Source organism: Hyla sarda, chromosome 2 (assembly GCF_029499605.1).
Source record: "Hyla sarda isolate aHylSar1 chromosome 2, aHylSar1.hap1, whole genome shotgun sequence".
NCBI lineage: Eukaryota > Metazoa > Chordata > Amphibia > Anura > Hylidae > Hyla > Hyla sarda.
Genome location: NC_079190.1, coordinates 476,918,628 through 476,990,716, shown reverse-complemented (window position 1 = coordinate 476,990,716; position 72,089 = coordinate 476,918,628). Strand labels below are relative to the sequence as shown.

The window sequence follows — 72,089 nt, the reverse complement described above, 5'->3', positions numbered from 1 at the left end:
ATGTCTGATCGCGGGGGTCCCGCCGCTGGGGACCCCCGCAATATAGCATGCGGCACCCACCTTTTTTCTGCTCGGGAAGCGCTGGAGGGTCTGAGTCCAGACCATGGGAACAGAAGTTTGTGATGTTATGACTCCTCCCTCATGTGACGTCACGCCCCGTCCCCTCAATGCAAGTCTATGGGAAGGGGCGTGACGGCCATCAGGCATCTTAAGATGTCTAGGGGTGGAGTACCCCTTTAACTTCACCATTCACATAAAAGTTTGCCTCATCACTGAACAAATCTTCTGCGTAAACTGAGGGTCCTGTTCCAATATTTGTTTTGCCCATTCTGCAGCACCTGAAACTACGGATACTGGAAGCCTGTGCTAGCATTTCTCCCGCGGTTTTGCTATCAGTGTGTGAAGAGTGGGAGAAGAGGTTTGCATTGACAATCCAACACAATGGGCAGCACATTGAACACATTTTAGAAGTGGTCAGAAACTTCTAAATAACTCATGAACATTAAAACCAAGCAAATCATTGTTTTTCTTTTGAAATTCGCAAAAAGTTTGATGTGTCACATGACCCTCTTTCTATTGAAAAAACAAAAGTTGGATTCAAAATGGCCAACTTCAAAATGGCCGCCATGGTCACCACCCATCTTGAAAAGTTTCCCCCCTCACATATACTAATGCGCCACAAACAGGAAGTTAATATCACCAACCATTCCCATTTTATTAAGGTGTATCCATATAAATGGCCCACCCTGTACATCTCCCAGCATGCCCTTTGGCGATCAGTACATGCTGGGAGTTGTAGTTTTGCAACAGCTGGAGACACAATGGTTGGAAAATACTGAGTTAGGTAACAGAACCTAACTGAAGGTTTTCCAACCAGTGTGCCTCCAGCTGTTGCAAAAGTTCAACTCCCAGCAGGCACGGTCTGTACAGGGTACATTCACACGGGCGAGTTTACAGTGAGTTTTCCGCTTCAATAAAGAAAAATGAAAAATGTATCGTATGGCAGTGTTTCCAAAACGGAGCCTCCACCTGTTGCAAAGCAACGACTCCCAGCATTTCCGGACAGCCAAAGACTGTCCAGGCATGCTGGGAGTTTAGCAACAGCTGGAGGCACCCTGTTTGGGAATCACTGGCGTAGAATACCCCTATGTCCACCCCTATGCAATCAATAATTTAGTCCTCAAATGCACATGGCGCTCTCTGACTTTGGAGCCCTGTCGTATTTCAAGGAAACAGTTTAGGGACACATATGGGGTATTTCCGTACTTGGGAGAAATTGCAATACAAATTTTGGGGGGCTTTTTCTCCTTTTACCCCTTATGAAAAGGAAAAGTTGGGGGCTACACCAGCCTGTTAGTGTAAAAAAATTAAAATTTTTACACTAACATGCTGATGTTTCCCCATACTTTTTATTTTCACAAGCGGTAAAAGGAAAAGCACGGAAATACCCCATATGTGGGTGTAAAATGCTCTCAGACGCACAACAAGGCTCAGGAGTGAGAGCCCATTTGAGGCCTAAATTGGTGATTTGCACAGGGGTGGCTGATTTTACAGTGGTTTTGACATAAACGCAAAAAAATAAATACCCACATGTGACCCCATTTTGGAAACTACAACCCGCACAGAAGATAAGGGGTATAGTGAGCCTTAACACTAAAGAATTTTCATTAAAGTTGGATGGGAAAATGAAAAAAACAAAAAAAAATTCACTAAAATGCTGGCATTACCCTAAATTTTTCATTTTCACAAGGGAAAATAGGAAAAAAAGCCCCCCAAAATTTGTTCTTCTGATTAAGAACATACCCCTTCTTAAAATCATAACACAGACTCCTATGGGGTTGTTTTTTTGCGCCACATATTGTACTTTGTAATGACATCAATCATTTCACCACAAAATCTACAGCAAAACGAGAAAAAAAATATTAGTGGGGCAAAATTGGAAAAAAAACAAACACCATTTAGAATTTTTTTTTAGGGACTTCCGATTCTACACAGTGCACTTTTCGGTAAAAATGACACCTTGTTCTTTAGATCCATACAATTAAATTGATATCCAGCTCATTAAGGTTTGATTTTGTTTAACATTAAAAGTTATAACTTTTTGCACCAAAATTAGTACGTTTAAAATTGTCCTCTTCTGACCTCTATGACTTTTTCCGTATGCAGGGATGTATTCGGAAAAAAATTAGCCCTCGTACAATTTAAAACGTACTTACATTGTTCAAAAAGTTTGATTTTTTTTTTTAAACAGTACAAAAAGAGTAAAGCGTGTACCCAAACATTGACCCACAGTATAAAAAGAACATGTCAGTGTTATCATACACTTCACTGTGTAAAAATAAAAACTCTCAAAAGTTGCAAAATTGCCGTTTACTTCTCAATTTCCTGCCGCAAATAATATATATACATTTTTATAGTACCATATATTTTATGTTAAAATTAAAGGTTTCATTACAAAGTACAGTTGGTCGCAAAAGAAACAAACCCTCATATTGGCCTCATATAGGTTGAACATTTTAAGATTTATGGCTCTTAGAAGGGGAGGAGGAAAAATTTTAAACATAAAAATGAAAATTTCCTGTGTCCTCAAGACCAAAAAGGGCTGTGACCCTGAAGGGGTTAAAACTGTAATCTTCAAATCCTTTGTAAACCCCCAGTATAACTGTACATAGTGTAAGTAAAGTACAGTACAGCCATTACAATGGATACACATACACGTGATGTCATCTGCTGTGACATCACACATCAAAGAGACTTTCTCCAGGGTAGAATCCAATCCCTAACACTTATTTCCTCGGTTCGGCGGGTGAACACGTTCTCCTACTAGACCTGCGCTTATTTTGCAAATTGAAGAGAATTTTGTCTATTTAGGCAAAAGGATCCTGTAGGGACGGCGACCATGAAGCTAAGAGGTAGGAATAATGAAAGCTTCCAAAATTTCTGTTTAAAGATGGATTTAACATGAATGTATTAGTGTAAAGTTAATATAGTAGAGTTCTGAATGCTTGGAGCGGGTGGTGGGGGTCGTGACATCACGGCCACGCCCCCTCAATGTAAGTCTATGGGAGGGGGTGTGGCGTGATGTCACGAGGGGCGCGGCTGTGACATTACGACCCTGTCACCCAGTGTTCTGAATAAAGGCTGGGTGCTGCACAGAGATCGCTGGGGTCCCAGCTGCGGGACCCCGGCGATCAGACATCTTATCCCCTATCCTTTACATAGGGGATAAGATGTCTAGGGGCAGAGTACCCCTTTAAGTTTCTTACAGCAATTGGGTAAAGGTTTACTCCTGTGAGATAAATGATTTTGTGTGAACACACACACACAGACATATATATATATATATATATATATATATACATAAATAAATGAATGAATATAGGTCTAATATATTGTATCCTGTCGCTATTTTGCAGATATCCCAGTTCTCTCGGTGCCTGTCGTGTGTCTCATACATTACGTGACGAGTTTCCTTTGGCGGTATACTAACCTATATCATTATAAGGTCACTCCACCATATTATGAGATCCATAAAATACCTGGGAAGAAGATTAAGCACCGTGGTCAGCGAGCAGATGTGGCTATTGACATGGCTTTAGGTGACAATTCAGACCCACATGAATCCAGGCACAGCGATCATGTGACAGTCACCATGGAGGATAACCAGATGGATTTACCAACAACCTCTGAAGATGCCTCGGAGCCCAAAGTGTCTTGGCTGCAGCGGACTTGGCAATATGCTAAAAGCAAACTGAAGTGGCCCAATTATGTATCCAATGTTTGGGTTGGAGCATGGGCCATGGCCAAATGGACAGTAACCGGCATGATGACCACATTCAAGATGCCATTTTACTTCCTACATACAAAGCTAAGAAGTATTACAGCAAAGGCCATTGACGATCAATGTGAACCAGTTTAACAAGATGCTGATTGGGTCACACAAGATCTACATATGGTTGGGGGTGGGGGTGGGGAGGAGCCCGAAATGCAGCCACCTCCACGTGGTGGGCTCTGGGTCACTTGATACATTAACAAGTGAGCGAGGAGCTGCATAATTCAAGGCACATTTCCCATATTGGACATACAGCTTGTAATGGAGACAGAAGATATTGTCCACATGGATTTTGCACATAAGTGGGAAAACAAGCCCCCCTATTGGATGATTAAGGAATCAGAGATCTGTAGAAGGGGAGAGGTGGATTCCCAGGAATGGAGGATGACAATATAACTCTAGCATAATATCTCTGGATAAGTGGATATGGTAGAAACAATATCATTATTTTAATTACTATTATTATTAACCCCTTAACTCTTTGCGGACCCAGGGCGTATGGATACACCCTGGGTTTTTGATCGTTAAGTACCCAGGGCGTATACATACGCCCATGGGAATTCAAGTCCCCGCCGCGCACCGGTTGGGGACTGAACCGGGATGCCTGCTGAAATCATTCAGCAGGCATCCCATGCAACATGTCGCTAATTCTGGGTCATACGGGTCTATGGTGACCCGGAATATAAGGGGGATATCGGTTGTCCGAGACACCCACGATCCCCCTGAAGGAATAGGAGTGAGGTGGCAGGGGTGCCACCCCTCCTATCCCTACTATTGGTCATCAAGAAGCGACAACCAATAGCAAATCGGGGGCGGGGGGTTAACTTTCGGTTTCCCTGTTCTGCCCACCCACAGTAGGCAGGGCAGAATGGGGAAACTGACAGGGACCGCCGCCGAAGTTTAATTACTCATGGGCGGCGGTAGCAGGCGGCAATCGATGGGGGTGATCGGCGGCAGAAGAGGAGAAAGGCGATGCGGCTCCTTGGATCCTACGGAAGCTGGTGAGTTGCCTGGCAACATCTGGAGGTCTACAGTCTGAGACCACTATACAGTGGTCTCTAAACTGGAGCCCTCCAGATGTTGCAAAACTACAACTCCTAGCATGCCTACACAGCAGTTTGCTGTCTGGGCATGCTGGGATATGTAGTTTTGCAACATCTGGAGGGCCTCAGTTTGGAGATCACTGTACAGCGATCTCTTAAACTGTGACCCTCCAGCTGTTGCAAAACTACAAATCCCAGCATGCCCTTTGGTGATCAGTACATGCTGGGAATCGTAGTTTTGCAAAAGCTGGAGGCACACTGTTTGGAAAGTACTGAGTCAGGTCACAGAACCTAACTGAAGGTTTTCCAACCAGTGTGCCTCCAGCTATTGCTAAAGTACATCTCCCAGCATGCATGGTCTGTCAGTGCATGCTGGGAGTTGTAGTTTTGAAACAGCTGGAGGTTTGCCTCCCCATGTGAATGTACAGGGTACATTCACATGGGCGAGTTTACAGTGAATTTTCTGCTTCAAGTTTGAGCTGCGGCAAATTTTTCGCCACAGCCCAAACTCCTAGTGGGAAACTCAACGAAAACCTCCGCCAGTGCGAATGTACCCCAAAAACACTACACTACAAAATAAAGGGTAAAACACTACATATACACCCCTTACACTGTCCCCCTCCCCCCCAATAAAAATGAGAAACTTATCGTATGGCCGTGTTTCCAAAACAGAGCCTCCAGCTGCTGCAAAACAACAACTCCCAGCATTTCCGGACAGCCACTGACTGTCCAGGCATGTTGGGAGTTTAGCAACAGCTGGAGGCACCCTGTTTGGAATCACTGGCGTGGGGGTCTTTTTCTCCTTTTACCCCTTATGAATAGGAAAAGTTGGGGGTTACACTAGCCTGTTAGTGTAAAAAAAAAAAAAAATGTTTACACGAACCTGCTGGTGTTGCCCCCTACTTTTTATTTTCACAAGCAGTAAAAGGAAAAAAAGACCCCCAAAATTTGTAACGCAATTTCTCCTGAGCACGGAAATACCCCATATGTGGCCGTAAAATTTTCTGCGGACGCACAGCAGGGCTCAGGAGTGAGAGCGCACTATGTACATTTGAGGTCTAATTTGGTGATTTGCACAGGGGTGGCTGATTTTACAGCGGCTCATTTTGGAAACTACACCCCTCATGGAACGTAACAAAGGGTACAGTGAGCCTTAACACCCCACAGGTGTTTGAAAATTTTTCATTAAATTTGGATGGGAAAATGAGAAAAAAAAACTAAACATAATATGCTGGTGTTAACCTAAATTTTTCATTTTCACAAGGGAAAATATGAAAAAGCCCCCCAAAATTTGTAACCCCATTTCTTCTGAGTAAGAACATACCCCATATGTGGATGTAAAGTGCTCTGCGGGTGAACTACAATGCTCAGAAGAGAAGGAGCACCATTGGGCTTTTTAAAGATAAATTTTGTCCGGAATTGAAGGCCACGTGTGTTTACAAAGCCCCCACATGTGACCCTATTTTGGAAACTACACCCCTCACATAATGTAATAAGGGGTACAGTGAGCATTTACGCCCCACAGGTGTCTGACAGATTTTTGGAACAGTGGTCCTTGAAAATGAAAATTGTAATTTTTCATTTGCACAGCTTACAGTTCCAAAGATCTGTCAAACGCCAGTGGGGTGTAAATACTGGGTCTTCAATTTTCTCCTTAAACTTACAGCTATTCCTGTGAAACACCTAAAGGGTTAACAAACATTCTGAATATAATTTTGTACACTTTGATGGGTGCAGTTTTTATAATGGGGTAATTTATGGGGTATTTCTAATATGAAGACCCCTCAAATCCACTTCAAATCTGAACTGGTCCCTGAAAAATTCAGATTTTGAAAATTTTGAGAAAAATTTGAAAATTGCTGCTGAACTTTGAAGCCCACTGATGTCTTCCAAAAGTAAAAAAAAAAACATGTCAACTTTATGATGCAAACATGAAGAGATTGTATATGTGAATCAACATATAATTTATTTGGTATGTCTATTTTCCTCACAAGCAGAGAGCTTCAAGGTTAAAAAAAAAAGCAACATTTTCAAATTTTGGAATTTTTTACCAAGAAATGATGTAAGTATCGACGAAAACTTACCACTATGATAAAGTAGAATATGTCACGAAAAAACTATCTCGGAATCAACTTCATAAGTAAAAGCATTCCAGAGTTAGTAATGCTTAAAGTGACAGTGGTCAGATGTGCAAAAAATGCTCTGGTCCCATCCACCGTCCTCAGAAATTAAAAAAGTATTAAAAACATACTATGCCGCACCATGAATATCCGTACTCTGGGGACTTTTTTGCTCAATTTTGAGCCCACATTTTGTGACGTTGTCAGACCAGAGAAGTAGATTGTCGATATTACCGATCAGTATTAATTGATCGTCCTAATCAGCGAGTACTTGCCGCGTTAGATGAGCCGGCTCGTCCTAAAGCTAAACTGTCACAGCATGTAAACATGGAAACATGCTGTGACATTGAAGTGACTTCAGCTTTCAGAGACAGCTGATCATCACAGACATCGTCCGCGGGTCTCCCGGCTACCATGCGGGCTAAAATGGCGGATCTGGAGGACAGGTCCCGTAGAAATAATGTGAAGTTTAGAGGGGTGCCGGAATCTGTCCCCCCCTCCGCTCTAAAGAAGTTCTTGCAAGATTTCATTAAACAGCTACTGCCTAATTGTTCTCCTCTCGACTTAACTATTGATAGGGCACACAGGGTGCCTAAACCCAACCATCTGGCTGACGACATCCCCAGGGACGTACTAGCTAGACTGCACTACTTCCATGTTAAGGACGAGCTCATGGCTACCTCACGGAGGGCTCCTCCACTGTCTGGAGACTTTGGGAAGATCACTCTCTTCACGGACCTCTCTGCCGCCACCCTGCAGCAGAGAAGATCATTTTTCCCTGTCACTTCCATACTGAGGAGAAACAAGATCATGTATCGTTGGGGGTTCCCTGTTCGTCTTTTAGTTCAAAAAGACAATACTCTGCATGTTTTAAAGACGGTTGAGGAGGGTCAGCAGTTGCTAGCCAAATGGCAGCTGCTGGGAGAAAATGAAGCTCCTCCATGTCGCCCTCCACCTAAAAGGGTAGACCCGGAGTGGTCTACAGTGGGATCGGTGAAATGAGTCTACACCAGTAATCTTTGGCACGGACTGGTCTGACTGGCTACACTAGCACAAGTAGACTATGTCCCCTGATGAGTTGTCTGCAGGAGCGGTACACCGCAGACTTTCCCACACTGATGCTATGCGTTGGTTCTTTTTATTTTTTTGTTTTGCTTCCTGTTTGTTTGTTTTGTTCTATTGCTCTGTGTTGTTCTTTTCTAGGTGGATAGATTGCCTTCCAACTGTCCGTGAGGTACTGCAGTTTCAGTTATATAAACAGCTCAGGATGTATGCATCTTTAGCAGAGGATAAGTTGTTGTCATGGTGCTGACATTTGTGTCACTCAATGTAAATGGACTCAACAGTCCGTATAAAAGGGCGATGCTATGGTCTGAAATGAAACAACTAGGTGCTGATGTTATATGTATTCAAGAGACGCATCTTTTACAGGGTGATGCTCATAGACTAAAACATCCCCAATACGCTAATATTTTTCATTCTCATGCCTCCTCCAAAACAAGAGGTGTCTCAATTGCAATTAAAAATTCAGTGGCTTTCACTCTCAAATCCTGTATCGAGGACCCTTCGGGTAGATACATTATCTTAGTGGGATCCCTGAATAATATACTTTACACACTTGTATCGGTCTACGCTCCTAATAGGGGTCAGGGGAGGTTTCTAAATAAAGTACTTAAGAGGGTAAAAGGCTGCTGTGAAGGTAGACTGCTGTTATGTGGAGACTTCAACACTGTGGTGGACGGGGAGTGGGATAGCACTACGGGGTTCCATTCGGGCTCCTCTGATTTTATTAAAATTCTTCATGGTGCTGATTTGTTTGATGTCTGGAGAACCCAGCATAGCGGCGAGAGGGATTACTCCTTCTTCTCGTCGGCCCATAATAGTTACTCCCGACTAGACTTTTTCCTATTGGACAGAGCACTATTACTGGATGTGCTTACGTCTTCTATTGGTCAAATAAAGTGGTCGGACCATGCACTAGTCCTGCTAACGATTAAAGAAACCACATGTGTACCTCTGACGTACCTTTGGCGTACCAACCAATTCCTATTGCACCACCCCGTCCACTCGCAAGTGTTGGAGTCTGACCTAAGAGAATATTTTGACATACATGTCTGCACTACTACACCTGCTGATACTATTTGGAATGCCCATAAGGCGTTCATCAGGGGCACATTCATTAAGCTAGGCTCCAAATTAAAAGCCGCTAGGACAGCTGAACTGAATAGGTTACTTCAAGATATCCGAGACATAGAGTCCCTCAATAAATCTTGCCAAACCCTAGCACTTAAAACACGTTTGTTAGAACTTAGAACTACACTGAGGGAGAGATTGTTCGTTGACCATGAACGACGGTTGCGGCGAATAAAAGCGACTTACTACACCTGCTCCAATAAGGCTGGCAAACTATTAGCCTCCGCACTTAAACGTAGGCAGGCCAAATCAAAAATCCCTTTCCTTTGGAATCCGGATAAATCAGTCAAGCTGACACATCCGAAGGAAATAGCAAACCAATTTAAAACCTATTATGAATCTCTATATAATCTTAGGGATGACACCAATACTCCTCAGCCGACACGTGACACCATAGAGGACTTCCTCACATCAATTAAGCTCCCCTCTTTACAACCTGACCACCTCGCTATCCTCAACTCCCCTATCACTACTGACGAGCTTACTAAGACCATAAAGTCCCTCCCCATGGGGAAGTCACCAGGACCGGATGGTCTGACTAATGAATATTTTAAAGCCTTTACCTCTGTTCTGATGACCCCCATGCTGAACCTCTTTCAACATGCCATAGACCATGGTTCATTGCCCACAGAAAATCAACAGGCACTAATTGTTGCCCTAGCTAAGCCTGGAAAGGAACCTGATACCCCCCAAAATTTCCGCCCCATATCTTTGTTAAATTGTGATGTTAAGATATACGCAAAACTGCTTGCGTCTAGACTCTCTCAAGTTCTCCCATATCTAATTGCTGCAGACCAAACTGGATTTGTAAAGAACCGTCAGTCCTCCGATAATTCCCGCAGGGCCCTCAATCTTATACATTGCATCAACCACCACAAGCTGCCAGCCGTCTTGGTTGCTTTAGACGCGGAAAAGGCGTTTGACCGCATACACTGGTCTTATGCCTTTAAAGTCCTTGAAGTAATGGGTTTCTCCGGCCCCATAGTATCAGCAATTAATGCTCTATATACACACCCCACCGCTGCCGTTTATACCAATGGAACTCTATCAGACTCCTTCCGCCTGACCAATGGGACTAGACAGGGTTGCCCCTTGTCGCCCCTTTTGTTTATTCTCTCTCTGGAACCTCTGGCCCAGGCGGTACGGACGCATGTTGATATCCACGGCATACGTGTGGGCAATCGCACACATGTTATATCGCTTTATGCTGACGATATACTCTTAACTTTGTCACATCCTGACAGTTCCCTCCCGGTGATACTTTCCTTACTGCAAAGATTTGGAGAAATATCATATTATAAATTGAACCACCTAAAATCTCAAGTGCTACCCCTCCACCTTCCCCCCTCTTCCCTTGCTTCCCTTAAAATGAAATACCAATTAGACTGGCAATCCGGTGGCATTAAATATCTAGGTGTTACTCTCACCCCCTGGCTTCACACTCTCTACAATGCCAATTACACTCCCTTTCTCCAATCTCTACAGGCAGAACTTACACAGATGGGCAAGGTTGAGGTTTCATGGCTTGGTAGAGTTGCGGCCTTTAAGATGTCCACATTGCCCAAATTACTATATCTGTTCCGAACATTGCCTATCACTATCCCATTATCTTTCTTCTCGAAGGTTAGAACATTAGTCAACTCTTATATTTGGGGAGGATCCAGACCCCGCATCCATCACTCTATAGCGACTAAACATAAGGGAGTGGGCGGTCTGGGAATCCCAGATGTACGCAGATATTATTTAGCTACATTGGTCTCTCTTTTACGGCCCCTATGGGAGGACAACACGGCAATCCCATGGGTTGCTATAGAAAGCTTCTATGCACAAGGAGTTAGCCCCAAAACCCTGTTGTACATATATCCATGGGGCATCACACCCCCTCCTACACTGTCACCCCTAACCCTGGCAGGGCTCAACTGTTGGAAATTATCCCATTCCATGAGTTCAGCGACAGACACACCCTGTAAATTACAGGCTCCATTGGAGCTGTTACGACTGGCTATACCTGACTTGAACGTGTCACCTTGGCTACAATGTAATATCACTACGGTAGGTCATTTATGTGATGGTGACGCGATTCTTCCCTACCCCACATTACAACACAAATACAGCTTACCACCGCGCCTACTCTTTCCCTATTTTAGGATTAAAAATTTTATACAAAACTGCCGCCCCCCTCCACTGAACTCATCTCTGTTTAGAGCTTTCTCTCTTAGAAAGGCAGGTTTAAAACCTATTTACTCTGAACTAGGCTCCCATTGTGACCTTACACTTACACCGGTAATGAGAGCCTGGGAACTAGACCTTAATAATGTGTTTACTCCTGCTGATTGGGCTTTGGCGTACAAATATATCTATAAATCCCTTCAGAGTATGACCCACATTGAAGCGGCCATGAAAACCCATCTCAGGTGGTACCATACCCCAGCACGGCTTCACCGCATGTACCCGACTTGCTCTGATCTATGCTGGAGGGGTTGCTCATACAGGGGTACACTTTTACACATTTTATGGGACTGCCCGATAATCTCATCATATTGGAAGGGCGTGGAACACCTCCTTACAGCTGTCCTTTCCATTAGAATACAGCTGACCCCAAGTCTAGCTTTATTGCTGATAGGTCTGGAGCAATTTCCTCCCAATGTCAGATGCCTGATGTGTAAAATCTTAATAATAGCCAAATTGGTTCTCACTAGACATTGGAAAACTTCCACCAGCCCATCACTTAATGAGCTATGCACAGTTATTAATCATGCCTATGTCATGGAGGAGATCTGGGCGATAGGCCAAGGCCGACATCACCGATTCCGTGACATGTGGACCGGTTGGAAGAAATATTGGGATGGGACTAGATCCACTGCCTCCTTACCTATCCACTCTGTGATATGATAGAATAATAGAGTTGACTACATGCCTTCCTGGGCATCCTGGGGTGCCTTTTAGGCCTTCGTCTTTCCCCCTTTATTTCCCCACTCTCCATTTCCTTCTTCTTCTCTCGCTTTCCTCCCTCTACCTCCCTCCCTTTGTGTTTTCTCCATTTCATATTGCACTCAATACCCCGGGAACCCCCTGGAGTCCATCTTATCCTCTCTTTCAGTAGTACCTTAATATGTCATATTCACAATCCTCGGTAGACAGTCTATTTTCCCACTTTCCACCTTAGTTACTTAGGTTTGCTGGTTATTTACTGGTTGTCTCACTTACCATCACAATTGTGAGACGTGTCTTTTATTACTTATACCTGTTGATGTACTGCATGTTGCCATATCACTTAGAGCAGGTCGTATATTCTAGGCTAATGGGGCGACCATGGGAGTAAACTTCCCTGTTTCTCCCCCATTACATGCATGTACTCCTGACCACGCTACCCTGCAAGTTATGTTTCATTTTTCCTTTTTGTTTCTCTCTTTCAATTAACTTGTGTATGCTATACGTGTGATGTGAAACACGACAGAAAAAAAAAAAAACTGGGTACTTGTTAAGGCATGTTTGATTTGCTTGTACTTTACCTATGATGTATCCTGAATAAAATATTTTGAACCATAAAAGTGACAAGTTTTTACTTTTGGAAGACACCAGAGGGCTTCAAAGTTCAGCAGCAATTTTCCAATTTTTCACAAAATTTTCAAACTCACTATTTTTCAGGGACCAGTTCAGGTTTGAAGTGGATTTGAAGGGTCTTCATATTAGAAATACCCCACAAAAGACCCCATTATAAAAACTGCACCCCCCAAAGTATTCAAAATGACATTCAGTCATCATTTTAACCCTTTAGGTGTTTCACAGGAATAGAAGCAAAGTGAAGGAGAAAATTCACAATCTTCATTTTTTACACTCGCATGTTCTTGTAGACCCAATTTTTGAATTTTTACAAGGGGTAAAAGGAGAAAATGTATACTTATATTTGTAGCCCGATTTCTCTTGAGTAAGCACATACCTCAAATGTCTATGTAAAGTGTTCGGCGGGCACAGTAGAGGGCTCAGAAGGGAAAGAGCGATAAGGGAATTTTGGAGAGTACGTTTTTCTGAAATGGTTTTTGGGGGGCATGTTGCATTTAGGAAGCCCCTATGGTGCCAGAACAGCAAAAAACCCTCACATGGCATACCATTTTGGAAACTAGACCCCTTGAGGAACATAACAAGGAATAAAGTGAGCCTTAATACCCCACAGGTGTTTCACGACTTTTGCATATGTAAAAAAAAAATTATTTTTTTTCACTAAAATGTGTGTTTCCCCCCAAATTTCACATTTTTCCAAGGGTTAATAGCAGGAAATACCCCCCAATATTTGTAACCCCTTCTCTTCTGAGTATGGAGGTATCCCATAAGTTGACCTGAAGTGCACTATGGGCGAACTACAATGCTCAGAAGAGAAGGAGTCATATTTGGCTTTTTGAGAGCAAATTTTGCTCGGGGGGCATATCGCATTTAGGAAGCCCCTATGGTGCCAGAACAGCAAAAAAAAACCACATGGCATACCATTTTGGAAACTAGACCCCTTGAGGAATGTAATAAGGAATAAAGTGAGCCTTATTACCCCACAGGTGTTTCACGACTTTTGCATATGTAAAAAAAAATAAAAAAATTTTCCACTAAAATGTGTGTTTCCCCCCAAATTTCACATTTTTGCAAGGGTTAATAGCAGGAAATACTCCCCAATATTTGTAACCCCTTCTCTTCTGAGTATGGAGGTACCCCATAAGTTGACCTGAAGTGCACTATGGGCGAACTACAATGCTCAGAAGAGAAGGAGTCATATTTGGCTTTTTGAGAGCAAATTTTGCTCGGGGGGCATATCGCATTTAGGAAGCCCCTCTGGTGCCAGAACAGCAAAAAAAAACCACATGGCATACCATTTTGGAAACAAAACCCCTTGAGGAACGTAACAAGGGGTACAGTGAGCATTTGCCCCCCACTGGTGTCTGACAGATCTTTGGAACAGTGAGCTGTACAAGTTTTCATTTTCACGGACCACTGTTCCAAAGATCCGTCAGACACCTGTGGGGGGTAAATTCTCACTGCCCCCCTCATTACATTCCGTGAGGGGTGTCGTTTCCGAAATGGGGTCACATGTGTTTTTTTTTTTTTTTTGCGTTTGTCAAAACCGCTGTAACAATCAGCCACCCCTGTGCAAATCACCTCAAATGTACATGGTGCGCTCTCCCTTCTGGGCCTTGTTGTGCGCCCCCAGAGCACTTTGCGCTCACATATGGGGTATCTCTGTAGTCGGGAGAAATTGCATTACAAATTTTGGGGGGCTTTTTTCCCTTTTACCTCTTCTGAAAATGGAAAGTATAGGGCAACATCAGCATGTTAGTGTACAAAATGAAATTTTTTTACACTAACATTGTGGTGTAGACCCCAACATTTCCTTTTCATGAAGGGTTAAAGAAGAAAAAGCCCCCCAAACCTTGTAACCCAATTTCTCCCGTGTACGGCGATACCCCATATGTCGCCCTAAACTGTTGCCTTGAAATACGACAGGGCTCCAAAGTGAGAGCGCCGTGCGCATTTGAGGCCTAAATTAGGGATTTGCATAGGGGTGGACATAGGGGTATTCTACGCCAGTGATTCCCAAACAGGGTGCCTCCAGCTGTTGCAAAACTCCCAGCATGCGTGGACAGTCAACGGCTGTCCGGCAATACTGGGAGTTGTTGTTTTTCAACAGCTGGAGGCTCTGCTTTGGAAACAGTGGCGTACCGGACGTTCTTATTGGGGGAGGGGGGCTGTGTAGGGGTATGTGTATATGTAGTGTTTTTAACTTTTTATTTTATTTTGTGTTAGTGTAGTGTAGTGTTTTTAGGGTACAGTCACATGGGCGGGGGATTACAGCGAGTTTCCCGACGCAAAATTTGCTGCATCTCAAGATGCGATAAACCCACTGTAAAAGCCTCGCCCATGTGAATGTACCCTGTACATTCACAGGGGGGGGGGGTCACCAGCTGTTGCAAAACCCCAACTCCCAGCATGCATGCTGGGAGTTATAGTTTTGCAACAGCTGGAGGCACACAGGTTAGGAAACACTGAGTTAGAAACAGACAATGTTTCCCAACCAGTGTGTCTCCAGTTGTTGCAAAACTAAAACTCCCAGCATGCCCAGACAGCTGAAGGGCATGCTGGGAGTTGTAGTTCGGCAACATCTGAAGGGCCAGATTTTGCTGAACTAAAACTCCCAGCATGCCTGGACAGTCAGTGCATACTGGGAGTTGTAGTTTTGCAACAGCTGGAAGAGCACAGATTGGAGACCATTATACAATGGTCTCCAAACTGGGGCCCTCCAGATGTTGCAAAACTACAACTCCCAGCATGCATGGTCTGTTAGTGCATGCTGGGAGTTATAGTTTTGCAACAGCTGGAGGCACACAGGTTAGGAAACACTGAGTTAGAAACATTGTTTCCCAACCAGTGTGTCTCCAGTTGTTGCAAAACTACAACTCCCAGCATGCCCAGACAGCTGAAGGGAATGCTGGGAGTTGTAGTTCGGCAACATCTGAAGGGCCAGATGTTGCTGAACTAAAACTTCCAGCATGCCTGGACAGTCAGTGCATACTGGGAGTTGTAGTTTTGCAGCAGCTGGAAGAGCACAGATTGGAGACCATTATACAATGGTCTCCAAACTGGGGCCCTCCAGATGTTGCAAAACTACAACTCCCAGCATCCCCAGACAGCCAAAGGCTGTCTAGGCGTGCTGGGAGTTATAGTTTTCAGACTCCTAGAAGCAGCAGTGAAGATCTTCACTGCTGCTTCTGAGGACCATATACTTACCTGCCGGTCCCGTCGCTGCTCGTCCATGTGGCCGGTCCTGCCGCTGCTCCTCGGTCCCGCCAGGTAAGGCCGCCGGTCCCCTGATGTTCCCCCCCTATGCCGCAGGTCCCTGCGAGCCCCCGCAGCCATCGTCCCCCGTTCTGCCCGACTTCCAGGGGCGGGCAGTGCGGGGGATCTGAACTTTCACCCCAGATCACTGTGATTGGTCCACAGGGATACATGGATACATGGATCTGAAATGAGGAGAAAAAAAGAAAAATAGGTTAATACATTTATTGTCACCCGTCCGCGCCTGACTACAACTCCCAGCATGCCCTTACAGTAAGAGCATGCTGGGAGTTGTAGGGGGGGTGACAATCTCCCGCACCACATGACTACAACTCACAGCATGCCCTTACAGTAAGGATATGCTGGGAGTTGTAGTCATGTGGTGCGGGAGATTGTTACCCCCCCCACGCACACACTACAACTCCCAGCATATAATTATTATAAGGACATGCTGGGAGTTGTATTTGCGCGGCAGAGGGCAGGTGACAGGCCTGTCACCTGCCCCCCTACAACTCCCAGCATGCCCTTACAGTAAGGATATGCTGGGAGTTGTAGTGTGTGTGTGTGTGGGGGGGGGGGGGGGGGGGCGGGGGTAGCCATCTCCCGCACCACATGAATAAAACTCCCAGCATATCCTTACTGTAAGGGCATGCTGGGAGTTTTAGGGGGGCAGGTGAAAAGCCTGTCACCTGCCACACAACTACAACTCCCAGCATGTCCTTACAGTAAGGGCATGTTGGGAGTTGTAGTCATGTGGTGTGGGAGATTGTCACCCCCCCCCCCCTACAACTCCCAGCATGCTCTTACTGTAAGGGCATGCTGGGAGTTGAAGTTGTGCGGCAGGGGGGCAGGTGACAAGCTTGTCACCCCCCCCCCCCACGCACACAACTCTCCCAGCATGCCCTTCCTGTAAGGACATGCTGGGAGTTGTAGTTGTGCCAGCCAGGGAAGAGGGTGGTAATGCGCTCCGCTCCTTGGCTGCAGTGATCAGAGAATCACTGTAATTTCATATTTCCTGTCGTCACGTGACACGGGACCCAGCGGGAAATTTGAAATTACACCAAACTCTGCGGCGCTGTAGTAAGGAGCCCGGGCTGACATAACACTGCAGCCGCCCGGGACTCCCTCAGCCAGGCAGGGAGATGTGCAGAAGCCGTCCCTGCCATCTCTCGGTGTGTACCGCAGTGCTGAGGGATGACAGGGACGGCACCTACACATCTCCCTGACGGCTGTGGGAGTCCCGTGGGGGGCAGCTGAGTTATGTCAGCCCGGGCTCCTTACCAGGCGCTGCGGAAATAAAAGTTGACGGAGCCCGGGCGGCTGAAGTGAGGTTAGCCCGGGCACCTTACCACGGTGCCGCAGGATATCTTAGGAGCCCGGGAGGGTGCAGACTGATGCCAGCCCGTCTCCTTTTAACATCTAGCGGAGCCACGGAGCTTTTAGTCCCTAATGTAATATCAAATTTCCCGTGATTGGCTGCTCGGTCCTGGCCAATTACGGGACCCAGCGGGAAATATGAAATTACATTAAGGGAAATAGAAACTCTGCTGCGCCGAGGTTTGTTAAAAGGGTTCCTCCGATTCTATCCCCGCTACCCTAATACAATGATGGGGATGGGGACACTGCTTTATATAACCCCCACCCCCCTTGTCTTCCACCTGCCCGCGCCGCACATTGTCCGCCCGCTACAATACTACAACTCCCAGCATGCCCTCACTGTATGGACATGCAGGGAGTTGTAGTCTTGCAACAGGTAGCAGACAGATGGGAGATGTGCAGCGCAGGCGGGTGGGAAACAAGGGGGGGATGTCATTATGTTAGGGTAGCGGGGTTAGAATCAGACAGAGCTGGGCGGCTGCAGAGTGATGCCAGCCCGGGCTCCTTTGTACAGTTGCAATATATTTCCCGCTGGAGCTGTGATCACGGCTGCCAGCGGGAAATATAAAATTTGCTCTCAAAAGCCGTTTTGTGTGCCAGCTCCGAGCTGGCTTATATTTATGCAGTTTTTGAGGGCTTGCGACTTTTTATGCGACTTTCGCACTTGATAAATCCCTGACCACTGAAAAGTAAAAAATAAAATTTACTTTCGTACGCTTTTTTGTAGCTTTTTGCTTACAGCCAAAAGTCGCACAAAAAATTGCTTAAGTGCTAATGCGACTTTTTCTGCGACTTTTGTAAGCAAAAAAAGAGCTCTAAATCCCTTGATAAATGTCCCCCATTGTATTTGTGAATCAATATATAATTTGGAATGTCCATTTTTCTTACAGGCAGAAAAATGCTAAATTTTCAAAATTTTGGGATTTTTCACCAAGAAAAGATGCAAGTAACGACAAAAATTACCACTATGTTAAAGTAGAATATGTCACGAAAAAACAATCTCAGAATCAGAATGAAAAGTAAAATCATTCCAGAGTTATTCATATATAAAGTGACAGTGGTCAGATTTGCAAAAAAGGGCCGTGTTGTTAAGGTGAAAATGAGCTGCATCCTTAAGGGGTTAAAAATCAAAATATAGCTATTAACTGTTACAGTTTAATAATGGGAATAAGTGCCTCCTCCAATAAAAAAATGAATTCCCCCTCTTTTCCCATTTTACAAAAAAAAATTTTTTTTTGAAATAAAATAAATCAACATATTTGGTAGAATAGTCTGAATGACTAAAATATAACGTTAATGACTCCATACGGTGAACGACATAAAACATAAAAATAACAAAGTCCAATGCTGAATTGTTATTGTTTCGCCTAGCGCTCCGGGTCCCCGCTCCTCCCCGGAGCGCTTACGGCGTCTCTCTCTCCGCAGCGCCCCGGTCGGTCCCGCTGACCGGGAGCGCTGCACTGTCATGGCCGTCGGGGATGCGATTCGCACAGCGGGACGCGCCCGCTCGCGAATCGCATCCCAGGTCACTTACCCGTCCCGGTCCCCTGCTGTCATGTGCTGGCGCGCGCGGCTCCGCTCTCTAGGGCGCGCGCGCGCCAGCTCCCTGAGACTTAAAGGGCCAGTGCACCAATGATTGGTGCCTGGCCCAATTAGCTTAATTGGCTTCCACCTGCTCCCAGACTATATCTTATCACTGCCCCTGCACTCCCCTGCCGGATCTTGTTGCCTTAGAGCCTAGTGAAAGCGTTACTGTGTTTGTCCATACTGTGTACTTGACCTCCTGCTATTGCCTTATTGACTACGATTCTTGCTGCCTGCCCCGACCTTCTGCTACGTCCGACCTTGCTTCTGTCTACTCCCTTGTACCGCGCCTATCTTCAGCAGTCAGAGAGGTTGAGCCGTTGCTAGTGGATACGACCTGGTCACTACCGCCGCAGCAAGACCATCCCGCTTTGCGGCGGGCTCTGGTGAACACCAGTAGTGACTTAGAACCGGTCCACTAGCACGGTCCACGCTAATCCCTCTCTGGCACAGAGGATCCACCTCCTGCCAGCCGGCATCGTGACAGTAGATCCGGCCATGGATCCCGCTGAAGTTCCTCTGCCAGTTGTCGCCGACCTCACTACACTGGTCGCCCAGCAAGCCCAACAGATCGCCCAACAAGATCACCAGCTGTCGTACTTGACCACCATGACACAGCAACTCCAGTCGCAGCTACAGCAGCTTCAGTCACAGCTACAGCAATTTCAGTCTCAGCTACAGCAGCAAAAACCATCTCCTCCGCCAGCTCCTGCACCTCTTCCGCAGCGAGTGGCCACTCCTAGCCTCCGCTTGTCCCTGCCGGACAAATTTGATGGGGACTCTAAGTTTTGCCGTGGCTTTCTTTCACAATGTTCCCTGCACTTGGAGATGATGTCGGACCAGTTTCCTACTGAAAGGTCTAAGGTGGCTTTCGTAGTCAGCCTTCTGTCTGGGAAAGCTCTGTCTTGGGCCACACCGCTCTGGGACCGCAATGACCCCGTCACTGCCTCTGTACACTCCTTCTTCTCGGAAATTCGAAGTGTCTTTGAGGAACCTGCCCGAGCCTCTTCTGCTGAGACTGCCCTGCTGAACCTGGTCCAGGGTAATTCTTCCGTTGGCGAGTACGCCATACAATTCCGTACTCTTGCTTCTGAACTATCCTGGAATAATGAGGCCCTCTGCGCAACCTTTAAAAAAGGCCTATCCAGCAACATTAAAGATGTTCTGGCCGCACGAGAAACTCCTGCTAACCTGCATGAACTCATTCATCTAGCCACTCGCATTGACATGCGTTTTTCTGAGAGGCATCAAGAGCTCCGCCAGGAAAAAGACTTAGATCTCTGGACTCCTCTCCCACAGTCTCCATTGCAATCTACGCCTAGGCCTCCCGCCGAGGAGGCCATGCAAGTGGATCGGTCTCGCCTGACCCAGGAAGAGAGGAATCGCCGTAGGGAAGAGAATCTTTGTCTGTACTGTGCCAGTACCGAACATTTCTTGGTGGATTGCCCTATCCGTCCTCCACGTCTGGGAAACGCACGCTCGCACCCAGCTCTCGTGGGTGTGGCGTCTCTTGATGCTAAGTCGGCTTCTCCACGTCTCACGGTGCCCGTACGGATTTCTCCTTCAGCCAACTCTTCCCTCTCAGCCGTGGCCTGCTTGGACTCCGGTGCCTCTTGGAATTTTATTCTGGATTCCTTGGTGAGTAAATTCCGCATCCCGGTGACCCGTCTCGTCAAGCCACTCTACATTTCCGCGGTCAACGGAGTCAGGTTGGATTGCACCGTGCGTTACCGCACGGAGCCCCTCCTAATGTGCATCAGACCTCATCACGAAAAAATTGAGTTTTTGGTCCTCTCCAATTGCACTTCCGAAATTCTCCTTGGACTACCCTGGCTTCAACACCATTCCCCAATCCTGGATTGGTCCACAGGGGAGATCAAGAGCTGGGGTACCTCTTGTTTCAAGGACTGCCTTAAACCGGTTCCCAGTACTCCCTGCCGTGACCCTGTGGTTCCCCCTGTAACCGGTCTCCCTAAGGTCTTTATGGACTCTGCCTGCCATAAGAAGTGCCTCTCCCCCCCTCCCAGTCCAGTCAGGCAAGCCTCGGTGCCTCCTCATGGCCCCCGTCCTGGTGTCACACTGCCCCGTGCCAGGCCTCGCCCTCTGCCCTCCCTCCCCATTCCCACTCCTGCTGTACTGCCTGCCGTTGAGGAAACCCTCCATTCTTTCCCGGTGTCCTCATCCCAGGGGAGGCAGTTACCGGACAAAGAGAAGGGGAGACCTAAGGGGGGGGTACTGTTACGCCTAGCGCTCCGGGTCCCCGCTCCTCCCCGGAGCGCTTACGGCGTCTCTCTCTCCGCAGCGCCCCGGTCGGTCCCGCTGACCGGGAGCGCTGCACTGTCATGGCCGTCGGGGATGCGATTCGCACAGCGGGACGCGCCCGCTCGCGAATCGCATCCCAGGTCACTTACCCGTCCCGGTCCCCTGCTGTCATGTGCTGGCGCGCGCGGCTCCGCTCTCTAGGGCGCGCGCGCGCCAGCTCCCTGAGACTTAAAGGGCCAGTGCACCAATGATTGGTGCCTGGCCCAATTAGCTTAATTGGCTTCCACCTGCTCCCAGACTATATCTTATCACTGCCCCTGCACTCCCCTGCCGGATCTTGTTGCCTTAGAGCCTAGTGAAAGCGTTACTGTGTTTGTCCATACTGTGTACTTGACCTCCTGCTATTGCCTTATTGACTACGATTCTTGCTGCCTGCCCCGACCTTCTGCTACGTCCGACCTTGCTTCTGTCTACTCCCTTGTACCGCGCCTATCTTCAGCAGTCAGAGAGGTTGAGCCGTTGCTAGTGGATACGACCTGGTCACTACCGCCGCAGCAAGACCATCCCGCTTTGCGGCGGGCTCTGGTGAACACCAGTAGTGACTTAGAACCGGTCCACTAGCACGGTCCACGCCAATCCCTCTCTGGCACAGAGGATCCACCTAGTGCCAGCCGGCATCGTGACAGTTATCACATCCCGGGAAAAAAAAAAGGAATAAAAAGTCATCAAAAATCACATATACACAAATGTGGTACCGATGAAAACAACAAATCACAGATTAAGTGCCCATACAAGCATAACCATATGAATAAAACATGTCCAGGGATTAACCCCTTGGGTACGGAGGGTTTTCCCGTTCTTGCACTTTCGTTTTTTCCTCCTTACCTTTTAAAGATCACAACCCCACAAAATCCATATGATGGCTTATTTTTTGCACGTATACCATTGACTGTGCGGTTTAATTAACTATATATTTTTATAATTCCGACATTTCTGCATGCGGCGATACCATATATGTTTATTTACACAGTTTTTGGATTTTTTTTTTAAGGAAAAAGGGGGGTGATTCAAGCTTTTTTCACTTTTTTTTCCCAATGTTATAGCTCCCATAGGGACCTATAACACTGCACACACTGATCTTTTACATTGATCAATGGTTTCTCATAGGAACCAAAATTTGGGGTTAAAAAGTCGTCTTATACGCCGGGATATACGGTATTTATATATTTTTAACCCCTTCAGGACAGGTTTTTTCATTTTTGCACTTAGTTTTTTCCTCCTCACCTTCTTAAAATCATAACACTTTCAATTTTCTACATACACAGTCCTATAAGGGCTGTTTTTTTGTGCCACCTATTGTACTTTGTAATGACAACAATCATTTCACCACAAAATCTACGGCAAAACTAGGGGGAAAAAAAAAACTCCATTCTGATTTTTTTTTTTTTAGGGGGTTCAGATTCTACACAGTGCACTTTTCGGTAAAAATTACACCTTATATATATTCTGTAGATCCATACGATTAAATTGATACACAGCTTATTAAGGTTTGATTTTGTTTTACTTCTGTTAAAAAAAAATTATTACTTTTACACCAAAATTAGTATGTTTAAAATTGTCCTCTTCTGACCTCTATAACTTTTTTTTTATTTTTCCGTATACAGCAAACAATTAGCCCTCATACAGTTTAAAACATACTTATATTGTTCAAAAAGTTAGATTTTTTTTTGAAGCAGTACAAAAAGAGTAAAGCGTTTACCCAAGCATTGACCCGCAGTATAAAAAGAACATGTCAGTGAATAAAAACGAAAACCCTCAAAAGTTGCCAAATTGTGGTTTTCTTTTCAATTTCCAGCCGTAAATAATATATATACATTTTTTTATAGTACCGTACATTTTATGTTACCGTACATTACAAAGTACAGTTGGTCGCAAAATAAACAACAACTCATATTGGTCTTTGGGTGGAAAATTAAAATATTTATGGCTCTTAGAAGGGGAGGAGGAAAAATTTTAAACATAAAAATGAAAATTTCCTTTGTCCTCAAGACCAAAAAGGGCTGTGACCCTGCCCTGAAGGGGTTAAAACTGTAATCTTCAAATCCTTTGTAAACCCCCAGTATATAACTGTACATAGTGTAAGTAAAGTACAGTACAGCCATTACAATGGATACACATACACGTGATGTCATCTGCTGTGACATCACACATCAAAGAGACTTTCTCCAGGGTAGAATCCAATCCCTAACACTTATTTCCTCGGTTCGGCGGGTGAACACGTTCTCCTACTAGACCTGCGCTTATTTTGCAAATTGAAGAGAATTTTGTCTATTTAGGCAAAAGGATCCTGTAGGGACGGCGACCATGAAGCTAAGAGGTAGGAATAATGAAAACTTCCTAAATTTCAGTTTATAAATGGATTTAACATGAATGTATTAGTGTAAAGTTAATATAGTAGAGTTCTGAATGCTTGGAGCGGGTGGTGGGGGTCATGACATCACAGCCACGCCCCCTCAATGTAAGTCTATGGGAAGGGGTGTGGCATGATGTCTCGAGGGGCGTGGCTGTGACGTTACGACCCTGTCACCCAGTGTTCTGAACAAAGGCTAGGTGCTGCACAGAGATCGCTGGGGTCCCAGCTGCGGGACCCCGGCGATCAGACATCTTATCCCCTATCCTTTACATAGGGGATAAGATGTCTAGGGGCAGAGTACCCCTTTAAGTTTCTTACAGCAATTGGGTAAAGGTTTACTCCTGTGAGATAAATGATTTTGTGTGAACACACACACACAGACATATATATATATATATATATATATATATACATAAATAAATGAATATAGGTCTAATATATTGTATCCTGTCGCTATTTTGCAGATATCCCAGTTCTCTCGGTGCCTGTCGTGTGTCTCATACATTACGTGACGAGTTTCCTTTGGCGGTATACTAACCTATATCATTATAAGGTCACTCCACCATATTATGAGATCCATAAAATACCTGGGAAGAAGATTAAGCACCGTGGTCAGCGAGCAGATGTGGCTATTGACATGGCTTTAGGTGACAATTCAGACCCACATGAATCCAGGCACAGCGATCATGTGACAGTCACCATGGCGGATAACCAGATGGATTTACCAACAACCTCTGAAGATGCCTCGGAGCCCAAAGTGTCTTGGCTGCAGCGGACTTGGCAATATGCTAAAAGCAAACTGAAGTGGTCCAATTATGTATCCAATGTTTGGGTTGGAGCATGGGCCATGGCCAAATGGACAGTAACCGGCATGATGACCACATTCAAGATGCCATTTTACTTCCTACATACACAGCTAAGAAGTATTACAGCAAAGGCCATTGACGATCAATGTGAACCAGTTTAACAAGACGGCTGATTGGGTCACACAAGATCTACATATGGTTGGGGGTGGGGGTGGGGAGGAGCCCGAAATGCAGCCACCTCCACGTGGTGGGCTCTGGGTCACTTGATACATTAACAAGTGAGCGAGGAGCTGCATAATTCAAGGCACATTTCCCATATTGGACATACAGCTTGTAATGGAGACAGAAGATATTGTCCACATGGATTTTGCACATAAGTGGGAAAACAAGCCCCCCTATTGGATGATTAAGGAATCAGAGATCTGTAGAAGGGGAGAGGTGGATTCCCAGGAATGGAGGATGACAATATAACTCTAGCATAATATCTCTGGATAAGTGGATATGGTAGAAACAATATCATTATTTTAATTACTATTATTATTAACCCCTTAACTCTTTGCGGACCCAGGGCGTATGGATACACCCTGGGTTTTTGATCGTTAAGTACCCAGGGCGTATACATACGCCCATGGGAATTCAAGTCCCCGCCGCGCACCGGTTGGGGACTGAACCGGGATGCCTCCTGAAATCATTCAGCAGGCATCCCATGCAACATGTCGCCAATTCTGGGTCATACGGGTCTATGGTGACCCGGAATATAAGGGGGATATCGGTTGTCCGAGACACCCACGATCCCCCTGAAGGAATAGGAGTGAGGTGGCAGGGGTGCCACCCCTCCTATCCCTACTATTGGTCATCAAGAAGCGACAACCAATAGCAAATCGGGGGCGGGGGGTTAACTTTTGGTTTCCCTGTTCTGCCCACCCACAGTAGGCTGGGCAGAATGGGGAAACTGACAGGGACTGCCGCCGAAGTTTAATTACTCATGGGCGGCGGTAGCAGGCGGCAATCGATGGGGGTGATCGGCGGCAGAAGAGGAGAAAGGCGATGCGGCTCCTTGGATCCTACGGAAGCTGGTGAGTTGCCTGGCAACATCTGGAGGTCTACAGTCTGAGACCACTATACAGTGGTCTCTAAACTGGAGCCCTCCAGATGTTGCAAAACTACAACTCCTAGCATGCCTACACAGCAGTTTGCTGTCTGGGCATGCTGGGATATGTAGTTTTGCAACATCTGGAGGGCCTCAGTTTGGAGATCACTGTACAGCGATCTCTTAAACTGTGACCCTCCAGCTGTTGCAAAACTACAAATCCCAGCATGCCCTTTGGTGATCAGTACATGCTGGGAATCATAGTTTTGCAAAAGCTGGAGGCACACTGTTTGGAAAGTACTGAGTCAGGTCACAGAACCTAACTGAAGGTTTTCCAACCAGTGTGCCTCCAGCTATTGCTAAAGTACATCTCCCAGCATGCATGGTCTGTCAGTGCATGCTGGGAGTTGTAGTTTTGAAACAGCTGGAGGTTTGCCTCCCCATGTGAATGTACAGGGTACATTCACATGGGCGGGTTTACAGTGAATTTTCTGCTTCAAGTTTGAGCTGCGGCAAATTTTTCGCCACAGCCCAAACTCCTAGTGGGAAACTCAACGAAAACCTCCACCAGTGCGAATGTACCCCAAAAACACTACACTACATAATAAAGGGTAAAACACTACATATACACCCCTTACACTGTCCCCCTCCCCCCCAATAAAAATGAGAAACTTATCGTATGGCCGTGTTTCCAAAACAGAGCCTCCAGCTGCTGCAAAACAACAACTCCCAGCATTTCCGGACAGCCACTGACTGTCCAGGCATGTTGGGAGTTTAGCAACAGCTGGAGGCACCCTGTTTGGAATCACTGGCGTGGGGGTCTTTTTCTCCTTTTACCCCTTATGAATAGGAAAAGTTGGGGGTTACACTAGCCTGTTAGTGTAAAAAAAAAAAATAAAATGTTTACACGAACCTGCTGGTGTTGCCCCCTACTTTTTATTTTCACAAGCAGTAAAAGGAAAAAAAGACCCCCAAAATTTGTAACGCAATTTCTCCTGAGCACGGAAATACCCCATATGTGGCCGTAAAATTTTCTGCGGACGCACAGCAGGGCTCAGGAGTGAGAGCGCACTATGTACATTTGAGGTCTAATTTGGTGATTTGCACAGGGGTGGCTGATTTTACAGCGGCTCATTTTGGAAACTACACCCCTCATGGAACGTAACAAAGGGTACAGTGAGCCTTAACACCCCACAGGTGTTTGAAAATTTTTCATTAAATTTGGATGGGAAAATGAGAAAAAAAAAAATAAACATAATATGCTGGTGTTAACCTAAATTTTTCATTTTCACAAGGGAAAATATGAAAAAGCCCCCCAAAATTTGTAACCCCATTTCTTCTGAGTAAGAACATACCCCATATGTGGATGTAAAGTGCTCTGCAGGTGAACTACAATGCTCAGAAGAGAAGGAGCACCATTGGGCTTTTTAAAGATAAATTTTGTCCGGAATTGAAGGCCACATGTGTTTACAAAGCCCCCATAGAGCCAGAACAATGGACCCCTCCCACATGTGACCCTATTTTGGAAACTACACCCCTCACATAATGTAATAAGGGGTACAGTGAGCATTTACGCCCCACAGGTGTCTGACAGATTTTTGGAACAGTGGTCCTTGAAAATGAAAATTGTAATTTTTCATTTGCACAGCCTACTGTTCCAAAGATCTGTCAAACGCCAGTGGGGTGTGAATACTGGGTCTTCAATTTTCTCCTTAAACTTACAGCTATTCCTGTGAAACACCTAAAGGGTTAACAAACATTCTGAATATAATTTTGTACACTTTGATGGGTGCAGTTTTTATAATGGGGTAATTTATGGGGTATTTCTAATATGAAGACCCCTCAAATCCACTTCAAATCTGAACTGGTCCCTGAAAAATTCAGATTTTGAAAATTTTGAGAAAAATTTGAAAATTGCTGCTGAACTTTGAAGCCCACTGATGTCTTCCAAAAGTAAAAAAAAAAACATGTCAACTTTATGATGCAAACATGAAGAGATTGTATATGTGAATCAACATATAATTTATTTGGTATGTCTATTTTCCTCACAAGCAGAGAGCTTCAAGGTTAAAAAAAAAAGCAACATTTTCAAATTTTGGAATTTTTTACCAAGAAATGATGTAAGTATCGACGAAAACTTACCACTATGATAAAGTAGAATATGTCACGAAAAAACTATCTCGGAATCAACTTCATAAGTAAAAGCATTCCAGAGTTAGTAATGCTTAAAGTGACAGTGGTCAGATGTGCAAAAAATGCTCTGGTCCCATCCACCGTCCTCAGAAATAAAAAAAGTATTAAAAACATACTATGCCGCACCATGAATATCCGTACTCTGGGGACTTTTTTGCTCAATTTTGAGCCCACATTTTGTGACGTTGTCAGACCAGAGAAGTAGATTGTCGATATTACCGATCAGTATTAATTGATCGTCCTAATCAGCGAGTACTTGCCGCGTTAGATGAGCCGGCTCGTCCTGAAGCTAAACTGTCACAGCATGTAAACATGGAAACATGCTGTGACATTGAAGTGACTTCAGCTTTCATAGACAGCTGATCATCACAGACATCGTCCGCGGGTCTCCCCATGGCTGGCCTGGCCCCCTGATTGTTGTGATTGGTCAATCAATCCAGATTGACCAATCACAGCAGAGGCAGTTGAAAAAAACTGCCTTTCACAGCTCCGATCTCCTCAGTGTAGGGAGATCTGTGAGGAGATTGGAGCTGTGTGAGCTCTGTGTGAAATAAAACATCAAACAGACCCCTATAACCCCCCCATACCAATCCTAGTGCTCCTGTCTAGGGGACATCAGCTGTCTTGGACATCTGATTGTCACCATGCAGTGATTTCTGTAAACTGTGAGCCTCCTTATGTTGCTAAACTACAACTCCCAGCATGCCCAGACAGCTGTTGGCTGTCAGGGCATGCTGGGATTTGTAGTTTTGCAACATCTGGAGGGCCACAGTTTGGAGATCACTGTGCAATGATCTCTAAACTGAGGACCTCCAGATGTTGCAAAACTACAACTCCCAGCATGCACGAACAGCAAACTGCTGACTTGTCACGCTGGAAGTTATAGTTGCGTGTGTGGTAAGTCTCAGGGGTAGGGGTAGTACAGTCAGAGATTTGCTTTGGTATATCAGGGGTTAATGTTAACCCTATAGTTGGTGACGCCAGGCTGAGGGCTTGTATGTTGAGATGACTCTCCGGCCTATCGCCGCCCTTCCCAGTAACGATAGGTGCATAAGAATAAAGACTGAAGGTCCACAGAGTCCTAGGGACTCTGGCTATGGGGACCTATAAACAGGTACCGTATAGGATGCGGTACCGGGACACCACACGCAGTGGCGTCTCCAGCTTTCAAATTTTGGGGGGGCACACTGGGGGCCAGGACAAAAGTAGGGGGGGCAATTATAACAACACCACATTTATACATTGCACGTGCAAATTATATCCAAGCCAAGGGCAGCATCGGGGGACCATGAAGATCTCATTGACTTTAAAGGCAGCTTCAGCAGGTGTCTACGTGGAGAAGAAGTGACATGTCACTTATTTTTTGGCCAGTTCCCTGTCAAACATTAACATAAGTAATATATGTGTAGATAGAAGCGTGCTGGCACTACCTGTATTGTGTGGTTCACAAAAAATACGTTGGTCCTATAATCCGGACTCTAAAGTATCAGACAGCACAGGCTTGTAATATGGTGGTGCTCACGTAATATAGGTAAAGACAGTTCATCCAATCACAATGATGTAGAAAAATTACAGGCAGCTCACCAATCTTTTGCAAGACTTCATGCTTAAGGGTGCATTCCCACGTGGTGTATTTTGCTGCGTATTTGCTGCGTATTTGGTGCTGCGTATTTTCCTACCCATTGACTTCAACAGGGAAAATAAAATACGCAGCAGCAAATACGCCGTGTGGGAACGTACCCTTAATTCCAGGGTGTGCAGGCAAAGCGGCTCCATGACGCACCGGTGAGCTAGACGCTAGTGCGAACAATGACCTGTATACTGAGACTAATATTACAAATAATATCAGTATACAAGGAGGAATATTATCACCATACATATTACCATCATGCTGTAACTGACCAAATCCTGTATACTGAGACCAATATTACCAATAATACCAGCATACAGGGAGGAAATATTGTCATCATACATATTATGGTCATACTGTTACTGACCCCAATATTACTGATAATACCAGTACAAAAAAATAAAAATAGTCAGCATCTCCAGACAAAAGGTGCTTACTGTTAGTTGTGAGCGTTACTAGCAAGAAACAAATGATACTGCCACACCATGACCACGACTACCATTGTGACTGACTAATGACCGACTAACACCAATTGACACTGTATAAAATTCATTTTACAAATACCAATACTCCCACATACACTGGCCTTATAGTGGTAGATACCAGCTGTACACATCACAGTGTGTATTATCCCTGTACTGTGACATCACTGTGTATATCATCCCTGTACTGTGATATCACTGTGTGTATTATCCCTGTACTGTGACATCACAGTGTGTATTATCCCTGTACTGTGACATCACTGTGTATTATCCCTGTACTGTGACATCACTGTGTATTATCCATGTGCTGTGACATCACTGTGTGTATTATCCCTGTACTGTGACATCACTGTGTATTATCCCTGTACTGTGACATCACTGTGTGTATTATCCCTGTACTGTGACATCACAGTGTGTATTATCCCTGTACTGTGACATCACTGTGTATTATCCATGTGCTGTGACATCACTGTGTATATTATCCCTGTACTGTGACATCACTGTGTATTATCCCTGTACTGTGACATCACTGTGTGTATTATCCCTGTACTGTGACATCACTGTATGTATTATCCCTGTACTGTGATATCACTGTGTATTATCCCTGTACTGTGACATCACTGTGTATATTATCCCTGTACTGTGACATCACTGTGTATATTATCCCTGTACTGTGACATCACTGTGTATTATCCCTGTACTGTGACATCACTGTATGTATTATCCCTGTACTGTGACATCACTGTGTATTATCCCTGTACTGTGACATCACTGTATGTATTATCCCTGTACTGTGACATCACTGTGTGTATTATCTAGGGATTGACCGATATCGTTTTTTTAGGGCCGATACCGATAATCGGTGCAGGTTAGGGCCGATAGCCGATAACTTATACCGATATTCCGGTATAAGTTATCGGCTATTTAACCCCCTGCGACATTGCTGCAGATCATTGATTTAAAGCGGGCGCTTTAAATCAATGATCTGCAGTGGCTTTTGCGGGGCCGCTGCCATAGGCCGCCGCCACAACCCGCTTCTCTCCCCCTACCTGTCAGGGTGGTCCGGGCCATCCATCCTTCCTTCCTGTAGTGTCCGGGGGCGTTCCGGGTGAAGAGTGAACCGGTCCGGGCTGTCCTTCTCCGGCGGTCATCTTCTCCACTCCGGGCAGGCTCCGGCCTAGTACGCTGCATAGACGCCGCTGCGCAGTGACGCCCGTGTGCAGCGACACACCTGACGTCACGGCGTAGCTGCGTCTATGCAGTGTACTAGGCCGGAGCCTGCCCGGAGTGGAGAAGATGACCGCCGGAGAAGAAGGACAGCCCGGACCGGTTCACTCTTCACCCGGAATGCCCCCGGACACTACAGGAAGGAAGGATGGATGGCCCGGACCACCCCCATTACGGGTAAGTTTAATTTTTTTATTGACTCAGAGGGTGGGGGAGGGGCCCGACCGGTATAGCGGTATGGCCAAAAATCCATACCGGTATACCGCCCAGCATCACGGTGGGGGGGTGCGACGCGGTGGGTCGGGGGTGCGGTGCGGCGGGTCGAGGGGGTGGCAGTCGCGGTGCGGGGGGCGGGGAATTATCGGCTTATCGGCAAGGTAATTGCCGATACCGATAATGCCCAAAATCGTGATTATCGGCCGATAATATCGGCCATACCGATAATCGGTCGATCCTTAGTATTATCCCTGTACTGTGACATCACTGTGTGTATTATCCCTGTACTGTGACATCACTGTGTGTATTATCCCTGTACTGTGACATCACTGTGTGTATTATCCCTGTACTGTGATATCACTGTGTATTATCCCTGTACTGTGACATCACTGTGTGTATTATCCCTGTACTGTGACATCACAGTGTGTATTATCCATGTGCTGTGACATCACTGTGTATTATCCCTGTACTGTGACATCACTGTGTGTATTATCCCTGTGCTGTGACATCAATGTGTGTATTATCCCTGTACTGTGATATCACTGTGTATTATCCCTGTACTGTGACATCACTGTGTGTATTATCCCTGTACTGTGACATCACTGTGTGCATTATCCCTGTACTGTGATATCACTGTGTATTATCCCTGTACTGTGACATCACTGTGTGTATTATCCCTGTGCTGTGACATCAATGTGTGTATTATCCCTGTACTGTGATATCACTGTGTATTATCCCTGTACTGTGACATCACTGTGTGTATTATCCCTGTACTATGACATCACTTTGTGTATTATCCCTGTACTGTGACATCACTGTGTGTATTATCCCTGTACTGTGACATCACTGTGTGTATTATCCCTGTACTGTGACATCACTGTGTCTATTATCCCTGTACTGTGATATCACTGTGTATTATCCCTGTACTGTGACATCACTGTGTGTATTATCCCTGTACTGTGACATCACTGTGTATATTATCTCTGTACTGTGACATCACTGTGTGTATTATCCCTGTACTGTGACATCACTGTGTGTATTATCCCTGTACTGTGACATCACTGTGTGTATTATCTCTGAACTATAACATCACTGTGTGTTATCTCTATACTGCAACATCACTGTTGATACTTACACTGCACTGTGACATCACTGTATTTATTAAGCCTGTATACCCTAATGTCACTGTACATATTTACCTTGCACTGCGAGTGACAATACAGGGTAAATATGCACAGTGACATCACAGTTCAGAGTTAATATATACAGTGACATCACAGTTTAGAGTTAATATAAACAGTAATGTCTCTGTACAGGGACAATAAACAGTTTTGCCACTACAGGGTTAATAAACGCAGTGTTGTCACAGTAGAGGGTAACTATACAGTGATGTCATTGTACCGGGAAAATATACACAGTGAAGTCAGCGTTCAAGAATAATAAACTGTGATGTCACTACAGGGTTGTTATACACAGTGACATCAAATTACAGGATGAAGCACAGTGATGTCACAGTTTATTATGAAGCACGGTGATGTCACAGTTTATTATGAAGCACGGTGATGTCACAGTTTATTATGAAGCACGGTGATGTCACAGTTTATTATGAAGCACGGTGATGTCACAGTTTATTATGAAGCACAGTGATGTCACAGTTTATTATGAAGCACGGTGATGTCACAGTTTATTATGAAGCACGGTGATGTCACAGATTATTATGAAGCACGGTGATGTCACAGTTTATTATGAAGCACGGTGATGTCACAGTTTATTATGAAGCACGGTGATGTCACAGTTTATTATGAAGCACGGTGATGTCACAGTTTATTATGAAGCACGGTGATGTCACAGTTTATTATGAAGCACGGTGATGGCACAGTTTATTATGAAGCACGGTGATGTCACAGATTATTATGAAGCACAGTGATGTCACAGTTTATTATGAAGCACGGTGATGTCACAGTTTATTATGAAGCACGGTGATGTCACAGTTAATTATGAAGCACGGTGATGTCACAGTTTATTATGAAGCACGGTGATGTCACAGATTATTATGAAGCACGGTGATGTCACAGTTTATTATGAAGCACGGTGATGTCACAGATTATTATGAAGCACGGTGATGTCACAGATTATTATGAAGCACGGTGATGTCACAGTTTATTATGAAGCACGGTGATGTCACAGATTATTATGAAGCACGGTGATGTCACAGATTATTATGAAGCACGGTGATGTCACAGTTTATTATGAAGCACGGTGATGTCACAGATTATTATGAAGCACAGTGATGTCACAGTTTATTATGAAGCACGGTGATGTCACGGATTATTATGAAGCACGGTGATGTCACAGTTTATTATGAAGCACGGTGATGTCACAGTTTATTATGAAGCACGGTGATGTCACAGATTATTATGAAGCACGGTGATGTCACAGTTTATTATGAAGCACAGTGATGTCACAGTTTATTATGAAGCACAGTGATGTCACAGTTTATTATGAAGCACGGTGATGTCACAGAGACTAAAGAATGTACGTATGATAAAGATGGCGGGATGCTATTGAAACGTCACACATACATGGGGGAATAAAACACTTGGATAATGTAGATTAATAGATAGATTTGAGATATATAGATATGAGATAGATAGATAGATAGATAGATAGATAAGTGTATCCCAATCAGGGGGCCTCTAGCTATTCCAAAACGACAACTCCCAGCATGTCTTTGGCTGTATGGGCATACTGGGAGTTGTAGTTTTGCAACAGCTGGAGGCCTCCTGGTTGGGAAACACTGATCTATCTATCTATCTATCTATCAATCATCTATCTATCTATCTATCCAGACAAAGAATAAGTCAGCCAGCACTTTAGTTGATACCAAACTATTATATGGACCTGGCCTACAGGTGCACGTTACTAGGCTAGATATACAGCAACAGAAGAATGCAGCAGCACACTGCCAGCACAAGGATATAGGTGAAACATGAACATGCAGATAAAACCTGTAGAGCTATACAGCTATGGTGTAATAGATGCAAATGTGAAACTATGAGATAGTGAGGCACTTAGCTCGCAAATAGCTGTATAGCTCTCCATGTTTTAACTGCATGTTCATGTTTCACCTATATCCTTGTGCTGGCAGTGTGCTGCTGCATTCTTCTGTTGCTGTATATTTAGCCTAGTAGCGTGCACCTGTAGGCCAGGTCCATATAATAGTTTGGTATCAACTAAAGTGCTGGCTGACTTATTCTTTGTCTGTATTGCACATACGGGGGAGTGGCTACCTCCATGTTGGCCTTGCACCCCACCCACCTCTATCAGGTGTGTATATAAGGTGTCTTGGATGTTCCAGACCCTGCCATGCTTACTGAACTGGTCACACAGAGGCATATTCACAGTGTAGGGTCCGTCCCAAGGAGGCCACCTTATCGCGGTGGGACGGTCCAAGCTATTTGACCGCCGGCGGAGACAAATTTGCGGGCTAAGTGCCTCACTATTTCATCGTTTCACATTTGCATCTATTACACCATAGCTGTATAGCTCTCCATGTTTTATCTGCATGTTCATGTTTCACCTATATCCTTGTGCTGGCAGTGTGCTGCTGCATTGTTCTTTTGCTGTATATCTATCTATCCATCTATCTCCTATCTATCTATCGCTCCATCTCTCTATATCCATCTTTCTATTTATCTATCTATCTATCTTTCTATTTATCTATCTATCTTTCTCATATCTATCTCATATAGATGAGAGATAGATGAGATATAGATAGATAGATGAAAGATAGATAGATATGAGAGATAGATAGATAGATGAAATATAGATAGATAGATACATAAATAGATGGATATATAGATAGATATGAGATAGATAGAAAGATACATAAATAGATGATAGATAGATAGATAGATACTATCTCTTTCTATCTATCTATCTATCTAAAACAAATAAAAACGGCACAAACAAAATCCAGAGATTAGAGAGAAGTCGGGGTGCCCGCATACTTGGAACCTGGGTCCACTGGTTCTTCAATCCAGACAAAGAACAATGGGGGAGATTTATCAAAACCTGTCCAGAGGAAAAGTTGCCCAGTTGCCCATAGCAACCAATCAGCTCACTTCTTTCATTTTTGAAAAGGCCTCTGAAAAATGAAAGAAGTGATCTGATTGGTTGCTATGGGCAACTGGGCAACTTTTCCTTTGCACAGCTTTTGATAAATCTCCCCCAATATGATGCAGCATAGTCTATGCACATGATGGAATAAACCACCATTTTCTGCAAACCTGTGGCGTGCTGCATCATATTGTTCTTTATCTATCTATCTATCTATCTATCTATCTATCTATCTATCTCCTATCTATCTATATCATACCCATCTATCTATATCATATCCATCTATCTCCTATCTATCTATATCATATCTATCTATCATCTATCTATCATCTATTTATCTATCTTTCTATCTATCTCATATCTATCTATATATCCATCTATTTATGTATCTATCTATCTATATATCATCTATCTATCTCTCATATCTATCTATCTTTCATCTATCTCTCATCTATCTGAGATAGATATGAGATAGATAGATAGATAAATAGAAAGATAGATACATAAATAGATGGATAGATAGATATGAGATAGATAGATAAATAGAAAGATAGATACATAAATAGATGGATAGATAGATAGATATTAGATAGATATGAGATAGATAGATAGATATTATATAGATAGATAGACATGAGATAGATAGATAGATAAATAGGAGATAGATGGATAGATAGATAATAGATGATTGATTGATAGATAGATCAGTGTTTCCCAACTAGGGGGGCCTCCAGCTGTTGCAAAACTACAACTCCGAGTATGCTCATAAAGCCAGAGGAATGCTGGGAGTTGTAGTTTTGCAACAGCTGGAGGCCCCCTGGTTGGGAAACTGATCTATCTATCTATCTATCTTTCTCCTATCTATCTATATCATATAAATTTATCTATATCATATCCATCTATCTATATCATATCCATCTATCTATATCATATCCATCTATCTCCTATCTATCTATCTATCTAATCTTTCTATCATCTATCTATCTGTCTATATCATATCTATGTATCTATCATCTATATATCTATCTGTCTATCTATCATCTATCTATCTATATCATATCTATGTATCTATCATCTATATATCTATCTGTCTATCTATCATCTATCTATCTATATCATATCTATGTATCTATCATCTATCGATCTGTCTATCTATCATCTATCTATCCATCTATTTATGTATCTTTCTATATATCATCTCTCTATCTATATATCATCTATTTATCTATCTATCTATCTCATATCTATCTATCTATATATATATATATTTATGTATCTATCTATATATCATCTATCTACCTATCTATCTCTCATATCTATCTCTCATCTATCTGAGTTAGATAGATAGATATGAGATAGATAGATAGATATGAGAAAGATAGATAGATAGATATGAGATAGATAGATATGAGGAAGATAGATAGATAGACAGATAGATAGAAAGTTAGATGCATGGATGGATGGATAGATATGAGATAGATGATAGATAGATAGACAGATAGATAGAAAGTTAGATGCATGGATGGATGGATAGATATGAGATAGATGATAGATAGATAGATAGATAGATTGATTGATAGATAGATAGATCAGTGTTTCCCAACCTGGGGGCCTCCAGCTGTTGCAAAACTACAACTCCCAGTATGCTCATAAAGCCAAAGGAATGCTGGGAGTTGTAGTTTTGCAACAGCTGGAGGCCCCCTGGTTGGGAAACACTGAACTACCTCCCACTGTCTCCCGAACTACAACTTTCCCCCTCTCCCCCAAGCAAGTTACTTACTTTAAAAGGGCAGCATGAGCAGTGGGCACTGGGCAGGTAAGTCTTCCATACTGGTGGTGTCCGGGCCTGTATACACACAGCGGGCCTGCTCCACAAGGTCCAGTATACAGGGGAGTGAGAGAGGGGGAGGAGCTTCCTGTCTGCTCTTCCCAGTCTGCATAGCGCGGCCCCTGCGTGGTGACAGGGCTGCAGGCTGAAGGTTTATTTAAAAAAAGGATGCCCCTTACTGGTGAACTAGCGGTACCCCCCTGATGGCCATGAGAGCTGCTAGTGACCTACTGCTGCTAGGGGGGCACAAGGGGGGGGGGGGCAATCATGATGTAGGGGGGGCTGTGGCCCCCCTCTGCCCCCCCCCCCCCCCCCCCAGCGACGCCACTGAACACGTGCCTCAAGCTGTTGCATAACTAGAACTCCCAGCATGCGCTTTAGCCATCAGTGCATGCTGGGAGTTGTAGTTTTGCCACAGCTGGAGGCACACTGGTGAGGAAACACAGTTAGGTAACAGAACCTAACTCAGTGGTTCCCCACCAGTGTGCCTCCAGCTGTTGCAAAACTACAACTCCCAGCATGCACTGACAGACCGTGCATGCTGGGAGTGTTCGTTTTGTAACAGCTGGAGGCACCCTGGTGAGGAAACACAGTTAGGTAACAGAACCTAACTCAGTGGTTCCCCACCAGTGTGCCACCAGCTGTTGCAAAACTACAACTCCCAGCATGCACTGACAGACCGTGCATGCTGGGAGTGTTCGTTTTGTAACAGCTGGAGGCACCCTGGTGGGGAAGCACTGAGTTTGTCTGTTCCCTAACACGGTTTTCCTCACCAGTGGGCCTCCAGCTGTGGCAAAACTACAACTCCCAGCATGCACGGGTCTGTGAGTCCATGCTGAGAGTTGAAGTTTTGCAACAGCTGGAGGTTTGACCCCCCCCCCCCCCCCTAATGTGAACGTACAGGGTACATTCACACGAGCTGGGGTTTACAGTAAGTTTCCCGCTACAAATTTGAGCAGCAGAAAATTTTCCACCGCAGCTCAAACTCCCAGCGGAAAACTCACTATGAACCCCCGCCCGTGTGAATATACCCTACACTACGCTACCACAAAATAAAGAGTAATACACTACATATACCCTTACACAGTGTAAACCCCCCCCCCCCCCCCTATAAAAATTCAAAACGTCTGGTACGGCACTGTTTGCAAAAAGGAGCCTCCGGCTGTTGCAAAACAACAACTTCCAGCATTGCCGGACAGCCATTGACTGACCAGGCATGCTGGGAGTTTTGCCACAGCTGGAGGCACCCTGTTTGGGAAACACTGCTGTAGGGTATTTATGGTAGCAGAGTCAATTGTAATGCTTGCATCCGGGTCCTCCCCTATGCAAATCCCTAATTTAGTCCTCAAATGCGCATGGCGCTCTCTCAGTTTGGAGCCCTGTCATATTTCAAGGAAACGGTTTAGGGACACATATGGGGTATTTCCGTACTCGGGAGAAATTGCGTTACAAATTTTGGGGGCTTTTTCTAATTTTACCACTTATAAAATGGAAAAGTTGGGGTCTACACCAGTATGTTTTTTTACACTAACATGCTGGTGTTGTCTCATACTTTTTATTTTCAAAAAAGACCCCCAAAATTTGTACAGAAATACCCCATATGTGGGCGTACAATGCTCTGCGGATGCACAACAAGGCTCAGGAGTGAGAGCGCACTATGTACATTTGAGGCCTAAATTGGTGATTTGCACAGGTGGCTGATAGTTGCAACGGTTCTGACATAAACACACAAAAAAAAAAAAAAAAAAAACATGTGACCCCATTTTGGAAACTGCATCCCTCATGGAACATAACAAGGGGTATAACAATCTAATTTTTCACTTTCAAGTCCAACTTCAATGCAAACCTGTCAAACACCTGTGAGGTGTTAAGGTTCGCTGTACCCCTTGTTACGTTCCTGGAGGGGTGTCGTTTCCCAAATAGTGTGCCATGTGTTTTTTTTTTTTTTTTTTTTTTTGCTGTTCTGACACCATGGGGGCTTGCTAAATGCAACATGCCCCCCAAAAACCATTTCAGCAATATTCACCCTCTAAAATCCCACAGTTGCTCTTTTCCTTTTGAGCCATGTTGTGGGCCCACAGAGCACTTTGCGTCAATATATGAGGTATTTCCATACTCAAGAGAAGTTGGGCTACAAATTTTGTGGGACTTTTTCCACTTTGCTGCTGTTCCTGTGAAACACCTAAAGGGTTAACAAACTTTCTTAATGGCATTTGAATACTTTGAGGGGTGCAGTTTCTACAATGGGGTCATTTGTGGTATATTTCTCACAGAAAGGCCCCTCAAAAGGCCCCTCAAATCCACTTCAGACTTAACTGGTCCCTGAAAAATTCTGATTTTTAATTTTTCGTGAAAATTTTGTAAAAATGCTGCTATACTTCGAAGCCCTCTAATGTCTTAAAAAAGTAAAAACATGAAAACTTTACGATGCAAACATAAAGTAGACATATTCGGGGACATTTATCATTGTTGCTTTGGTAATCGAGTTCTGTTGGCATTTTTTTCTTGCTTTTGGTTTTGCTTTTGTGTGACACATTTATTAAACTACTACAGGGGGTTGATAAATTTGGCTTACATAAGCAAAAACCAATAAATCACTTTTAAATACCATTTTTTTTTTGCACACATAAGCAAAAACCGATAAATGACTACAGAACACAATTTTTCAGCTTTGAATTTTTATATATATATATATATATATATATATATATATATACACACACACACACACACACACACACACACACACACACACACCCCGTATATACTCGAGTATAAGCCGACCCGAATATAAGCCGAGGCCCCTAATTTCACCCCAAAATCCCAGGAAAAGTTATTGACTCAATACATCATCCCCCCTGTCATCATCCAGACCCCCGTCATTAACACCCCCTTCATCATCACCGCCTGTCATCATCCCCCCTTCATCATCACCCTGTCATCATCCCCCCTTCATCATCACCGCCTGTCATCATCCCCCCTTCATCATCACCGCCTGTCATCATTCAAACTTCATCATCACCGCCTGTCATCATCCCCCCTTCATCATCACCGCCTGTCATCATTCAAACTTCATCATCACCGCCTGTCATCATTCCCCCTTCATCATCACCGCCTGTCATCATCCCCTCCTTCATCATCACCGCCTGTCATCACCCCCCCTTCATCATCCCCTTGTCATCATCCCACACCCCCCCCTTCATCATCCCCTTGTCATCATCCCCTTGTCATCATCCCCACCCCCTTCATCATCCCCTTGTCATCATCCCCTTGTCATCAGCCCCCCCCCCCACCTTCACCATCACCGCTTGTCAAAGTCTGATACAGTGGTCTTCTGCGGACCTCCAGAGGTTTCAAAACAACAACTCCCAGCAAGCCCGGGCAGCCATCGGCTGTCCGGGCTTGCTGGGAGTTGTAGTTTTGAAACCTCTGGAGGTCCGCAGGTTGAAGACCACTGCGGCCTTCAATATCATCTAGCCCCCCCTCTCACCCCCTTTAGTTCTGTACTCCGGGCTGCCATCTTCACCGGGGGGGCCTCTTCTCCGCGCTTCGGGCCCGAAATAGAGGCGTTGCCTTGATGACGACGCAGACGGACGTTGGTAATGAACGTCCCCCTGCATTGTCGTCAAGGCAATGTGACTATTCCGGGCCCGAAGCGCGGAGAAGAGGCCCCCCCCCGGTGAAGATGGCAGCTCGGAACCACTATCCCACCGGACGACCTCCCACCGGACAGTCCTGCAGCACCGGACCAGCGGAGCACCGTCCCGCCGAGCGGAGGTGAGTACAGAACTAAAGGGGGTGAGAGGGGGGCTGGATGATGTCGAAGGCCGCAGTGGTCTTCAACCTGCGGACCTCCAGAGGTTTCAAAACTACAACTCCCATCAAGCCTGGACAGCCGATGGCTGCCCGGGCTTGCTGGGAGTTGTAGTTTTGAAACATCTGGAGGTCCGCAGGTTGAAGACCACTGAGGGCGGAGAGGTCACTCGAGTATAAGCCGAGGGGGGTGTTTTCAGCACGAAAAATCGTGCTGAAAAACTCGGCTTATACTCGAGTATATACGGTATGTATGTTTTTTTTTTTTACCCTTTTTACCACTTTTTTTTTACCCTAAATGTACTAATTCATTTTTTTTCTTCTCATTTCAGATCCGTGTATCTTGTGGATAACTTTAGATTCAGGGGAGTGCAGTGATTAGCATTTTTTTGGTTTAATGTTAATAAAATGGTGAATGAGGACTTTTGGGGGAGTGTTTTTTTGGAATACATTTTTTTTTTAAATGTGTTGTTTTTTTTAATTTACTTGGCAGGCTTAGTAGTGGAAGCAGTATTATAGACAGAGTCCATTATTAAGCTGAGGCTTAGCATTAGCCCCCAAAACAGCTAGCGCTAACCCCCAATTATTTCCCCGTTACCCACCACCACAGGGGTGCTGGGAGGAGCCAGTACCACCAGGCCCAGAGGCTCAAATATGGCGCTCCTGGGCCTAGGCGGTAACAGGCTGGTGTTATTTAGGCTTGGGAGGGCCAGTAACAATGGTCCTTGCCCACCCTGGTAACATCAGGCTGTTGCTGCTTGGTTGGTATTTGGATAAAAATAGGGGGAACCTTATCTTTGTTTTGCATGAATAATTATAAAAAAAAAAAAATAAACGCATAGGGTTCCCCCTATTTTTATTTTCAGCCAAATACCAACCAAGCAGCAACAGCCTGATGTTACCAGGGTGGGCGAGGACCATTGTTACTGGCCCTCCCCAGCCTAATTAATGCCAGCCCGTTACCGCCTAGGCCCAGGAGCGCCATATTTGATGCTCCGGGCCTATTGGTACCGGCTCTTCCCGGCACCCCTGTGGCGGTGGGTACCGGGGTAATAATTGAAGGTTACGCTAGCTGTGTTGGGGGCTAACACTAAGCATAGGCTTAGTAATGGATTCCGTCTATTAAACTAAGCCTTTCAAGTAATTAAAAAAAAAAAAAACACAACACGTTTCAAAAAATTTTATTCCAAAAAACACTCTCATTAACATTAAACAGGTTTAAAAAAGACGCTGGTCATTGAAGCAGTCCACCAAATCCGAAATAGTCCACAGGATACATGGATCTGAAATGAGGAGAAAAAAAGAAAAATAGGTTAATACATTTATTGTCACCCGTCCCGCGCCTGACTACAACTCCCAGCATGCCCTTACAGTAAGAGCATGCTGGGAGTTTGTAGGGGGGGGTGACAATCTCCCGCACCACATGACTACAACTCACAGCATGCCCTTACAGTAAGGATATGCTGGGAGTTGTAGTCATGTGGTGCGGGAGATTGTTACCCCCGCCCCCCCCCCCCCCCCACACACACACTACAACTCCCAGCATATCGTTATTGTAAGGACATGCTGGGAGTTGTATTTGTGCGGCAGAGGGCAGATGACAGGCTTGTCACCCGCCCCCCTACAACTCCCAGCATGCCCTTACAGTAAGGATATGCTGGGAGTTGTAGTGTGTGTGTGGGGGGGGGGGGCAGGGGTAACCATCTCCCGCACCACATGACTACAACTCCCAGCATATCCTTACTGTAAGGGCATGCTGGGAGTTGTAGGGGGGCAGGTGAAAAGCCTGTCACCTGCCACACAACTACAACTCCCAGCATGTCCTTACAGTAAGGGCATGCTGGGAGTTGTAGTCATGTGGTGTGGGAGATTGTCATCCCCCCCCCCCTACAACTCCCAGCATGCTCTTACTGTAAGGGCATGCTGGGAGTTGTAGTTGTGCGGCAGGGGGGCAGGTGACAAGCTTGTCACCCCCCCCCCCCCCCACAACTCTCCCAGCATGCCCTTCCTGTAAGGACATGCTGGGAGTTGTAGTCGTGCCAGCCAGGGAAGCGGGTGGTAATGCGCTCCGCTCCTTGGCTGCAGTGATCAGAGAATCACTGTAATTTCATATTTCCTGTCGTCACGTGACACGGGACCCAGCGGGAAATTTGAAATTACACCAAACTCCGCGGCGCTGTAGTAAGGAGCCCGGGCTGACATAACACTGCAGCCGCCCGGGACTCCCTCAGCCAGGCAGGGAGATGTGCAGAAGCCGTCCCTGCCATCTCTCGGTGTGTACCGCAGTGCTGAGGGATGACAGGGACGGCACCTACACATCTCCCTGACGGCTGTGGGAGTCCCGTGGGGGGCTGCTGAGTGAGGTTAGCACGGGCTCCTTACCACGGCGCCGCAGGATATCTGAGGAGCCCGGGAGGGTGCAGACTGATGCCAGCCCGGGCTCCTTTTAACATCTAGCGGAACCGCGCAGCTTTTAGTCCCTAATGTAATATCAAATTTCCCGTGATTGGCTGCTCGGTCCTGGCCAATTACGGGACCCAGCGGGAAATATGAAATTACATTAAGGGAAATAGAAACTCTGCTGCGCCGAGGTTTGTTAAAAGGAGCCCAGGCTGGAATCAGTCTTCAGCCGCCCGGGTTCCTCCGATTCTATCCCCGCTACCCTAATACAATGATGGGGATGGGGACACTGCTTTATATAACCCCCACCCCCCTTGTCTTCCACCCGCCCGCGCCGCACATTGTCCGCCCGCTACAATACTACAACTCCCAGCATGCCCTCACTGTATGGACATGCTGGGAGTTGTAGTCTTGCAACAGGTAGCAGACAGATGGGAGATGTGCAGCGCAGGCGGGTGGGAAACAAGGGGGGGTGTCATTATGTTAGGGTAGCGGGGTTAGAATCAGACATGGCTGGGCGGCTGCAGAGTGATGCCAGCCCGGGCTCCTTTGTACAGTTGCAATATATTTCCCGCTGGAGCTGTGATCACGGCTGCCAGCGGGAAATATAAAATTTGCTCTCAAAAGCCGTTTTGTGTGCCAGCTCCGAGCTGGCTTATATTTATGCAGTTTTTGAGGGCTTGCGACTTTTTATGCGACTTTCGCACTTGATAATTCCCTGACCACTGCAAAGTAAAAAATAAAATTTACTTTCGTACACTCTTTTGTAGCTTTTTGCTTACAGCCAAAAGTCGCACAAAAAATTGCTTAAGTGCTAATGCGACCTTTTGTGCGACTTTTGTAAGCAAAAAAAGAGCTCTAAATCCCTTGATAAATGTCCCCCATTGTATTTGTGAATCAATATATAATTTGGAATGTCCATTTTTCTTACAGGCAGAAAAATGCTAAATTTTCAAAATTTTGGGATTTTTGACCAAAAAAAGATGCAAGTAACGACAAAAATTACCACTATGTTAAAGTAGAATATGTCACGAAAAAACAATCTCAGAATCAGAATGAAAAGTAAAAGCCTTCCAGAGTTATTCATATATAAAGTGACAGTGGTCAGATTTGCAAAAAAGGGCCGTGTTGTTAAGGTGAAAATGAGCTGAATCCTTAAGGGGTTAAAAATCTTAATATAGCTATTAACTGTTACAGTTTAATAAAGGGAATAAGTGCCTCCTCCAATAAAAAATGAATTCCCCCTCTTTTCCCATTTTATAAAAAAATTATTTTTTTTTAAATAAAATAAATCAACATATTTGGTAGAATAGTCTGAATGACTAAAATATAACGTTAATGACTCCATACGGTGAACGACATAAAACATAAAAATAACAAAGTCCAATGCTGAATTGTGATCACATCCCGGAAAAAAAAAAAAAGGAATAAAAAGTCATCAAAAATCACATATACACAAATGTGGTACTGATGAAAACAACAAATCACAGATTAAGTGCCCATACAAGCATAACCATATGAATAAAACATGTCCAGGGGTTAACCCCTTGGGTACGGAGGGTTTTCCCGTTCTTGCACTTTCGTTTTTTCCTCTATATGATGGCTCCATATGATTTACTCCTCTAGCCGCAAATCACATTCTAACATACCTGGCCCCGAATACAGAAGTGACGAGCGGTACTTAGTCCCGCCCCCTATGGGCGTCAGAGAGAGGCGGGGACGGATGACGTCACGCTGGGGTGCCAGGATATGACGCCAGACGCCAAGGATCGCGGCAAGGCAGCGCATAGAAGCCGGTCGGACTTTTACTGGCTCCCCGCCATTGCGGGTTTGCGCACCTTCCGGGATCCTGTAATTGGCGGTTACATCAGCGGACTGTGAGTAACGAGTGGCGGCGATACCGCTATTTTTTTGCAGGTGCCGCGCAGCAACTCCTTACAGGGATATTTGTTGTATTCTTTCTTTAGGTACTGGGAGACGGACCACGGACTGTGAGTGAGAGCCCTATACATGAAAGGATATTATATTGTACCTGATCATATGGTCTGACTGGCTTTATGTATCTTCTTTATAGGTTATCTCCTTTGGATCCGCTGTAATTACACCCGCATAGTGGCACCTAGTATCGGGGTGCCACATGCAGATCAATTACACCAGCATAGTGGCACTTATTACAGGGGTGCTACATGCATTTATCTATGTTTATATATTGAGTGACGCCATTGTTATCTCCTTATCTCACACATTTTCCACATTGTTGAGACTTTCTATATATATGAAGTTCTCCTGATGACGCTCTAGACTAGGGCAGAAACGCGTAGAGAACGATATATATCTGAGAACGGTATATATTCATATAAATCCACCGGATTGGTGGCGCTCTGAATACTGGTAAATCCACCATACGGGTGGTAACCTAGAGTGGATCCTGTGTATCAGTTTTTAAGATGGTATTGGTCCACAATAACTTCAGTGGTGCATTTTAAAATTATTATATTAAAAGTTATATTTTAGTAGCACTCCCCTCACACTTTTTTCTAAAAAAGTTTTTTTTTTTGCATTTCTGATGCTGGGAGATGATATGACCCCTTGTAGGTCAGCTAAATCATTCTACATACAAAATTTTTGGAATCTGTTTATGTGATGGCTAGTTTGGTCACTGGATCACCAAATTTGGCAGATTGGCTCACGGAAGCAAAAGAAGTGTTTTCGGAGCGAATGTACTCACAGCCTAAATACACACCCTCTCTGAAAGTAGCCCTTAGGGACCTTGTCTCTTGTTATAAAGATTATGCAGTTTCATTCTGGGAAATCCAAACATTTGAAAACTACTTAAGACATAACATAGTTCCCCGAGGTCTGAGAATTCCGGTGTTACCGGCACCCAGACTTAGAACAACAACAGTATTAAAAAAGTGGGAAACTGAAGCTACAGCCACCTCGCTGAAATTCATTCAAATATTGTTGGAGGAAGAAAAAACTAGACTAACGGTAGCAGAAGCTAAATTGAATGAGCAACGAGATACTGTATTAAGATTTAAGGACGACCCAGAATTTAATAACAAAGAAACACATACCAAAAATATATTGGAACGTTTTCAGTATCAATTAAAAGAAAGGAAACACTTACAATTCATCAGGGACTTACAGGAATTCAGAGATAATAGAGCTTACACCGTATTGTCCAGAGTACCCACACCTCGGGAGACTGAGACTGAGATTTCCTCCTCGGATACCAAGCCTGGTGAAGGAGACAGAGCTCCAGCACGCGGTAAACGAGGAGGAGCACCCTACCGCGCGCGAGGTACGCGGGGTAACTCCCGTGGACGTGGGAACTATAAAAAGAAATCTAACCACTGTCACGATGCCGGCTGGCAGGTAGTGGACCCTCTGTGCCAGAGAGGGATTGGCGTGGACCGTGCTAGTGGACCGGTTCTAAGCCACTACTGGTTTTCACCAGAGCCCGCCGCAAAGCGGGATGGTCTTGCTGCGGCGGTAGTGACCAGGTCGTATCCACTAGCAACGGCTCACCTCTCTGGCTGCTGAAGATAGGCGCGGTACAAGGGAGTAGGCAGAAGCAAGGTCGGACGTAGCAGAAGGTCGGGGCAGGCAGCAAGGATCGTAGTCAGGGGCAACGGCAGAAGGTCTGGAAACACAGGCAAGGAACACACAAGGAACGCTTTCACTGGCACTAAGGCAACAAGATCCGGCAAGGGAGTGCAAGGGAAGTGAGGTAATATAGGGAAGTGCACAGGTGAAAACCCTAATTGGAACCACTGCGCCAATCAGCGGCGCAGTGGCCCTTTAAATCGCAGAGACCCGGCGCGCGCGCGCCCTAGGGAGCGGGGCCGCGCGCGCCGGGACAGAACAGACGGGGAGCGAGTCAGGTAGGGGAGCCGGGGTGCGCATCGCGAGCGGGCGCTACCCGCATCGCGAATCGCATCCCGGCTGGCAGCAGGATCGCAGCGCCCCGGGTCAGAGGACGTGACCGGAGCGCTGCAGCGGAGGGAGTGAAGCGAGCGCTCCGGGGAGGAGCGGGGACCCGGAGCGCTCGGCGTAACAGTACCCCCCCCCTTGGGTCTCCCCCTCTTCTTGGAGCCTGAGAACCTGAGGAGCAGACTTTTGTCAAGGATGTTGTCCTCAGGTTCCCAGGATCTCTCTTCAGGACCACAACCCTCCCAGTCTACTAAAAAAAAATTTTTCCCTCTGACCTTTTTGGCAGCCAAAATTTCCTTGACCGAGAAGACGTCCGAGGAGCCGGAAACAGGAGTGGGAGGAACAGATTTGGGAGAAAAACGGTTGAGGATGAGTGGTTTGAGAAGAGAGACGTGAAAGGCATTAGGGATACGAAGAGAAGGAGGAAGAAGAAGTTTATAAGAGACAGGATTAATTTGACACAAAATTTTGAAAGGACCAAGATAGCGTGGTCCCAACTTGTAGCTAGGGACACGGAAGCGGACATATTTAGCGGAGAGCCATACCTTGTCTCCAGGGGAAAAAACGGGGGGAGCTCTTCTTTTCTTATCCGCGAACCTCTTCATGCGTGAAGAAGCCTGTAAGAGAGAATTTTGGGTCTCTCTCCATATAATGGAAAGGTCACGAGAAATTTCATCCACAGCGGGCAGACCAGAGGGCAAGGGGGTAGGGAGGGGGGGAAGAGGGTGACGGCCGTACACCACGAAAAATGGGGATTTGGAGGAAGATTCAGAGACCCTGAAGTTATACGAAAATTCGGCCCATGGAAGGAGATCTGCCCAGTCATCCTGGCGGGAGGAAACAAAATGTCGCAAATAATCACCCAGGATCTGGTTAATTCTTTCTACTTGTCCATTGGACTGGGGATGATATGCAGAGGAAAAATTTAATTTAATCTTGAGTTGTTTACAGAGAGCCCTCCAGAATTTAGACACGAATTGGACCCCTCTATCCGAGACAATCTGCGTAGGCAACCCGTGAAGACGAAAAATGTGTACAAAAAATTGTTTAGCCAACTGAGGCGCAGAAGGAAGACCAGGAAGAGGGATGAAATGTGCCATTTTGGAGAATCGATCAACGACCACCCAAATAACGGTGTTGCCACGGGAAGGGGGTAAATCAGTAATAAAATCCATACCAATCAGAGACCAAGGCTGTTCGGGGACAGGCAGAGGATGAAGAAAACCAGCGGGCTTCTGGCGAGGAGTCTTATCCCGGGCACAGATAGTGCAGGCTCGCACAAAGTCCCCAACATCCGTCTCCAGAGTCGGCCACCAATAGAAGCGGGAGATGAGTTGCACAGATTTCTTGATGCCCGCATGACCTGCGAGATGGGAGGAGTGACCCCATTTGAGGATTCCGAGGCGTTGGCGTGGAGAAACAAAGGTCTTTCCTGGAGGAGTCTGCCTGATGGAGGCAGGAGAAGTGGAGATCAGGCAGTCAGGTGGAATGATGTGTTGCGGAGGGAGATCAACTTCTGAGGCATCCGAGGAACGAGAGAGAGCATCGGCCCTAATGTTCTTATCGGCAGGACGAAAGTGAATCTCAAAATTAAATCGGGCAAAGAACAGAGACCACCGGGCCTGGCGAGGATTCAGCCGTTGGGCCGACTGGAGGTAGGAGAGGTTCTTGTGGTCGGTGTAGATAATAACAGGAAATCTTGATCCCTCCAGCAGATGCCTCCATTCCTCAAGTGCTAATTTAATGGCTAGAAGCTCTCGATCCCCGATGGAGTAGTTCCTCTCCGCTGGAGAGAAGGTCCTAGAGAAAAAACCACAAGTGACAGCATGCCCGGAAGGATTTTTTTGTAGAAGAACAGCTCCAGCTCCTACTGAGGAGGCATCAACCTCCAATAGGAAGGGTTTGGAAGGGTCAGGTCTGGAGAGCACGGGAGCCGAAGAAAAGGCAGACTTGAGTCGTTTAAAGGAGTCTTCTGCTTGAGGAGGCCAGGACTTGGGATCAGCATTTTTCTTGGTTAAAGCCACGATAGGAGCCACAATGGTAGAAAAATGTGGAATAAATTGCCTGTAATAATTGGCGAACCCCAAAAAGCGTTGGATAGCACGGAGTCCGGAGGGGCGTGGCCAATTTAAGACGGCAGAGAGTTTGTCTGGATCCATCTGTAGTCCCTGGCCAGAGACCAAATATCCTAGAAAAGGAAGAGATTGGCATTCAAACAGACATTTCTCAATTTTGGCATAGAGTTGGTTGTCACGAAGTCTCTGAAGAACCATACGGACATGCTGGCGGTGTTCTTCTAGATTGGCAGAAAAAATTAGGATATCGTCCAGATATACCACAACACAGGAGTATAACAGATCACGAAAAATTTCATTGACAAAGTCTTGGAAGACGGCAGGGGCATTGCACAGTCCAAAGGGCATGACCAGATACTCAAAGTGTCCATCTCTGGTGTTAAATGCCGTTTTCCACTCGTCCCCCTCTCTGATGCGGATGAGGTTATAGGCGCCTCTTAAGTCCAATTTAGTGAAGATGTGGGCACCTTGGAGGCGATCAAAGAGTTCAGAGATGAGGGGTAAGGGGTAGCGGTTCTTAACCGTGATTTTATTAAGACCGCGGTAGTCAATGCAAGGACGTAGGGAGCCATCTTTTTTGGACACAAAGAAAAATCCGGCTCCGGCAGGAGAGGAGGATTTACGGATAAAGCCCTTTTTTAGATTCTCCTGGACGTATTCGGACATGGCAAGAGTCTCTGGGGCAGAGAGAGGATAAATTCTGCCCCGGGGTGGAGTAGTACCCGGGAGGAGGTCGATAGGGCAATCATAAGGCCTGTGAGGAGGTAGAGTCTCAGCTTGTTTTTTGCAGAAAACATCCGCGAAGTCCATATAGGCCTTAGGGAGACCGGTTACTGGAGGAACCACAGAGTTACGGCAAGGGTTACTGGGAACCGGTTTTAGACAGTTCTTGGAACAAGAGGACCCCCAACTCTTGATCTCCCCAGTGGACCAATCCAGGGTTGGGGAATGAAGTTGAAGCCAGGGAAGTCCAAGGAGAATCTCCGAGGTGCAATTGGGGAGGACCAAAAGTTCAATCCTCTCATGATGAGATCCGATGCTCATAAGAAGGGGCTCCGTGCGGAAACGTATGGTACAGTCCAATCTTTCATTATTTACACAATTGATGTAGAGGGGTCTGGCGAGACTGGTCACTGGGATGTTGAACCTGTTGACGAGAGAGGCCAAAATAAAATTTCCTGCAGATCCAGAGTCCAAGAAGGCCACTGTAGAGAAGGAGAAGGCAGAGGCAGACATCCGCACAGGCACAGTAAGACGTGGAGAAGCAGAGTAGACATCAAGGACTGTCTCACCTTTGTGCGGAGTCAGCGTACGTCTTTCCAGGCGGGGAGGACGGATAGGACAATCCCTCAGGAAGTGTTCGGTACTAGCACAGTACAGGCAGAGGTTCTCCATACGGCGTCGTGTCCTCTCTTGAGGTGTCAGGCGAGACCGGTCGACCTGCATAGCCTCCACGGCGGGAGGCACAGGAACAGATTGCAGGGGACCAGAGGAGAGAGGAGCCGAGGAGACGAAACGCCTCGTGCGAACAGAGTCCATATCTTGGCGGAGTTCCTGACGCCTTTCAGAAAAACGCATGTCAATGCGAGTGGCTAGGTGAATAAGTTCATGTAGATTAGCAGGAATTTCTCGTGCGGCCAGAACATCTTTAATGTTGCTGGATAGGCCTTTTTTGAAGGTCGCGCAGAGGGCCTCATTATTCCAGGACAATTCTGAAGCAAGTGTACGGAATTGTACGGCATACTCGCCAACGGAAGAATTACCCTGGACCAGGTTCAACAGGGCAGTCTCAGCAGAAGAGGCTCGGGCAGGTTCCTCAAAGACACTTCGGATTTCCGAGAAGAAGGAGTGTACAGAGGCAGTGACGGGGTCATTGCGGTCCCAGAGCGGTGTGGCCCATGACAGGGCTTTTCCGGACAGAAGACTGACTACGAAAGCCACCTTAGACCTTTCAGTGGGAAACAGGTCCGACATCATCTCCAGATGCAGGGAACATTGGGAAAGAAAGCCACGGCAAAACTTAGAGTCCCCATCAAATTTATCCGGCAAGGATAAGCGTATCCCAGGAGCGGCCACTCGCTGCGGAGGAGGTGCAGGAGCTGGCGGAGGAGATGACTGCTGAAGCTGTGGTAGCAACTGTTGTAGCATAACGGTCAGTTGAGACAGCTGTTGTGACTGCTGGGCGACCACCGTGGTGAGGTCAGCGACAACTGGCAGAGGAACTTCAGCGGGATCCATGGCCGGATCTACTGTCACGATGCCGGCTGGCAGGTAGTGGACCCTCTGTGCCAGAGAGGGATTGGCGTGGACCGTGCTAGTGGACCGGTTCTAAGCCACTACTGGTTTTCACCAGAGCCCGCCGCAAAGCGGGATGGTCTTGCTGCGGCGGTAGTGACCAGGTCGTATCCACTAGCAACGGCTCACCTCTCTGGCTGCTGAAGATAGGCGCGGTACAAGGGAGTAGGCAGAAGCAAGGTCGGACGTAGCAGAAGGTCGGGGCAGGCAGCAAGGATCGTAGTCAGGGGCAACGGCAGAAGGTCTGGAAACACAGGCAAGGAACACACAAGGAACGCTTTCACTGGCACTAAGGCAACAAGATCCGGCAAGGGAGTGCAAGGGAAGTGAGGTAATATAGGGAAGTGCACAGGTGAAAACCCTAATTGGAACCACTGCGCCAATCAGCGGCGCAGTGGCCCTTTAAATCGCAGAGACCCGGCGCGCGCGCCCTAGGGAGCGGGGCCGCGCGCGCCGGGACAGAACAGACGGGGAGCGAGTCAGGTAGGGGAGCCGGGGTGCGCATCGCGAGCGGGCGCTACCCGCATCGCGAATCGCATCCCGGCTGGCAGCAGGATCGCAGCGCCCCGGGTCAGAGGACGTGACCGGAGCGCTGCAGCGGAGGGAGTGAAGCGAGCGCTCCGGGGAGGAGCGGGGACCCGGAGCGCTCGGCGTAACAGCTTTACTAATTTTGGGGGGCTTTTTTTCCTTTTACTGCTTGTGAAAATAAAAAGTATGGGGCAACACCAGCATGTTAGTGTAAACATTTTTTTTTTTTACACTAACAGGCTGGTGTAACCCCCAACTTTTCCTTTTCATAAGGGGTAAAAGGAGAAAAAGCCCCCCAAAATTTGTAGTGCAATTTCTCCCAATTACGGAAATACCCCATATGTGGCCCTAAACTGTTTCCTTGAAATACGACAGGGATCTGAAGTGAGAGAGCGCCATGCGCATTTGAGGAATAAATTAGGAATTGCATAGGGGTGGACATAGGGGTATTCTATGCCAGTGATTCCCAAAAAGGGTGCCTCCAGCTGTTGCTTAACTCCTACCATGCGTGGACAGTCAGTGGCTGTCCGGAAATGCTGGGAGTTGTTGTTTTGCAACAGCTGGAGGCTCCGTTTTGGAAACACTGCCGTACAATACGATTTTCATTTTTATTGGGGGGGGGACAGTGTAAGGGGGTGTATATGTATTGTTTTTCTTTATTATGTGGTAGTGTAGTGTAGTGTTTTTAGGGTACATTCACACTGGCGTGTTACGGTGAGTTTCCCGCTAGGAGTTTCAGCTGCGGCGAAAAATTTGCCGCAGACCAAACTTGAAGCAGGAAACTTACTGCAAACCTGCCCGTGTGAATGTACCCTGTACGTTCACATGGGGGGACAAACCTCCAGCTGTTTCAAAACCACAACTCCCAGCATGCACTGACAGTGCATGCTGGGAGTTGTACTTTTGCAACAGCTGGAGGCACACTGGTTGGAAAACCTTCAGTTAGGCTATGTTACCTAACAGTATTTTCCAACCAGTGTGCCTCCAGCTGTTGCAAAACTACAACTCCCAGCATGTACTGACATACCGTGCATGCTGGGAGTTGTACTTTTGCAACAGCTGGAGGCACACTGGTTAAAAACCTTCAGTTAGGCTATGTTACCTAACAGTATTTTCCAACCAGTGTGCCTACAGCTGTTGCAAAACTACAACTCCCAGCATGTACTGACATACCATGCATGCTGGGAGTTGTAGTTTTGCAACAGCTGGAGGCACACTGGTTGGAAAACCTTCAGTTAGGTTCTGTTAAACAGTATTTTCCAACCAGTGTTCCTCCAGCTGTTGCAAAACTACAACTCCCAGCATGTACTAATCGCCGAAGGGCATGCTGGGAGATGTAGTTATGCACCAGCTGGAGGTTACGCAACTACAATTCCCAACATGGTGAGACAGCTGTTTGCTGTTTGAGCATGCTGGGATTTGCAGTTTTGCAACATCTGGAGGGCTACAGTTTATAGACCACTGCACAGTGATTTCCAAACTGTGACCCTCCAGATGTTGCAAAACTACAAATCCCAGCATGCCCAGACAGCAAAGAGCTGTTTGAGCATGCTAGGAGTTGTAGTTTTGCAAGATCTGGAGGGATACAGTTTAGAGACCACTATATAGTGGTCTCAAACTGCAGCCCTCCAGCTGTTGCAAAACTACATATTCCAGCATGCCCAAACAGCAAACAGCTGTCTGGGCATGCTGGGAGTTGTAGTTTTGCAACATCTGGAGGGCTAGAGTCTCAGACTGTAGCCATCCAGATGTTGCTAGGCAACTTATCGGCTTCTGTAGGATCCAGGGAGCCGTCTTATTCTGCCGCCCACCGCCCGCGCCGATCTCCGTCGCCGCCCGCCGATCACCATCGCCCGCAGCCTCCAGAGGGGTAAGTGAACCTTCGGCGTTTGGTCCCGTTGTTTCCCCATCCTGCCCCGCCTATTGTGGGTGGGCAGGACGAAGAAAACGAAAGTAAATCCCTCCACCCCGATCTGCTATTGGTGGTCACGTCTAGACCACCAATAGCAGGGATAGGAGGGGTGGCACCCCTGCCACCTCACTCCTATCCCTTCTTAGACAACCGCGATCCCCCTTCTATTTCGGGTCACCATAGACCTGTGATGACCCGGAATCGGCGCAAATCGCAAGTGTGAATTCACTTGAGATTTGCGCTGATCGCCGACATGGGGGGGTCTAATGACCCCCCAAGGGCATTTGCACGGGGTGCCTGCTGATAAATATCAGCAGTCACCCCGGTCCGGTCCACACCCGGCCCGCGGCGGGGACCGAAATTCCCACGGGCGTATGGATACGCCCTTCGTCCTTAAGTACCAGGATGCAAGGGCGTATGCATACGCCCTTTGTCCCCAACAGGTTAAAAATCAAAAGATAGCTATTAACTGTTACAGTTTAATAATGGGAATAATTACCTCCTCCAATAAAAAAAATTAATTCCCCCTCTTTTCCCATTTTACAAATACAAATTTGTAAAAAAAAAAAAATAAATCAACATATTTGGTATAGCAATGTCGAGAATAGTCCAAATGATAAAATATAACATTAATGATTCCATACAGTGAACGGCATAAAACGTAAAAATAACAAAGTCCAATGCTGATTTGTGATCACATCCCGGAAAAAAAATAAAAAAGTTAATAAAAAAAAAAGGCATCAAAAATCACATATACGCAAATGTGGTACCGATAAAAACAGCAAGTCACAGATTAAGTGCCAGTACAAGCATAACCATATGAATAAAACATGTCCATGGGTTAAATGTGAGTGCAGGTGCAGTGACAATGAAAAAAAAATATTTTTTTTTAACCCTTTCAGGACCACAGGTTTTCATTTTTGCGCTAGTTTTTTCCTCCTCACCTTCCTAAAATCATAACACAGACTCCTATAAGGGCTGTTTTTTTTTGCACCACACATTGTACTTTGTAATTACATCAATAATTTCACCACAAAATCTACGGCAAAGCTAGAAAAAAAATATTTGTTGGGCAAAATTGAAAAAAACAAACGCCATTTTGAAATTTTTTTTAGGGGCTTACGGTTGTACACAGTGCAGTTTTCGGTAAAAATTACACCTTATATTTTTTCTGTAGATCCATACAATTAAATTGATACCCAGCTTATTAAGGTTTGATTTTGTTTTACTTATTATAACTTTTTTTTTCTTCTCCTTTTTATTTGCTCAAAAAAATGCATACAAAATTGTGTTACAAAAAAAAAAAAACGCACTGATAAATTTTATGCCTATACGAGCCCATCTCCTCCTCACTCTTCCCTTCATTCAACAATAGGATTATAATGGATTCCCTCATAGAAAGTGGCAACCCTAATCCCTTCCCACTAGAGGACAAAACTCAGGCTAATGCTGGTAACAGGCAGCTACTGTATCTTCTGTATACCTCAAAAGGGAGGCCATCACTCCCAGGGGTGGTATTACCCCGTGTTTTTTTAAGAGCATGTTCTAATTCCCCCACACTTACTGAATTCTCCATTTCCTCCCTAACTTCACTCGGGATTTGAGGGAGCCCTATTACTTGTAGGTACTTTTTTATTTCTTTACTTTCTTTCTCTATTTCTGATGTATATAATTCCTTGTAATATTCTCCAAATTTTCTAAGAACCTCTTTCCTTCCCACACATTCCTTACCTTCCCTCCCTATAATTCTCTGAGGCCCTGGAGAGGCTCTCTGCTACCTCACCAGTGACATCAGAAACTTATTTGAGGTACCCGCCTCTACCAGTCTCTGGTGTCCCTGGAAAAGGGACTTGCTCTTACTTTTACTTAACAGATAGCCGTCCAGGGCATCCTGGCACTCCTGCCACTTACTTTTACCTTCCTCCGTGGGGTTCCGTACTTGTTGTTCTTCTGTCTTCAAACAATTCTTCCTCAGCTCTTCCTCCCTACTCCTAAACTCCCGCTTCTTTCTTTTAATTGCTCTTATTAACTCTCCCCTGAGGAACGCCTTCCCCGCTTCCCATACCATCTGGTCACTCGCTGTCCCCCAGTTGTTCCTAAAGTACTCTACAAGACTCTTTAATATCCCTCCATTATCTATAAGTGTAAACCAGTGTGCGTTAATTTTTAACAAACCCTCCAAGGGCAACCCTCCCGTAATAATATTTATCTCTATCGCTGCGTGGTCAGACAGGCAGCGAGTGAGATAAGGAATCTGGCTTATTTTATCCCAGCTTTGGGGATTACCAATACATGTATCTATTCTGGACAGAGTTCGGCTGGTTTTATTCCAGCAAGAATACTTTCTAGCTTCCGGATTTTGCATCCTCCAAATATCCTTCCATCCGAACTCTGTGCAGATTTTAGCCAATGGGGACACCCCCGTACTTCTAACTGCTCCCTGCATACGAAGTCTATCCATTTCCTCTGAGCTTACACAGTTTATATCTCCCTGCAGGAACATAGGACAGTCCTTCCCTACACAAAAATCAAAAAGCTTAATCAAAATATCTGAGGAGAAAGGAGGAGGGACATAAACAAATGCTAGAACACAAATCAAACCATCCATATTGCCATGTAAAAAGATGAATCACCCATACTCATCCACCCTCTTCCCAAACAGCTCCCATTTTATACGCCTATGAAAGAGAACCGAAACTCCCCTTGAGTGAGAAGAGAAAAAGGAGTGGTAGCTATTACCCCACCAATTTCTTCCCAGGAGGTGCACCGTGTCCCCCGTAAGGTGTGTCTCGAGCAAGCCCACCACACACGGGAGGTGGTTTCTTACTACCCTCATTACTGCCATCCTCTTAACATTGTCCCCTAATCCCCTAACGTTCCATGCGAGAATCTTAATTTTGTTTACCTTATTCTGCAACACAACAGAGGGGATGGGAAAGAGCAACGCCTAGGCATCCTAACCATTGGGAAAGAATAAAGAAAGCAGAGGAGAAATAAAAAAATAAATAAAAAAGAAAAGGAAACCATCACAACCCCCTCTGGGCATGCCCACCCCCTTTTTTTCATGTCTTCTCTTATTAGATTTATATCTACCCCAATTACACCAATCTGACCAGAGAGATCATCTATGGAGTTGTTACACTTGTAACTTTTTGCACCAAAATTAGTAGGTTTAAAATTGTCCTCTTCTGGCCTCTATAACTTTTTTATTTTTCCATATACAGGGATGAATACAGCAAAAAACTTAGCCCTCATACAGTTTAAAACATACTTATATTGTTTAAAAAGTTTGATATATATTTATATTTTTGAAGCAGTACAAAAATAGTAAAGTGCTTACCCAAGCATTGACCCGCAGTATAAAAAGAACATGTCAGTGTTATCATACAGTTCATTGTGTAAAAACAAAAACTATCAAAAGTTGCAAAATTGCGGTTTTCTTCTCAATTTCCTGTCGCAAATAATATATATATTTTTTTATAGTACCATATATTCTATGTTAAAATGAAAGGCTTCATTACAAAGTACAGTTGGTTGCAAAAGAAATAAACCCTCATATTGGTCTTTAGGTTGAACATTTTAAGATTTATGGCTCTTAGAAGGGGAGGAGGAAAAAATGTTAAGGTAAAAATGAAAATTTCCTGTGTCCTCAAGACCAAAAAGGGCTGTGACCCGGAAGGGGTTAAAGCTGTAATCTTCAAATCCTTTGTAAACCCCCAGTATAACTGTACATAGTGTAAGTAAAGTACAGTACAGCCATTACAATGGATACACATACACGTGATGTCATCTGCTGTGACATCACACATCAAAGAGACTTTCTCCAGGGTAGAATCCAATCCCTAACACTTATTTCCTCGGTTCGGCGGGTGAACACGTTCTCCTACTAGACCTGCGCTTATTTTGCAAATTGAAGAGAATTTTGTCTATTTAGGCAAAAGGATCCTGTAAGGACGGTGACCATGAAGCTAAGAGGTAGGAATAATGAAACCTTCCAAAATTTCAGTTTATAAATGGATTTAACATGAATGTATTAGTGTAAAGTTAATATAGTAGAGTGCAGTAAAGTTACTGATGTTCTCTTGTACAGTCTATCCTGGGTGGCTTTGATGGGGTACTCTGCTGCCCCCGGGGTCGTGATGTCAGGGCCACGCCCCCTCAATGTAAGTCTATGGGAGGGGGTGTGGTGGCTGCATTGAGGGGGTGTGGCGTGATGTCACGAGGGGCGTGGCCGTGACATTATGACCCTGTCACCCAGTGTTGTGAACGAATGCTGGGTGCTGCACAGAGATTGCTGAGGTACCAGCTGCGAGACCCCTGCGATCAGACATCTTATCCCCTATCCTTTGTATAGGGGATAAGATGTCTAGGGGCGGAGTACTCCTTTAAGTCTCTTACAGCAATTAGGAAAAGGTTTACTCCTGTGAGATAAATGATTTTAGTTTGTGAATCAATGTTTTAAGTATTTTGCCTTCTAAAACAAAACATGGGAAACTACTCTGAAATAATAATATTTGATTAATAATATATAAATAATAATTTTTTATACATATATATTATATGTGTGAATATATCAATTTACATATATATACATAAATAAATGAATGAATATAGGTCTAATATATTGTATCCTGTCGCTATTTTGCAGATATCCCAGTTCTATCGGTGCCTGTCGTGTGTCTCATACATTACGTGACGAGTTTCCTTTGGCGGTATACTAACCTATATCATTATAAGGTCACTCCACCATATTATGAGATCCATAAAATACCTGGGAAGAAGATTAAGCACCGTGGTCAGCGAGCAGATGTGGCTATTGACATGGCTTTAGGTGACAATTCAGACCCACATGAATCCAGGCACAGCGATCATGTGACAGTCACCATGGCGGATAACCAGATGGATTTACCAACAACCTCTGAAGATGCCTCGGAGCCCAAAGTGTCTTGGCTGCAGCGGACTTGGCAATATGCTAAAAGCAAACTGAAGTGGTCCAATTATGTATCCAATGTGTGGGTTGGAGCATGGGCCATGGCCAAATGGACAGTAACCGGCATGATGACCACATTCAAGATGCCATTTTACTTCCTACATACAAAGCTAAGAAGTATTACAGCAAAGGCCATTGACGATCAATGTGAACCAGTTTAACAAGATGCTGATTGGGTCACACAAGGTCTGCATATGGTTGGGGGTGGGGGTGGGGAGGAGCCCGAAATGCAGCCACCTCCACGTGGTGGGCTCTGGGTCACTTGATACATTAACAAGTGAGCGAGGAGCTGCATAATTCAAGGCACATTTCCCATATTGGACATACAGCTTGTAATGGAGACAGAAGATATTGTCCACCTAGAAACATAAGTGGGAAACAAGCCCCCCTATTGGATGATTAAGGAATCAGAGATCTGTAGAAGGGGAGAGTTGGATTCCCAGGAATGAAGGATGACAATATATCTCTAGCATAATATCTCTGGATAAGTGGATATGGTAGAAACAGTATAATTATTATTATTACTATTACTATTATTAACCCCTTAACCCCTTAAGGACCCAGGGCATATGGATACGCCCTGGGTTTTTGATCGTTAAGGACTCAGGGCGTATCCATACGCTCCTGTGAATTCCGGTCCCCACCACACGCCGGGCGGGGACCGGGATCCCAGCTGAAATCAGTCAGCAGGCATCCCATGCAACATGTCAGCGATCGCTGCAAATCGCCGGTGTATTTACACTGGCGATTTGCGCCGATTCCGGGTCATACGGGTCTATGGTGACCAGTATATAAAGGGGATCGCGGTTGTCAAAGAAACCCACGATCCCTCTGAAGGGATTGGAGTGAGGTGGCAGGGGTGCCACCCCTCCTATCCCTGCTAATGGTCATCAAGAAGCGACAACCAATTGCAGATCGGGGGCAGGGGGGTTAACTTTCAGTTTCCCCTTTCTACCCACCCACAGTAGGCTGGGCAGAACGGGGAAACCGACAGGATCCGGCATCGAAGCCCAATTACTAACCGGCGGCGGCAGCAGGCGGCAATCGATGGGGGTGATCGGCGGCAGAAGAGGAGGACGGCGATGCGGCTCCCTGGATCCTACGAAAGCCGGTGAGTTGCCTAGCAACATCTGGAGGTCTACAGTCTGAGACCAATATACAGTGGTCTCTAAACTGTAGCCCTCCAGATGTTGCAAAACTACAACTCCTAGAATGCCCACAAAGCAGTTTGCAGTCTGGGCATGCTGGGATTTGTAGTTTTGCAACATCTGGAGGCCCACAGTTTGGAGATCAATGCACAGTGATCTCCAACCTGTGACCCTCCAGCTTTTGCAAAACTACAAATCCCAGAATGCCCAAATAGCAAACAGCTGTCTTGGAATGCTGGCAGTTGTAGTTGCGTACCTCCAGCTGTTGCATAACTACATCTCCCAGCATGACCTTCGGCGATCAGTACATGCTGGGAATTGTAGTTTTGCAACAGCTGGAGGCACACTGGTTAGAAAGTGCTGAGTTAGGTAACAGAACTTAACTGAAGGTTTTCCAACCAGTGTGCCTCCAGCTATTGCAAAAGTACAACTCCCAGCATGCACGGTCCATTAGTGCATGCTGGGAGTTGTAGTTATGAAACAGCTGGAGGTTTGCCCTCCCATGTGAACATACAGGGAAAATTCACACGGGCGAGTTTACAGTGGGGTTTATGTTTCAAGTTTGAGCTGCGGCAAATTTTTCGCCACAGCGCAAACTCCTAGCGGGAAACTCGCTGTAATCCGCCAGTGCGAATGTCCCCTAAAAATACTACACTAACACATAATAAAGGGTAAAACACTATATATACACCCCCTTACACTGTTCCCCCCCAATAAAAATGAAAAACGTATCGTACGGCAGTGTTTCCAAAATGGAGCCTCCAGCTGTTGCAAAACAACAACTCCCAGCATTTCCAGAGAGCCACTGACTGTCCAGGCATGCTGGGAGTTTAGCAACAGCTGGAGGCACCCTGTTTGGGAATCACTGGGATAGAATACCCCTATGTCCACCCCTATGCAATCCCTAATTTAGTCCTCAAATGCGCATGGCGCTCTCTCACTTCAGAGTCCTGTCATATTTCAAGGAAACAGTTTAGGGCCACACATGGGGTATTTCCATAATTGGGGGAAATTGTACTACATATTTTGGGGGGCTTTTTCTCCTTTTATCCCTTATGAAAGGAAAAGTATGGGGCTACACCAGCCTGTGTAAAAAAATAAAAATGTTTACACTAACATGCTGGTGTTGCCCCATACTTTTTATTTTCACAAGCAGTAAAAGGGAAAAAATACCCCTAAAATTTGTAACGCAATTTCTCCTGAGCACGGAAATACCCCATAGGTGGGCGTAAAATGCTCTGCGGACGCACCACAACGCTCAGGAGGGAGAGTGCACTATGTACATTTAAGGTCTAAATTGTTGATTTGCACAAGGGTGGCTGATCTTACAGCGGTTCTGACATAAACGCAAAAAAAGAAATACCCACATATGACCCCATTTTGGAAACTACACTCCTCAAGGAATGTAACAAGTGGTATAGTGAGCCTTAACACCCCACAGGTGTTTGAAGAATTTTTCATTAAAGTTGGATAGGAAAATAAAAAAACAGAAAATAGGAAAAAAGCCCCCCAAAATTTGTAACCCCATTTCTTTTGAGTAAGAACATACCCCATATGTGGATGGAAAGTGCTCTGCGGGCGAACTACAATGCTCAGAAGAGAGGAGCACCATTGGGCTTTTGAAGGTAAATTTTGTCCGGAATTGAAGGCTACGTGTGTTTACAAAGCCCCCATAGTGCCAGAACAATGGACCCCGCCCCACACATGTGACCCCATTTGGGAAACTACACCCCTCACATAATGTAATAAGGGGTACAGTGAGCATTTACACCCCACATGTGTCTGACAGATTTTTGGAACAGTGGTCCGTGAAAATGAAAAATGTAATTTTTAATTTGCACAGCCCACTGTTCCAAAGACCTGTCAAACATCAGTGGGGTGTAAATACTCACTGCACTCCTTATAAAATTCTGTGAGGGATGTAGTTTCCAAAATGGGGTCACATGTGTGGGGTCCATTGTTCTGGCACCACGGGGGCTTTGTAAATGCACATGGCCCCTGACTACCACTCCAAACAAATTATCTCTCCAAAAGCTCAATGGCGCTCCTTCTCTTCTGAGCATTGTAGTTCACCAGCAGAGCACTTGACATCCACACATGGGGTATTTCCACACTCAGAAGAAAGGGGGTTACAAATTTTGGGGGTCATTTTCTCCTATTACCCCTTGTAAAAATGTAAAATTTGGGGGAAAAACAGCATTTTAGTGTAAACATTTTTTTTTCACTTACACATCAGACTTTTTTTTTCCAAACAAGTTTTTATTTTATTTTAAAGTCATTAACGCACAATACAAAGAGATAAGGAACAAAGGTAGGCGAGGGGGTCGCTGTCGCAGCAGCGCCTTCTCCATCATAGTATAGATAACAGTACAGATCTGGCATCAAAACATTGACCTGCACTTATTAACATCTGAGTTGTAACATAAGGAGGAGGGAGTGGGGATAGGGAGGTGTGGAGTAGGGTGGGGGGGGAGGGGTGTGGGGAGAAGGTGTGGGTAGGGGTGGGGGGGAGGCATGTGACAGGGAGTGACAGTCATAATGCTGTAAGACCACGTAACGTATAATACATTTCCCTTGCATTGAAATCATACAAAAAAAGGGTAGAGGAAAACTTCTTTGTAGTTCTCCTCCATCCATCAGTTTAGTGAGTATGCTTGCCATGGTCCCCAGACAATGCGGTGTGCATCTAACGTTCTAATAGCTCTACTGGACATCTCTTCAAATACATGGATCTGTTGGACTTTCGTCAGCCACTCCGCAATTGAAGGGGGGAAGGACTGCAGCCATGTAAGGGGAATCAGTTGTTTGGCTGCCATGATCAAATGTGTGATCAATGAGGACTTGTCTGGGGAATACGTAACGGTTGGGCATCCCAAAAGCGCAGACGCCGGCGATAGTGAGATTTTCTTGCCAATGATTTTGGAGCATGTGTCCTCCACCTCCCTCCAATGTGGGGCAATAAGCGGACACGTCCACCAGATGTGGAAATGGGTACCGGTGTGAAGCTTACATCTCCAGCAGAGAGCGGAGTCTGTTAACTTGTGAAATCAGGCGTCCTGTACCATCTCGAGGTTAGTCTGTATTGTGATTCCTGAAGTCGGACACATCTCGAGAATCCCCTACTGGGAGTCAGTATGAACTTCTGCTCTTCTCTCGTAAAAGATATGTCTAACTCTCTCTCTCCCAAGACAGCAGAAAACCTGGGGGACGGAACGGGGAGCAGGCATCATATAGTGTGCGTAAGGCCGAGAGTTTCCTATGTTTCACGTCAAGGGAGGCTACATCTGACTCAAAGTCTGTAAGTTCCCTGAGGGGTAGAGAGCCCTCTATAAAGAGTCTACTGCATTTCTGAAAGTGAGCTATGTGCAGAAAAGTCAAACTGGTATCTGGGAAAAGCATCCTGACTTCTGTCTCTGTTAGAATCCTTCCGTTCGGGAACAGTTGTGATAAGGGTATGTGGGCCAATTTATTCCATATATCTGGGTGATCCACCACCCCACCGCCCACGACCACAGGCAGCACAGAAGAAGGTAGTAGAGGGGAAAGAGAGGGGGAAAGTGAGGGAAGCAGGAGACGAGCAGTACATAAAACACCAGAGAACAGGACGTCTTTGTTACGCGCGAGGCTACATGATGTAGGAGGGAGCCATAAGTCTGTCAATAGATCACCAGAGTAGTCGACTGATGCCACCTCTAGAGTGATAGGGACTAATTAAATCTATCCATCTGCGGAGCTGTATCAGGTTGTAGAGTTTCTCCACATCTGGCGCATCCATTCCCCCCTGGGCGCTTGTGCGAGAGAGTAGCGAATATGCTGACCTAGGCCTCTTTTGCTTCCAAATAAAGTTAGAAAAGAGAGACTTGACGCTGGAAAAGAAGGAGGCAGGTAATGTGATCGGTAGCATCTGTAATGTGTATCTAACCTTAGGGAGCACATAGCAGTTGTTACGCCTAGCGCTCCGGGTCCCCGCTCCTCCCCGGAGCGCTCACGGCGCCTTTCTCCCTGCAGCTCCCCGGTCAGCGCTGACCGGGAGCGCTGCCCTGTCATGGCCGTTGGGGATGCGATTCGCACAGCGGGACGCGCCCGCTCGCGAATCGCATCCCAGGTCACTTACCCGTTCCCGTCTCCTGCGGTCATGTGCTGGCGCGCGCGGCTCCGCTCTCTAGGGCGCGCGCGCGCCAGCTCCCTGAGACTTAAAGGGCCAGTGCACCAATGATTGGTGCCTGGCCCAATTAGCTTAATTGGTTCCCATCTGTTTCCTGGCTATATCTAGTCTCCTCCCTTGCACTTCCTTGCCGGATCTTGTTGCCCTAGAGCCTAGTGAAAGCGTTTTTGTGTGTTTATACCCTGTGTACCAGAACTTTGCTATCTCCCCTGACTACGAACCTTGCCGCCTGCCCCCGACCTTCTGCTACGTCCGACTTTGCTTCTGCCTACTCCCTTGTACCTCGCCTATCTTCAGCAGCCAGAGAGGTGAGCCGTTGCTAGTGGATACGACCTGGTCACTACCGCCGCAGCAAGACCATCCCGCTTTGCGGCGGGCTCTGGTGAAAACCTGTAGTGTCTTAGAACCGGTCCACTAGCACGGTCCTCGCTATCCCTCTCTGGCACAGAGGATCCACCTCCTGCCAGCCGGCATCGTGACAGTAGATCCGGCCATGGATCCCGCTGAAGTTCCTCTGCCTGTTGTCGCCGACCTCCCCACACTGGTCGCCCAGCAAGCCCGACAGATTGCCCAACAAGATCACCAGCTGTCGTACTTGACCACCATGACTCAGCAACTCCAGTCGCAGCTACAGCAGATTCAGTCTCAGCTACAGCAGCAGCAACCATCTCCTCCGCCAGCTCCTGCACCTCTTCCGCAGCGAGTGGCCACTCCTAGCCTCCGCCTGTCTTTGCCGGACAAATTTAATGGGGACTCTAAGTTTTGCCGTGGCTTTCTTTCCCAATGTTCCCTGCATCTGGAGATGATGTCGGATCAGTTTCCTACTGAAAGGTCTAAGGTGGCTTTCGTAGTCAGCCTTCTGTCTGGAAAAGCCCTGTCATGGGCCACACCGCTCTGGGACCGTGATGACCCCGTCACTGCCTCTGTACACTCCTTCTTCTCGGAAATTCGAAGTGTCTTTGAGGAACCTGCCCGAGCCTCTTCTGCTGAGACTGCCCTGCTGAACCTGGTCCAGGGTAATTCCTCCGTTGGCGAGTACGCCATACAATTCCGTACTCTTGCTTCTGAACTTTCCTGGAATAATGAGGCTCTCTGCGCGACCTTTAAAAAAGGCCTATCCAGCAACATTAAAGATGTTCTGGCCGCACGAGAGACTCCTGCTAGCCTGCATGAACTCATTCATCTAGCCACTCGCATTGACATGCGTTTTTCTGAGAGGCATCAAGAGCTCCGCCAGGAAAAAGACTTAGATCTCTGGCCACCTCTCCCACAGTCTCCACTGCAATCTGCGCCTAGGCCTCCCGCCGAGGAGGCCATGCAAGTGGATCGGTCTCGCCTGACCCTGGAAGAGAGGAATCGCCGTAAGGAAGAGAATCTTTGTTTGTACTGTGCCAGTACTGAACATTTTCTGGTGGATTGCCCAATCCGTCCTCCACGTCTGGGAAACGCACGCTCACACTCAGCTCTCGTGGGTGTGGCGTCTCTTGATGCCAAGTCGGCTTCTCCACGTCTCACGGTACCTGTTCGGATTTCCACTTCAGCCAGCTCTCCCCTCTCAGCCGTGGCCTGTCTGGACTCTGGAGCTTCTGGGAATTTTATTCGGGAGTCCTTTGTGAATAAATTCCATATTCCGGTGACCCGTCTTGTCAAGCCACTCCGCATCTCCGCGGTCAACGGAGCCAGGTTGGACTGTACCATACGTTTCCGCACGGAGCCCCTTCTTATGAGCATCGGATCTCATCACGAGAGGATTGAACTTTTGGTCCTCCCCAATTGCACCTCGGAAATTCTCCTTGGACTTCCCTGGCTTCAACTTCATTCCCCAACCCTGGATTGGTCCACTGGGGAGATCAAGAGTTGGGGGTCCTCTTGTGCCAAGAACTGTCTAAAACCGGTTCCCAGTAACCCTTGCCGTAACTCTGTGGTTCCTCCTGTATCCGGTCCCCCTAAGGTCATTAAGGACTCTGCCTGCCACAGGAAATGCCCCTCCCCCCCTCCCAGGCAAGCTTCTGTGTCCCCTCATGGCCCTCGTCCTGGTGTCACACTGCCCCGTGCCAGGTCTCGCCCTCTGCCCTCTCTCCCCATTCCTACTCCTGCGGTTCTGCCTGCCGTTGAGGAATCCCTCCTTCCTTTCCCGGTGTCCTCATCCCAGGGGAGGCAGTTACCCGATAAAGAGAAGGGGAGACCTAAGGGGGGGGGTACTGTTACGCCTAGCGCTCCGGGTCCCCGCTCCTCCCCGGAGCGCTCACGGCGCCTTTCTCCCTGCAGCTCCCCGGTCAGCGCTGACCGGGAGCGCTGCCCTGTCATGGCCGTTGGGGATGCGATTCGCACAGCGGGACGCGCCCGCTCGCGAATCGCATCCCAGGTCACTTACCCGTTCCCGTCTCCTGCGGTCATGTGCTGGCGCGCGCGGCTCCGCTCTCTAGGGCGCGCGCGCGCCAGCTCCCTGAGACTTAAAGGGCCAGTGCACCAATGATTGGTGCCTGGCCCAATTAGCTTAATTGGTTCCCATCTGTTTCCTGGCTATATCTAGTCTCCTCCCTTGCACTTCCTTGCCGGATCTTGTTGCCCTAGAGCCTAGTGAAAGCGTTTTTGTGTGTTTATACCCTGTGTACCAGAACTTTGCTATCTCCCCTGACTACGAACCTTGCCGCCTGCCCCCGACCTTCTGCTACGTCCGACTTTGCTTCTGCCTACTCCCTTGTACCTCGCCTATCTTCAGCAGCCAGAGAGGTGAGCCGTTGCTAGTGGATACGACCTGGTCACTACCGCCGCAGCAAGACCATCCCGCTTTGCGGCGGGCTCTGGTGAAAACCTGTAGTGTCTTAGAACCGGTCCACTAGCACGGTCCTCGCTATCCCTCTCTGGCACAGAGGATCCACCTCCTGCCAGCCGGCATCGTGACAGCAGTTAATCAGGTTTTTCCTACCCATCCATAGGATCAGGGGAAGATCATATCCAGCCAATGTCTCTTTAATCTCTGCTAGTAGGGGTTTAAAGTTAAGTTGAAAAATGCTTGTGAGCGAGCTAGGTATTTTAACCCCTAGATACGTGAGTGACGATTTGGCCCAGGGGAAAGGGGACAGGGAGTCGATCTCCTTAATCTTAGCTGCAGATAAAGTAATGTTTAATAATTCCGACATAGAAACGTTTACTTTAAAGTTCGACAGCGAGCAAAAGTCTACGAACAGGTCTAATAAACTAGGCAGTCCGTGTGCAGGGTCACTTAAGAGAAATAGTAAATCATCTGCGAAGGGTAGTGCTTTAAGCTCTCCCCTCGGGGTTTTGTATCCTGAGATACTGGTCAACTGTCGAACTCTCTGTAAAAGCGTTTCCATTGTTAGTATAAAAAGGGTTGGGGACAGAGGCCATCCCTGCCTGGTCCCGTTTGTGATCCGGAACGGGGGGATATGTCATCGTTGACCATCAACGAAGCATACGGTTGTGTGTAAAGGGACATAAGAGCTGTTATAAACTGCGGGGGAAATCCGAAGCGGTGTAGTGTCTCCTTCATATACTCCCAATTGACCCTATCAAATGCCGTCAACGCCAAGAAGGACAAGGGGCAGTCTTTTCATGTGAGCATGTTGGATCGCAGTTAGCAGTCTCAATGTGTTCGTGCGACCCTCCCTACCTGGTACAAATCCCGACTGGTCCACGTCTACTAAGTGGGGAAGATGACTCTTGATTCTCAAGGAGAGCAGTTTAGCCCAGATTTTGAGGTCTAAGTTCAGAAGTGATATTGGTCTGTAGCTCCCACAGTCTTCTGGGTTCTTGCCTTCCTTGTGAATGAGAGTGACATGTGCTTCAAGGGACTGTTTAGGGAGAGGAGACCCACGGAATAAAGCCTCGCAAACAGAGGTGAGGTGGGGGATCAGAACGTCTGCATATTTACGGTAGTATTCCAGTGGAAGACCGTCCGGGCCCGGATTCTTCCCCGGTGGGAAAAAAAGAGACCACTCTCTGCACTTCTTCAGGGGTAATAGGTAGCATGAGTTCTCTCTGCATGTGTTCGTCCAAAGTAGGGAGATTTAGTGATGTCAGAAATCTTTTCGTCGCCTCTCTACGGCCGGAAGCAGAGTCCGGGGACTCTCCCTCTGATAAATTATACAGAGAGGTGTAAAACGTCTGGAAAGCTTTAGCAATGTAGGGCGTGTCTGTATACCGGTGGCCTCTCTCATCTCTCACTGCATGAATGTGTTGTTTTGTTCTCGCCTTCTTTATAAGTGTGGACATGAGCTTACCTCCCTTGTCCCCGTGTGCATAAATACGGTGCCTGTGGTGGAGGTAGGCCTTCGCTGATTTTTCGGTGAGGAGAGTATTAAGGGTGGTGCATAGGGATTTAAGTGTCTCCTGAATCGCTATCGCCCCGGTAGGCTTGTGTATCCTCACCAGGGTGGAGATTTCAGACAGAATGTCAGTGATCTTGCGCTGCCTCTCTTTCTTCAGTTTGGAACCCCAGGAAATGAATATCCCTCGCATGAAGGCCGTTCCCGACTTAGAGTTTAAATCAAAGTATAAGGATAACTGTTGCGTAATGTCAGCTAGAGCAGTCTGATTAGAAAGGATGCCTTCATTCAATCTCCAGCACCAAGAAATGGAGGGGAAAGGGGACAGAGACAAAGAAAGATGTACAGGAGCGTGATCGGAGATAGTAATAGAGTCAATACCTGTGGTCATGAGCGTCGGGAGGAGAGACTTGTGGAGCAGCAAATAGTCAAGTCTGTGGTAGGATCTGTGTACTGACGAGTAATTGGAGTAGTCACGGATGGAAAGATTCCTCTGTCTCCTTGCATCTATAAGAGATAAATCAGTTAGTTTGGAGTGTAGTTTGGCAAGTGTTCTCTGGGGAACAGCAGTACGTGCTTGAGAAGTGACTAAAAGCGGATTAAGTGAAACATTCAAATCACCACCTAATATCACCGGACCATCTGCAAACGCCCGGAGGTCTTCCAGTGCCCCCAAAAGCCATGACACCTGGGCATTGTTAGGGGCATATAGATTCACCAGAGTTAACTTGCGATTGTACAATAGGACATTTAGGAAAAGATATCTTCCCTCAGAGTCAGAGAGAGTCTGTAGAACCTTAATCGGGCAACTTTTGTGTATGGCTATAGATACACCTTTAGATGCCGAGGTGTCATGGCAGGAGTGGAACCACTGGTCATAGTAGCGGCGAGGTAAATTCGGTATCTTGTGCAACTTAAAATGAGTTTCCTGAAAATAAACAACTGACGGTTTCAATCTATGGAGAATCCTCAGTGCATGGCTTCTCTTGTGAGGAGTGCTCAGTCCCCGTACATTGAAGGAGACAAAGGTTGTGAGAGCTCTGTCAGACATAGTGAACACTCGGGGATGTATAGAAAATATTTAACTATTTCTGTCTGAGGAAGTGTCCAGATCTAAGCTGCAGCAAAGGGAAGTCTTACGTAAGGCTGGGGGGGTTGGAGTATGTATGTTTGAAGGAGAGCAGATGATAGAGGTGAAGTGTAGGCGAGTCCGGAGTATGGGGCTGAGGGAAGAGGAAAATGGAAATAGTAGACTGTGATGAGGAGGAAAAGGGTGGGGGGGGTGAGGGAACGGAAGGTGTAGTGAGGGTATATGGAAGAAAGAGGATAAGCAAGTGGAGCAGGAAGAAGCAGTGGAGAAGAAATGGGAGATGTGGGGGGGGGGGAGGTAAGGTGAAGTAGTAGGCAGGTGAGAAGAGTGGATCAGAGGGAAATGTTGGAAGCGGAGTGGAGAGGGAGGGCGGGAGAAGAGAAAGGAAGATAAAAGAAAATAATGAGAAAAGAGAAGGTGGGTAAGGAAATACAGGTGAGAAAAGGAAGATTTAGAAAAGGTCAGTGATTGAATATGTAAGAGTGGGCAGTAGTTCAAATGACCTGAGGGTGAAAGTCGTTACAGGTAACAGGTGCACTCAGGTACCTAGCACCTAATGTGGTAGGGAGAGTGCCAGTGGGGGGGGGGGGGAGAAGTAGGAAATGATAGGAAATCCTAGCCTGAGGCGCACACTAATACACTCTTAACATTAAGATAACATGAAACATCCTAACCAGGTGGGACAATCTTGTGGAAATACAACCAGTAAAAACATTGCGAACATTGAGGATCAGCTACTATGCACGATAGTAAGAGTAATAACCCAATCAACACCCCCAAATAGCACACAGTAACCGAATACAGGAGAGACGGAGGCAAACATCAAAAGTCTCGTCGTTGAGATAAAGGTAAGGGCATATGTGAGTACCGTAGATCCGGGTGTAGTCGCTGGTTCACCTGGCCACAGGAGGGGGGGGGAGGGGGAGAGATGGGACCAGAGGACTGGGGTTATCAGGGTCCTTGCTTGGAGCAGTAGTTGAGGGGGGGGGAGGGAGTCTCAGATTACGCTGGCTCGTTGTGAAGACCTCAACCCGTTGTGAAGGCGATCGGAGTCCAGTATGCAGTCCAAACAAGTCCCAGTAGCTATGGAACCTAAGAATGGGAGAGTGAAGGGGCGGATTCGGGTGGCAGGGTGATTGAGGGGCGCATGGGCAACATCCTGTCTCTAAATGGCAAGCGGGACTAGTCATCCTCCTTCCATAGCACATGGGGTTAGAGAGATGGGCTAAGAGAGTTTACCTAGTCCGTGGAGGTGCCGTCTCCGCTGGAGAGTCTAAGGGGTGGACCGTAATCCCATCTCAACAACAAGTAAGCTCCGTCCACGAACTCTAGCGATGTCCTGTGGCTCCAGGGGCATCATACAGGTAAATTCCAGGACCGCACATCTTATGTGCTTGAGGCAAGGGCCTGTTTCTTTGCCTTGGGAGTACGGGGTCTGGCTACCCTCTTCCATTCGCCGATGACCGGGAGCGGCGGCAGTGGTTCCGCCACCGCAGCCAGGAGCCATGAAGATATCTCTACTGGCTCGATACCGATCTGCAACCCAGGCACCAGCTAGATCAGACGGTGTCCGCATCGCAATCCTCTTGCCGTCTTTGATCACCGACAGTCCAAACGGGAACAGCCATGCGTATTGTATACCAGCGTCCCGTAGCTTATCCAACAGGGGTCTCATCAGGCGTCTTTTCAGTAAGGTCGTGGGCGCAATGTCCTGGTACAGTGTAACTTCTAGACATGTGCAATTCGGTTCGGCACGAATGTCTAATTTACCGAATTTTACCGTTTTCGGGCATTCGGACCGATCCGAATGCACGAAAACATATTTTGAACATTCCTGAATAGCCACGATAATACGAATAGCTGTAAATAATGAATGCATTCGTTATCCCTAAATGACGTAAATAATTCATTCTGATAACAAAGATAATAAAAAGGATACAGATACAGTTTGATTTTTCGGATACATTCGGTATTCGGGTACATTCGGTAAATCTTTTTATTCTTTTTTTGGACTTAAGCGATCCTAAAAAAATTATGGAGATACCTTTTTTATAAAAATTTCGTAGGGTACCATAAAAAAATCATAATAAAATAGATACAGTAGTGATGGAAAAATTGTATCTAATGAAATGTATCTTTTTTATTATGAAATGTTTATTCATTTTTAAACAGGGATCATTTTTTGTGAGCGGGTAAAGCACTAAAAATGTAGCCGAC

At 46.2% G+C, this 72,089-nt stretch overlaps 1 protein-coding gene across 1 annotated transcript; it reads right to left on the bottom strand.

The window, feature by feature from the left end:
* Positions 1 to 42,209: 42,209 nt before the first annotated feature.
* On the bottom strand, positions 42,210 to 56,729 carry LOC130358074 (uncharacterized). The gene is made up of 2 exons (XM_056560875.1): positions 56,108 to 56,729; positions 42,210 to 42,327 (listed from the first exon to the last, which is right to left on the bottom strand). Exons 1-2 carry the CDS (start codon positions 56,691 to 56,693, stop codon positions 42,263 to 42,265), a joined length of 651 nt encoding a protein of 216 aa, XP_056416850.1. The 5' UTR covers positions 56,694 to 56,729; the 3' UTR covers positions 42,210 to 42,262.
* Positions 56,730 to 72,089: the final 15,360 nt, after the last annotated feature.

Bases quoted from the DNA above. Each gene is read 5' to 3' on its own strand.
- LOC130358074 (XM_056560875.1), bottom strand. From the start codon at position 56,693: ATGTTCCTGCAGGGAGATATAAACTGTGTAAGCTCAGAGGAAATGGAT. The intron at 42,328-56,107 runs GTAAAAGTAAGT...TCCTCATTTCAG, and splicing joins ACGGAACCCCACGGAGGAAG to ATCCATGTATCCTGTGGACT.